General features: G+C 37.6%; 1 protein-coding gene across 1 annotated transcript; it reads right to left on the bottom strand.

The window, feature by feature from the left end:
- Nucleotides 1-36,444: 36,444 nt before the first annotated feature.
- Nucleotides 36,445-44,697, bottom strand: LOC103106361 (bone morphogenetic protein 2-A-like). Its single transcript, XM_056800905.1, has 5 exons — nucleotides 44,353-44,697; nucleotides 41,812-41,954; nucleotides 40,637-40,753; nucleotides 39,962-40,166; nucleotides 36,445-38,299 (listed from the first exon to the last, which is right to left on the bottom strand). The coding sequence occupies exons 1-5, from the start codon at nucleotides 44,621-44,623 to the stop codon at nucleotides 37,851-37,853; spliced, it is 1,185 nt and encodes a 394-aa protein (XP_056656883.1). The 5' UTR covers nucleotides 44,624-44,697; the 3' UTR covers nucleotides 36,445-37,850.
- Between the last annotated feature and the right edge of the window lie 27,392 nt (nucleotides 44,698-72,089).

Raw genomic sequence — 72,089 nt, forward strand, 5'->3', positions numbered from 1 at the left:
AGTGATCAAAGGATCAAAGGAGATATTCACCAGGTTCTCTAAAAGTATGTTTGACAAGCAATTTGAGGGCATAGAAGAAGTGAATGATTTTATTCTTCTAACACTGTGGCCAAAGTAAATATAATATACAATTGGTCATTGAAATTTAGAGGGGGAAATCACTACTGAATTCCCAATAAAGTATTCTAGGACTCAGATAATTTATCATTATATACTATAGTATTAATAATTTAATGACAATGCCTTATATTTGAATGAGGCTTTATAGTTTATAAATCACTATCACATACATTATCTCTTGATCTCTAGGACAACCCTATGAAGGAGAAAGATCATGCATCATTATCCCCATTTTATAGACCAGGGAACTGAGAGTCAAAGGTGGCATATCTTATAAGTGGGAGATACAGTTTAAGAACATAAGTTTCTTAGATTCTTTGTTTTTGTGTAGCATTTGAAAAAAAAAAAGTCACCTGTTGTTCCCTCCAAGATGTAGAACATATGCATATATTGGATATATAGAGAGAAATATGTGTGTGTATATATATATATATATATATGCCACTGTTTTATAGTTTGGGAAATTTCTAATTACAGCTTTGGTTAGTTAGCCAAATAGTATAAATGGTTAACTGAAATTCCAGATAAGCAAGGGACTTCTAAATGGAAATGTGTATTTGTGTTTGTGTGTGTGTGAGTCTATGTGTGTGTATGTAGGTAAGTAGATAGGTAGATGGACAGATAAATACACAGAGATATGCATCTATAGATATCAGAAGGTGAATATACATTTTATTACAGGGAAATTCCATATATTTCATTATTTTTACTGTGTCAACTCAATGGTGGCTTATTAAATGCTGGCCAGCTATAAATGATTTTATTTGCTGCTTCCTAACTAGTGCAAATTTGAATATACATCTAAAGGATAAACATAAGTTGTTTCCAACAGGCCATATGAATGTTCCTTAATGAACTAAGAAGTCCATTATGTAGAAATCTACATAATTCCATATGAAACATGTAACTATAATAGCACCTTACAATAAACAATACTGCCTGCTGGCTTCTTGCTAAAGGACCTTGATATAACTAGCAGAGTGTTGTGACAAATGCCTTCCAGTAATAACACCACTGCTATCACCACTGTCACCATGACTCCCTACCAAATGGGTTCCAAAGACATGTGTCTAGAGCTGGAAGGGATCTTAAAGATTATTCAATTCAACTCCCTCATTTTTCAGATGAGGAAATGGGCTCATATTTATATGACTTGCCCGAAGTGACAGAGGTATCAAAGCTTGGATTCAAACTCAAGTTCTCTGAGCCCAAGTCAAGATCTCTTTCCTATATATGTATTGCCACCTTTTACTACATCCCATAAGATTAATGTTTTTTCTACTAAGTTCTATTTCATAACCAATGATGTTATAGAGTGGTTTTTCAAGATACTCCTTCCTCATCTTCCAGATAACAATGATGCTAACAATTATTAAGGAATAATAATTATTGGTTTAAATTTTATCACCATTCATACCAAATTGCCTGAACGTGAGAGCTTTCCCCAACAGATATGTACCAAAACCAGTACAGTAATAATATAGATGTTATATTCATCATGGTATAGTAGGAAGAAAGCTTTATATGATTCCAGACACCCTGACACTAGCTATGTGAACCTAAGAAAGTCATTCCTCCACCACTCTGGTCCTTCATTTCCCCATAGATAAAATAATAATAACAATTACTCATACTTCATATTTCAAGGAATTCTTATAAGAAAAGCACTTTGTAAATTTCAAAGTACTTCATGAGTGTAAATTATTATTTACTTGCAGGAAGCCTAGACTAAATTAATTGGACTTAGGCTAATATCTTTACTAGATATTTTCTCTTTAATTAGAAAAATATCAAGGCTCATTTCATCTGCCATTTCCTGGAAGAGGTCTTTCCTGATTCCTCTCACAATTGTTAATGCCCCCCTCCAAAACAATTGCTTTATATTTGTCATTATTTGCCTGTCTATCTACATGTTGTCTCCTGCCCTTTTCTCTTCAGTAGAATGTAAGCTCCATGAGGGGTCAGAGATAGACTCATTTTTGTGTCCCCAGTGCCCAGAACAGTTCTGGGCATATGATAAGATTATTTAAATGAATATTAAATAATCTCAGACTTCTGGTGTTGGTTTTCAAATGAAACAGAAATAATTGTTCTAAGAAGTCTTGAATGTGATGAAACAACAAGGGCCACAAGACAAATTTTCTCTGCACACTAAAAATCTAAATTAATTCACTAACTAGCCTCTGGAAAGTATCATGAAGTGCTTTAAAGGTTGGATCCTTTAAAAGGTGCTTAGTCCACCACTGGTGCTCGATAAATATTAAATAATAAAACAAGTGTTCCTTCTGAAATGAATATTGGAGGAGTGATATTAGCTTGCTACATGAATTATTAGTTGGCAATACTAAAGCTATTCACTTACTAACAGGCCCAGATTGTGTACTAGGCAAGATTGCCCTTGCCACCTCTGGGAACATCCCTGCTGCTCCCTCTACCTGGAACACCTTCCTCCCTCTTCTCCAACCATTCCAGTTCTGCATGTCCTTTCAAGGCCCAGCCCAAGGCACATGTCCTCCCTAAACCATGCTAAGCCACAGTGATTTCTCCCTCTTCTGAATCTCCAGAGCACTTACTGGTTTTAAACACTCATTAGGCACTCAGCTTAGACAGCCTGATATTATTATTTAACTATCTCATGCACATATGGATTGTTGTCCAAGGTAGTCAGAGTACTAAAATTAAGGCTGGGACTTGTGTCTTATACTTCAGTAAGCATAAAACTGGGCAAATGGCAGGAATTTGACAGTCTCTCCCCCTAGAATATGTGCAAAATGGTAATTAAATAAAGTAGATCAACAAGCATTTATTAAATACCTGCCATGTACTAAGCACTGTGCAAAGCCCTGGAGATGCAAAAACAAAAGCAAAACAGTTCCTGCTCTCGAGGAACTTATTTTCTAGTGAGAAGTTGCTTTCTAATGGAAACATATAATTATGTACAAAGCATAAAAAGTGGATTAAAAACATTGTAAGACAAGGCACCACAAGCTCTAAGGACCAGTGATGGCCTTGAAGAGAAGGCAGCATTTGAGCTGAGTCATGAAGAAGACCAATATCTGCAAGAAACAGATGAGGATGAAAAGTGCTTCAGGCATGGAGACAAACTGCAGATTCACAGAGAGAAGATAGAGTTTCTTACACAAGGAATAGCAAGAAAGCAAGTAAGCAAGTATAATGGTACTGTAGAGTTTGTGATGGGGGAAATAAATATTAAAGGGGGAAAGAGAGAGTGGGAACTGGTTGGAATGCCAAACAGGGGAGCTTCTACTTTCTCCTAGCATTAGTGGGAAATGTATTGATTAAGAAGTAGTGGGGAGATGTGACATGGTCAGATTTGAGCATTTGGTAAACCATTTTGGATCCATAAAAGACTGAATGACCCTATCCCAAACTGATTCATGATTAATGAATCAACAATATTCATCAAAAAGGAAGTTAGTAGAGAGTTTCCCTAGGCTTTGTCTTGGGTTCTTGTTCTGTTCAAAATGTTTATCACTTAGTCAAGTAAAAGAGTATGTTTGTTAAATTTATAAATGGCATGAAGCTGGAAGGGACAGGTAATGCATGAGATTATAGACTTGGAATTCAAGATATCTGGACAAGTCAGACCTAATAAGATAAAGATTAATAAGCATAAATGACAAACCCTACCTTGGAGTCCAAAGAATTAACTGCACAAGTCCAGGATAAGTGAGGCATGCTGAAATGGTTTGTGTGGAAAACAACAAAACTTGGAGGCTTTAATGTACTGCCAGTTTACCATGAGTAAACAATGCAATGTGGCAGTCAAAAAAAGCCAATTTGTTCTTAGGTTATAGTAATATAAATAGTCAGAGAAACAAATTTAACAGAACAAGGAAGAATGCCATTCTACAGTATTGCATTTGCTCTGGGCACCTCATTTGAGGAAGCGCACAGTCATCCAGTGCACACTTCTAAGAGAACCAGCCAGCTAGGAAGACTCCAAATTATGTCACTTTAAGGGATAGTTGAAGAAACTGGATGTTATGCTGGGGTCAGGGAGGGAATCCATAACAACCAGTTAATCTATGTAAGATTCTGGAGGTAGTGAGTTTTCTGTCACTAGATGTCTTTAAGAGAAAGATAGACAGAAACTGCTCAAAGATATCATAAAACTCCTGATTAAGCTGATTAGGTGGCCTCTAAGATCCCTTCAACTCTGCAATTCTCTAATTCCGTGATTACTTCTTTAGAGAAATCCACAACTATCTTCTAGAATTGAGCCTGCAAAAATGGTGAATGCACAATACCAGGACCTACTAGCATGAAAGTCATGTGAAAGGTTTTCCAGATGTTACAGTTGGGAGGGTCAAGAAGTGATCCTCAAGCTTAGTGTGAGTGAACATGGCTAATAATAATAATAATAATGTTAACATGGTTTAGGGCTACATTAATAGGAGCAGAATGCTAAAAATAAAGAAATTCGTTGTCTTGTGTTGTCCATTATATTCTGCCCTAGTCAGACAAGTATCATATTAAACTTTGGAATCCACATTTTTGGAAGGATGTATCGCCCTGTCACCAAACATCTCCCAGACATTCTGATTTCATTTTGATGACCTTTTGTGCTATGAAACTTTGCCCCCAAGAAAACTGTTAAAATTCAAATATGTTTTTATCCACTACAATTCTACTCTAATACTTCATCACAGTGTGGAGATTTCCTGGAAATCCCCAAGGCTTTGGAAGCAAAGACTAAGCTTTGGTAGTTCAACTAAACAAGAAAGACTTCAAGTATGAGGGAGGAAATAAGTGTTTAAGCCCCTACTATCTGTCAGCACTGTGCTAAGTTTTTTACAAATATTATCTCACTAGATCCTCACAACAACCAACTATGTTATTATTATCTCCTCTTAGAGTTAAAAAAAAAAAAAACTAAGGCAGACAGGGGCTAAGTGATTACCTAGGGTCACACAGCTAGTAATCATCTGAGGCCAGATTTGAACTTGGGTCTTCCTGACTCCAATCCCTATCTACTGAACCATCTAGCTGTCTCATGTAAAAACATTTTTCTTGTCCGTGGATCAGTCTAGCTAAGTTTAAAAAGAATGTAAGTTCCCTGAAGGCAGGGACTCCTTCATTTTTGGCTTTGTGTCCCCATTTCCCAGCAAAGTGCCATGTAAATCATTAATAATGATTTATTGAATTGAATTGGGTTAAACTAAGTTGAAGTGAGTTAGGGAATCTTAACATCAAGTTAACTAAATGTTTTGGCCACAATAACTCTTGTGTGTAAGTATGTGGTGTTGGTGTGTATGTGTGTGTGTGTGTGTGTGAGTGTGTGTGTGAATTGAATAAACACATACTTTGTGGTGGCTAGGTGGATTAATGGATAAAGAACCAGATCTAGAGATGGGAGGTCCTGGGTTCAAATCAGACCTCAGGTACTTCCTGACTTCATGACTCTGGACAAGTCACTTGACCCTAATTTCCTAGCCCTTATGATACTTCTGCTTCAGAAATGATCCTTAGTATTGCTTCTAAGACAGAAGGTAAGGGTTTTAAAAAACATACATTTCCATGTAAAAATAAGAAAGAAGGTTATATTCTTACATGATGTATGTATATATACATATGTAACTATATATACATAATATCTGGACCTTTACATATAGTTTGGTTTTTCAAAGATACATATATGCACATATATATATATATAAATTAACAAGCAATAACAATAAGTTTTCTATTTGTGACCCCTTCTGCACTTCTTTTGATTTTCCTCCATGTATTCTTAAAAATGTTTTGTTGATGCTTTGTTTCTTATTAAAATCATTTGTTTGTTACATTAAAATATCCAGGTGATTCTCTCCCTCCTTCCCGTCCCCCATTAGAGAAAGCATCATTTGACAAATATATATATATATATGTAAAATTGTGTCTCACTTATTTCTATTCATCAGTTCTTTCTCTGGAGATGGACATGCACAAGACATTCTTTGAACAATATTTCTGTTGCTGTATATGTTTTCTTGATTCTGCTTGTTTCACTCTTCATTATTTTATATAAATATTTTCATGTTTTTCCCAAATTGACCTGTTCATCATTTCTTACAGTGTGGTAGTATTCCATCACAATCATATGCCACAACTTGTTTCAAGTAACTCTTGGAAATCATTTACTAAGTTATGGAGGGATTTTAATCTGTTTATCAGTGAAGTAATCAGTGAAGAAATCACTCACCCCAAGGAATTCACAGATCCTTGATATATTGAATTATACATACTGGGATGTGGGCTGGGGTGTCATATTAATACATTACCACCAGGATTATAAAATGTTAGAGCTAAAAAGAGCATCTAGTCAACCTTGTTGCTTTACAGAAGATGACACCAAAGTCCACAGAGGGAAAGTGATGTGGTCATGGGTAAGTAGATAATCAGCAGCTGAGCCTGAATTTAGAACCCAGAGGTTCTGAATCAGAGACCTTCTCTCTCTCTCTCTCTCTCTCTCTCTCTCTCTCTCTCTCTCTCTCTCTCTCTCTCTCTCTCTCTCTCTCTCTCTCTCTTTATATATATATATATATATAAATATATATATATATATATACCTAGCCTTCAATTCACTGAGCTACCTAGCTGCCTCCCTCATTTCTCTCTCTCCTACCACTCTCATAGTACCACTTAAATATGTTCCATGTATCAGATTATTGAGCTGTTATGTAGGCAATATGAGGGAAACAGGGGAAGGAAATAAGCATTTATATAATGCCTACCATATGCAAAGCATTGTGCTAAGCACTGCAAATAATCTCATTTAAATCTCACATAAACCCTTCAGGATAAATGTGGTTATTATCCAAATTTTATTTTTCTAACTCTTACCTTCCATCTTAGAATTAATACTGTGTGTTGGTTCCAAGGCATAAGAATGGTGAGGGCTGGGCAATGGGGTGAAGTGACTTGACCAGGGTCATACAGCTAGGAATTATCTGAGGCCAGATGTGAACCCAGGACCTCCTGTCTCTAGGTTTGTCTCTCAGTCCACTGAACCACTTATATGCCTCTATTATCCCCATTTTATAATTGATTTTCTCAGAGTCATACAGTTCCTAAGAGTCTGAAGTCAAATTGAACTCAGATCTAACAGATTCTATCCATTGAGCAATCTAGATTTCATGGTAAGAGAAGATCTGTAATGATCTAGAACCTGTATTACTTTGAGAAATGAAAGTAAAATATAGGTGGAAGTCCATAATGAAGGAAAAACAAGAAAGGCAGAGAGAAGCATGATAGATAGTGCACAAAATTCAGATCAATTCAATAAACATTTATTAAACACCTTCTACATATGGATACTGGAAACACAAAGGCAAAAATGCCCTCAGAGTTTACACCCATTTTTGGGAAAACAATATCTACCCAGAGAAGTAATTTTTTATTTTAACATTCACATGGGTCTGTGTTCATCAACTCAGAAGTTCCCTACAATAATGAAGACCACCATCTTCATTGTGCCAGCCATCGATTCCAGATGGCTCTTAATTATGTCCTCATTCATTTCTCCTAATATTTTGAGGATGCCAGTAGAGCACTCTGGCTGTCCACTTGTCATCCTTATTTCTTGTCATGTAATCAGCTCCTCTTCTCCTCCTAACTACAAATCCTTGATGACATCTTTTTCTCCTGTTCCTCTTTAGAGTCCTTCATATGTTGTATCCTGCTCACATCTACTTTGTATCTCTCTACTTCCCTCTTTGTGATAGTCAATTTTAATTCTTTGGAAGAAGTTTTATTTCATGTCACAATGCCTTTATAGCAATACTGATAGAATGGAAATATTGAAAAGGTGGGCCTTTGCTTTTATGAGAAACTTTGGATCAATAAAGAAGGTTTGCCATTTCCTGAAGACAATAGGACCTAATCTCCTCCTCCACCTCTTGTTCAACCCTATCCTTAACTGTCTTCCCACATATACATTTATGGACCAGTTCTATGAGGTGTTCATCCAAAGGTATGTCAAAATCTCAACAAAGACATTATTCATTTACCTTGTGTTTCTTATATGAATGGACCAACCAAATCCCCTTGAATTAAAAATCTTTTCCTAGGAGTTTCTGCAATGTTCTCATGCTTGAAGAAATCAGCACATCCTACAAAAACAGGAGCATCTGAAGGGCTTTAACATCCATCTTGAATCCTTCAAACACAACTCTTAGTTAGATCTCTTCTACCAGTGACAGATTCCTTTGGCAAACAGGCATCTCAACCCCTTTTATGGGTCTCCTAATGCTTATTATCAGAGAATCATTGAACAGGCTTATTTCTATTGTTATGTGTTCCAGGGAATGTTGAATCATTTTGATGTACAAACAGAATACACCTTGGAAAAGAACTTGTACTGCAATGCTTGAATCAAAAGAGGTGTGGGTTTTTTTTTTTACTTTGTTTGGTAAACAACAAACAATAAGTACAATGGCATCTTATCTTCTCTACATATTTCAGTCAATTACACAAAAATAAAGATGCAGTCCATCTTTGAATAGTTTGTTGAATATTGCTTGAGAAATCCTGCTTGATCCTTATGACTATACTCCTTAAGGAATCTCTCAATTCATGCAGAGATAACTTTCATAAAGATTTTGTCTAGATGGAAGAGCAATTATATAGGTAGGTGCTTATCAATGTTTTCTCAATCACTTTTTATTTATTTAATTAGATGATTTAGAATATTTTTCCATGGTTACAGGACTCAGGTTCCTTCCCTCCCCTGCCCCCATATCTGATGCACAATTCCACTGGGTTTAACATGCTCAATCACCCTTTTTAATTATCTTTAAGATCTGAGTTATTTTTTTCCAACTTTGGTATTTTCTCCTCTTTCAGGTATCTTGTGTAGGAATTCCTTAATACTTTCAAGATCTTCATAGTCCCTTGTTCACAACCTGCTATTTTTCCTGTCTTTGTCCTCTTCTATGCCAAATCTGCCCTTTCTATAAGCACATCCAGATTCCAATGTTAGGGTCTGACTATGGTGGTCCAGAGAGAAAAGTGTTTGTCATAATAATTTTTGCAAATATTTTTTCTTCTGCTTATCTTTCTTCTTATTATGCTTGAATGTTCCTGGATGACTTTGTTGGCTATCTTGCCAAGTTTTCTTAACATTGGTTTTACCCTCCACTCTTTCTGCTTTATGAAATGATATTGCTCATAATCATCCATTATCCTTAATATTTTACAAACACATTTATATTCTAAATCTTCATTGCCTTTGCCAACTATCTCTCGCTGTTTGGCAAATAAATCAGATATTTGCTGACTAAGACACTGGGCTCTTTTGGTCTCCAATTAATTTCCATTGGTTAAACTCCAAAATAAAATTATTATGGTTGGTGTTGATTTCTGCTATATATTTGCTATTTTTTTTTATTTTCAAAGACTCATTTAGGAAAGTTAAGTTGTTTGACTTGCATACTATAACTTTCTTCATTATTATTCTTCTCTTGTTTTTTACTAATTCTGAATTTAGTTCTGATAAGTTAAAATATTGTCCATTTTGTATTTCAAGATTTTATTTAGTGTCTTCCAGGTTCTGGGCAGTTCCTTTTTTTTTTAACAGTGTTACACAACTATTAAGTATCTCAGACAGGATTTGAACTCAGGATTTCCTAACTCCAAGTTCATTGCTCAAACTATGGTACCACCTAGCTGCCCCACCAATTCTTTTTCATGAAAAAAGTATTCATAAAAAAACACGAGGCTTCTGCCCAAGTCTGTCCTCTTCTATTCCCTCTTCCTGAATCAGACTTTCCCATTTTTCCCACCTTCTGTACCATTTACTAGCTTTCCCTTAAAGTTACCAAGCATCAGAGTGCCTGCTGACTTAATATGGAGAGTCTTATCAAGTCCTTCAGAGATTTTCTCACCACTTCATGCCCAGCAAACATGTTGGTACAAAAGTTGTAAATATAAACACTGCAATTATTTTCATACTGATCTTTTTGCAAATAACTGTCATTAGTCCTGTAATATATATGGCCAGATATCCCATGAAATAACTTTTCTTACTAATTTTAGAGTTATGGTTAAAAAAATAGGAGTGTGCTGACAAATGTTTAACAAATAGGCTCTCCTGAGGGAGGGAAAGAAGTATACACACCCTTTTAAGTTTAATCTGAATTATTAACACTTTTTTAAGTCTAGACAATAAATCCATAAAATAATAAATCAAGCCCTAATTTGTAGCAATTACTTGTTTCTCAGGTGTAAATGATCATACTGAAAATTTAACAATCATGTAACAGTCTAGTTAGAACTAGCTCAAGCACACACCTGAATAAAAGCCACTGTACCAACTCCTTTCTTCTTCCCTCTGAGGAGTACCTGGGAGTCTTTCTTCCATTTAGCTGCAACTTCATTTTTTCTTTAGGTTTTATTTATAGCAAGAGAATGTCAAGATCAGTATGGCTTGGCTCTTCCAACAGTATGCCCTAGCAGTGGTCATGGATCAATGATCTTATATTCGGAATACCAACAGACAAATTAACATTTAGTGATGGTCTAAAAACAATGTGGTTCTTGATATTCGATTCATCCTTTCCCATCACTCAGCCACCATCAATGAAGGAGTAGAATAGGCTATAAAGGAGTAGCAGATTTTTTTAATTTTAATTTGTCCTATGATAGCCATTCATCCCCCAAAAGATCATCTACCTACCAATGATACCGTCATATAGTTACCTATATTGACCCTCAAACAACAGACTCTATGCCCACCCTAAACCATATGAAAAGCTTTTGGTTCTTGGTAGAACTTGCCAGATTTTACTATCCCCTGTCATGACCTTCAAGAAGCCAGGCTCCTGAATTGGTGCCCCAACTTCAGTAAAAGAGGCAACTCCCTCACTCCCTCTTGCTGGCTTGTTTTCATTTCTTGAACCATGGTATTTGAAGTGTCTGTCTCAGATGGGGAGTTTGAAGTGTTCAACAACATGGAAGTGAACAAATCTTCATAGCAAAAGGAAGTGAAGAAGTACAAGGAGACCATGTTGTTCTGCCTGAGTGAAGACAAGAAGATAGTGCAAATTGTGGATAGACCCATAGGCCACCTTTGTCAAGATGCTGCCAGAAAAGGACTGCCATTATTCCCTCTACATAGCCACATAGGAGACTAAAGATAGCAAGATACATTGGTATTCATCTCCTGGGTCCCCCAGTGTGGACCCCATGAGGAAGAAACTGACCAGGATGGAGCCCAGATAATGGGCAAATTGCTACAAAGATGTATGTTGTGATCTCTCTCTGGAGAAGTTCTTGTGAGCATCCCACCCTCAACCTTCCTGCCTAGAGCTGCTGTGATCTCTGACCTACCCAAGTCCCAAGATGAGATGGGGAAGGCAGATTGCCTCCTTCCTGCCAGACCAAGGGGGTTAGAGGGATACTAGCAGGAGGATGACTATCCCTTCACCCCATTTGCCAAACCATCCCCTAATGCTTAACCTCCTCCAACCTTGTCCCAAGTGTGTTGGTTTTTCCAAAGCACTTGGGGTGGGGGGCAGAGCCAAAATGGCAGCTTAGTAGCAGCAAAAGCTGAAACTGTTTTGAGAATCTTTTCAGTCCAAACCACTTCCTATTCTACTTAAGGTAAAACAGCCTTTAAGTCCCTCAAGGACTCCCAACTAGGGGAAGGTTCTATACTTTTTTTAACATTGTTCCCCTTTCTCCGTAGCACCTCCATTTCTCCCAGTGTTAACAAACTTATAAACTCAATAGTGGTTTTGCTTTTACCTATTTAGTTTTGTGTATAAATATGATGATGACCCTCCCCAACACAGGCCCTTTCCCCTCTCCAGACCCTCCCTATTTATATGTAAGCAGAGCCAGCAAAAGGAAAGTGCAGGGTTTTTTTTAGGGATGGAAGAAAGAACCGAGGCTCACCTCCACATCTCAATAAGGCATTAGATTAAAATTTGGGAAGTCAGAATAATACTTCATGGAGGAATTACAAAATATATACAAAGTCATTTTGAGGTATAGGGAAAGCAATGACAATTTGAGATGAAGGAGAATCAAGAATAGCCTCATTATACTAGTGTCACAAACAGGGAACAGAAAGTAGATCAATTTAGCTGGAACATACAATGTGTTTTGTGGAATAATGGGGAAACAATCAGAAAAGACAGATTGGAGCTAGCTTTGGGAGAGGCAAGAAAGAGGAATTTATCCTAAAGGCAGTAGGGAGATATTGAAGGCACTCAAAGTCAACATAGGGGCTGCCAGAGACGAACTTCATTTACTTCCCCATTTGACTACCAAAGGGGGCTCGGCCCTGTCTCCTATCATGGATAGAAGCCACTGAGGAATAAAATCCTCTCACTATGACCCTTACTTAACCTCACAGACAGGCTAGGTCTTTCCTTGATGGTTCCTTCCAGGAATGCTCAGCAGACTCAGATCATGTAAAGAACTCAATAAAATCAATCAGAACCATGAAGTCAGCACCATAGCAAAGCAAGAGCAAAAATAAAAACAATCAACCTATGTCAATATACACTCTTAAATGAGCACCTATCTGTTAAGGGTATTTACAGATTGAATTTTATGTAAGGAAACTGGTCTTTTATGAATATTATTCTGCAGATGATTATTCCTTGAGAATGGAAAAAGGAGGCGGGGAGGGAAAGGGAAATATCCTCTTTACAGCAAAAGTTAATTAAATAAAGTTATTGGGGGTTTATTTTTAAACATATTTATTTCTTTGTCTATTACATTAAAATTCCTAGGTATCTTCTCTCTCTACCCCCTCCCCATACTAGAGGAGCAACATTTGACCAAAAAAAAACAAACTATAGTTATATAAAACTATGTCTTGCTTATTTGTGTTCATCAATTCTTTCTCTGGAAATGGACATACACAAATTACTCTTCAAATGACATTTCTGTTGCTGAATATAATTCTCTCTTGGCTCTGCTCATTTCACTCTTCATAATTTCATGTTTTTCCATGGTTTTTCAAATTGATCAGATTATCATTTCTTACAGGCCAGTAGTATTCGATCGCAATCATATGTCACAACATATTTAGCCATTTCCCAAATGATGGGCATTCCCTCAATTCATTGTAATGATGATAATCATTATGATTAATAATATCTTAAATTTATATCCATCTTTCCTCTGAAAATCTCATTAGGGTTAGAGAGATAACCCTGGATATGAAGGCTATGTAGCAGGACGTTCCATAAAACTAGAAAGGTTTCAAGGATGAACGGAACAGACTCTATCTGCTCTCTGAAAACCAGCCTAAGTCCACAGAAGCTTGACCTCAAGTTAATCATCTTTGGTTATTGGTAGTTCTTAAAAATTATCTGAGAAATAATTGGAAGATGTATCAAACACAGAGGGTCAAGAATAGAATGAGATTTAAATGTAATTGGCATACATCAAAATAAATAAAATACCACAGAATATAGATGTTAATAAGTCCTTATAAATAGTTTATTGGCCCCCATTTCTATTCAAGCTTGATACCACTGACTGAAAGGCTATGATGTGGGCCAGTTGAGGAAGTATCCACCCTGACAAAGTTCCATAGTACTGGTCAGTGTATAACCCACTGAAGTGTTCAAAGGGCTTTCAGTGATATTATCACATTTAAATCTAGGTCAATAGAATAGGCAACCACCTACAAGGCCTAATTATAGAAGCATCATTACAGACTCCCTTATCCCACAAAATGCCTCAACATCGGCTTCTGGCTTCCTGAAATTCCCTTAACAAAATAAAGTGAAGTGTTGAGTGCAGAGCCTAGCATATAGCAAATTCTTAATAAATGCCTGTTTGGTTCATTTTTCTTTCATTTAAAAAAAAGAGTCAAGCCACTATAAGACACAGAATCTAAGCCTGGAAGATACCTTAGAGATCATCTTAAACAACTTTTCATTTTACTGATGAAGAAACTTTTTTAAGGGACTGTTTTTGCTTATCTTTGCTCTCCAGTGATTAGCACAGTGGCTGGCACACAGTAAGTGCTTAATAAAGGCACATTGACTAAGTGACTGTCTGAGAAAGCTAAGATGGAGAGAAATAAAATATGTTGCCCAAAGTTACAAAAAGTAATCAGTAACAGAGCTGGGATTTAAACCCTTGTCTTCTGATTCCATATCCATTGTTTTTTCCATTACTTGATGTACTAAAAGCAAGTTGATTATTCTAGGAGTTGGGAAACTGAGGGCACCAAGAGCCTAAAGAGGGGGAGATACAAGAAGATATCAACAAAGGAAGCTCACAGTACAAAAGACAGATTTTATCTAGTTCATTATTTTGCTGAGATCTGGACTTGATTGGAAGTACACATAAAACCAATTTGTTAAACCAACTGAAATCTGAGATCATGTTTTGTGAATACTAAAATTGAGACGATTAAGTCCATTTCTCCTATTATCCTTTCTTCTGTTGGTCTTCTCAGCCTTTCTCACTTCATCTGTTTCCCTCTTGGAAAGAAATTTCCAAAGGGGAAGAGAATGGGGAGTAAATGGGGAATGTTTCCCCACTATACTGGATCACTCCATTAGTCATACAGCCCTGAAAGGAGATGTAAGAGTTGACCAGAAGAGAAGTATAAAACTTTGTTATCTTCCATCCCTTCTCAATGTGAATAATTCTAATTCTGATTATGTCCTTGCTTTTACTGGCTGGCATTGACAATCACTTTTTATATACTAACTGGGCTAGGTAAAATCCTAGAAGAGAGGATAGTAGGATATTGTCTTATGTGGAGTGTGCTGGCATGATGGCATGATGCCAGCATAAAAAAAGGAGAATCAAGATGATCATTCCAAATGCTTTTAGGGTATTTGGAGTATGGGTTGGGGGGGGGGGGAGTCATCTTAAATATTTGATCATCTACACAATACTAGGCACAAGGGATAGGTTTCAAAAGGAGTTTATGATCCTTATGGAGCTTACAACCTCATGGAAGGGATAATTATTGAATAATGGAAAAAGTCATATATAACAAAGAATAAAAGTAATAATAGCTATATGATGAATGATATATAACATTTAACATAATATGGGATTAAGAAATTAGTATCAAAATGTCTTATGTAGTCTATGACTATGACAGAAGGAGATGAAAAAAGTCAAGAAAGCATTCAGGTTAGAAATGACACATCTTGGGCTTTGAATAATATGTAGAATGTGGAAGAGTAGAACAGAAAGGCAAAGAAGAAAGACACAATTTTTCCTAAACTAACCTCCATTTTTTCCCTCTGGTATTTTTTTGTCATCAACATATGTCCTGGTTGATTTAAATATAAATATCCTAAAAACCCTAGTGATAGAAAAAGATTGCCATCACATTCATCCCTAAAATACCCAGAAAGAATGTTCATTCAATTGATTCCCCACCCCTACCTCCAATTTCAGGTTAATGGCTTGAGTTTCCAGCACTTTCCTTAGGAAAATATGCCACAACTTCCTATTTTTGTGGTCAAGAATGTTCATTCTTGCTCAGTCTCACAGTTATCCTTGTCATTATTTACTTTAGTTCTCATTCATGGCTTAGTATTTCTATAATGCAAAAAAAAAATGTCCTTCCTAAGCACAAAAAAAAATTGCACCAAAAAATGCCACACTGATTTGGCAATGGCAGCTGTAGCTTATTGAAGCAATTACTACCCCCAAAAATGGCTTAAAGGGTCTAAATCAGAAGTTGATATAAACTTGATTTATTTATAGCAGCAGAATTTTTAGTTAAATAAGAACTATATATTTTTCCATATATACTGCTAGGATCCTAGAATCACCAACATGAATTTTATGATTCATAAATCCTATTGTTTAATCACAGAGTTGGATAGAACCTTAAGAAAATAGCATCTAGTCCATTCACTTTCTGAAAGAATTCCATTCCAATATTTCTGCCAGATTGTTATCTAACTTGTTTGTTTGAATAACTCCACTGGCATCTAACTCACCAGATCTATTTGCTCTACAAAGTCTGTCAAAAGTTATTTTCTCACATGGAATCAAAATCTGTATCCTCATAACCTACTCATTAGTCCTACTCCATCTCTTTTCAAAAAATCAGAATACATATGATCTCTTATCCATACAACAACCCTTCAAATACTTGAAGACAGTAATCATTTTCTCCTCTCCCTGAAACTTCCATCTTCTCATCTTCAGGCTAAACAACTTCAGATCCTTCAATTATTTTTCATTTCCTTGATTATATAAATTGAATATTTAATAATCATAATGACAATCATATTTATAGATCTAGTATGTACTATAGACTGTATTAAATGTTTTACAAATATGCATTTGAAATTCATCTTGAATTTTATCATCTATATTAGAAAGTCATAACAGAAAACTTCTGGAATTAGGACAGTCAAAGAACTTCTTGCTGATCCCTCTTCTAGGATCCTCATCTAGTCAATGTCTAAAAATGAAGGATGAGTGTGTCTACCAATATTCCTTGTTTTTTGTACTCCCACCATGGCTAAAGTCATCTAAAAAAAGATGAGCTGTTTTTAGCATTTTTGCAAGCTTTGGTTCATTCAAAGTTTTGGTGTTCCTGTCAAGTTTTTTAAAGGTTCATGACAGTTTTTTGAATTTTTCCTTGATTATGTAAACTTTCCAATTTTCATACATGCATTTTTAATCTGAGCTTATCAAAGGTTTCCTTCAAATTGATGTTGTTTTTAAGAGATTATCTCACTTTGTTCTATGCTGGTATTATTCATCATTATGCCTCTCATCCTTATTGTGTTAATATGTTCTCCTTTAGTGTCTTCATACAGCAAAATATACCTAGCTTTTCTCCAGCTTTTTTTTAAATTTGCTTTCCTAAAGTCCATAACATTCTGACAAAGTGACATATTCCCTTTCTTTTGTATTTCAAATACCAAGTTAACACATTCACTTTTCCTGAGGTTTCCATCAATTCTTCATCACCAAACAACATTTTCTTCTGGATCAGAATTATGTACTGAGTAGAAGTTCCATTTGTTCCTTCCTTTACATTTTGAGAGATGAAATTAGCAGCAAGGAAATGATTTATCAGATGCTTTGCTTTCAGCAGAATGTTATTTCCAATATATCCATTATGATTAAAATCCTTCATCAGTCCTATGTCTTTTCTTTGCCAGATTTGTCATCTAATCAGAAAACCAACCACCAGATCCTCCCTCTGACTGATCAGTCTGAAGGATATGACAATGATTATATTACTTTCCCTTTGCCATAATCCATGTGTTCTATGCCATATTCTAAATCCAGATTAAGAAGTGCCCATATAGGTATATGCCTTCTTGGCCTGCCATGCTGTTCCTCTGATCTTTCCATTAGATTCATTATTTTGGCCATTTATATATTCTATTTATGAATTTTATTCCACTAAGTTTTAGTGACATCTATGTCTCAATACTGAGGTTATTTTGTTTGTAATTCATACAAATATCTGAACATTTTCATATAGTTATCTAATGTTACTCAGAAATAAGTTGCAGAGCTGGATGCAGAGATGGGAGATCCTGGGTTCAAATTTGACCTCAGAAACTTCCTAGCTGTGTGACCCTGAGCAAATCAGTTAATCCCCATTTCCTAGCCCTTACCACTCTTCTTTATGCCTTGGAGCCAATACACAGTATTGATTCCAAAATAGAAGGTAAGAGTTTAAAAAAAAAAAGAAATAGCAGAGAGAAGGTTCAAACTCAGGTCTATTGATACCAAAACCAATACTCCTTTCCCCTATTCCTATTCCATCTACCACCTAAAGACACAAAAATTACTCTAAATCATTTCCCTATTATTTTTGCCTAAGTTCATGGATATTATTCTTTCATATTGTACCTTGTTGTGGACATGTGTGCCAAATGGAAGCTTTCACAGATTCCCCCAGCTTGCAGGTAACATTTTAACATAGGAACATGCCTGGAACTTGAACCATATATGATAAAACATTCACCATCTGAACCAAATTGATTGATTTTGATCCAATCCCCTTTATCCATGATTTTTCTTCTGTGGTCTCCTTTAAGCACATTCCTGAGGTGGCAAGTTTTTTAGCTCTATTAGTCATCTCTACCTGCTTGGACCAAATTACCAACATAAACCAGAACATTCTCTTCTGGGGTAGCTGTGACTACTTAGAACCATCTTAAGACAGAATAGCTACAATCCCCAACATTTACATAATACTTTGAGGTTTGCAAAAGTTTTACATAGATTTTTTTATTTGATATCCAAAATATCCCTACAAGGCAGATGCAATTATTATCACCATTTTACAGGTGAGAAGACTGAGGCTAAGGAAGATAAATTGACTTTCTCAGAGTCACACAGCAGCCAGTAATGGTTTGAGTCAGCTAACTTGTACTTAAATTCCCCTTCCTCCTCATCATTATCCACTGGTTTCTATTAATTCAAATGTCACTTCTTCATGAATACTCCTATAGCAATGAACTTCCCTCTTGTATTTCACAAGACACTTAAAAAAATATCCAGTGTACTTACCCACATTTATATGTGTGTTTGTATATGCTTACATTGTTATATTGTTATATTTCATTTCCTGTTTGGGTGCCTACTAAACTGTTATATCTTGCATGAGTGGCAATAACTCTAAGTACCAAGGAATTTCTCAAGCTGTAGTGTGAAAAGAAAATAGATTATAGTACTTCCTAGAAATGCTGTAGTATCCTTTCTAAAAAGGTCAAAAACTTCCAGCAAAATCTATTGAGAATTGTTCTTTTCAGAAACCATCAATACAAGAAATCTCTTTAACCAACTTGGAATCTTAGAGGTTGAAGGAATTATAGCAGCTATTTAGTCCATCTTGTACCTGAGAAGAATACATTTTAGAGTATACCCAATGGCTTCATTTTACTTTGCTTCCTTAAATGGATTTTAGTGTATTTAATATACCCCGTTATCCAGACTTTCCTAAATCCTCTCTAGCACTGACTATGTCCTGATCCAAGGGACTAACATAGAAGAATACTTCTATTTCCATTTGCTGCCTGCCCCAACATGAAATTACTCCAGCAAAATCTTCAAATCAAAATTTAGTTATCATTTGTGTCCAGGTATCCCCTGGATAAGTTCCTCAGTTCCCACTCAAATACTCAAGGGAGAATTGAGTAGGAAAGAGACAGGCAGACAGAGATAGACAGAGACAGAGAGGAGGTGGAGGAAAGATGAAGAAAGAAAAAGAAGAGGAGGAAGAAGGAGAAGAAGGAGGAGGAGGAGAAGAAAGAAAAAGAAGAGAAGGAAGAAGGAGAAGAAGGAGGAGGAGGAGGAGAAAGAAGAAGAAGAAGAAGAAGAAGAAGAAGAAGAAGAAGAAGAAGAAGAAGAAGAAGAAGAAGAAGAAGAAGAAGAAGAAGAAGAAGAAGAAGAAGAAGAAGAAGAAGAAGAAGAAGAAGAAGAAGAAGAAGAAGAAGAAGAAGAAGAAGAAGAAGAAGAAGAAGAAGAAGAAGAAGAAGAAGAAGAAGAAGAAGAAGAAGAAGAAGAAGAAGAAGAAGAAGAAGAAGAAGAAGAAGAAGAAGAAGAAGAAGAAGAAGAAGAAGAAGAAGAAGAAGAAGAAGAAGAAGAAGAAGCAATGAGGAGGATGAGGATAAGGGGGAAGGGAGAGTGGGAGGAGGTAAGGAATCGGGGGAGGGGGAAGAGGAGAGGAGAGGGGAAAGAAGGAGAAAGGGAAGGGCAGGGGAGGGGGGAAATAGAAAGAAGAAAAGAATGTGATGGGTCTACATGGTTTCTGCCAAGCAAATTGACTTGGGACAGTTTTTCTTAGGATAGCAGGCTACTTCTGATTCATCCAAAATGTCCTTCTTTGCTATACTTATTTTTAAGGTACCAAAAGAGTAGACTATCTTATAGCTTACTAAGCAAAAGCCAATGGTTTTATGTGTGCTGACAAGTATTACAGCACTGTGATACTCTATCTACTCAGACATAGGGTAGTATCTCTATAGATTATGCCTTGAATTGACTGAGCTCAAGGGTCTGTATTGGTCAGATCAAACTGAGAGTATGAGTTGTGTATGGTTGATACAATTCTTTTAGTTCACTTCTTTGTAGGTGCAGCAATGGGTGGGCTATCCAAGCTCACTCTTCCATCTGGCTCATCTGTCCTTTCCCAATCCTTTCCCACTCACCTCTGTCTTCTCCAAAACCACGAAAGTTGGACATATCTTATTTTTAAAGTCATTAGTTCATAAGGCAAATTAATAAACTACAAAAGTATACCTTCCCACCAAAAAAAGGACTTCTACTTAATTATCATTCCAATTGCAAGTCCTCATCTTTTCTCCTACATTATTATGAAACTCATTTCCTTACAAAGTCCAGGATAAACAATTCCAATATATTTTGTTTTAATTATCCTTGTTTAATGGACCATAATGAAACTATGTTGAGCAGCACAGAAAAGAAAATAATTTAAAGTGTGCAGAGGGCTCAAGTGCTGGCTAGTGTTAACTTCTCTATTCATATTTCACTGACTGGAATCCCAAGTGCAGATTTCTAATGCTCAGAAATGCCATCACTTATTCATCTACTTTTCCGGCTCCTCTTTAATAAAGATCTTTCCTTTGGCTCAGTCACTTGCTACCACAGCAGGCATCCACCATTTTGAAGAAACTTGAGCAATCAGAGGCCCTCAAAAGAGGGAAGTGCCCACAATATATATGTCTTCTAGACTCCAGTTGTCATTCTTTGGGGAATGCCTCATTGGCCAACATGACATTAATAAGAATTTCCTCTTTAGCTTAAGTGTTTCTCCTCCCTCTTCTCTGCCCACCCACCCCCCTCACTCAAGTATTTCATTAGACTCATTTATTTCTAGACACACTTTTGTTAGAGATTCTCACTTCCACAAAAGCTTCTCATTAGGAAAAAAAAACTTCATTATTGTCTTATTTCAAGAAATTGCCATAGCCACCACAACCTGATCAACCTTAAATCAGTCATCAACAATGAGGCAAGACCCTTCACCAACTAAAAGACTACAACTCAGTAAAGGCTCAGATGATGGTTAATATTTTTTAGCAATAAAGTACTTTTAAATTAAGGAATTTATGTTTTTAATATAATACTATTTTATATTTAATAGACTAGAATATAACATAAACATAACTTTTATATGCCCTGGGAAACCAAAATTTCATGTGACTTGCCATTAAGGTATTCACTTTATTATAGTGGTCTGGAACTGAACCCACATTATCTCCAAGATATGCCTGTATAGCTCAGAAATAGCCAGTTTGATGACCTTGGTAGTTGTCTGGCATAAAGAAAATTTCTGTTTATATTGAGACCTAACACTTTCTAAACATCCTTTAAAAGGTGACGGTTAATTAAAAGAGCTTATAAAAGCTGTGTTTGAATAGTGAAGCAGATTTTCCACACTGGAGTGGCAAGGATTAGCAGTCAACCAGTGAGCAGAGAAGCAGCAGTCCTATGAAGCATAGATACCCCTAAGTAGGGGAAAGGGAAGGGAATAAGCATTTGTTAAGTACCTGCTATGTGCCAAGCACTGTGCTAAACTGTTTATAGATATTATCTCATTTGATTCTCACAACCACCCTTCAAGTGAGGTGCTAATTATTCCCATTTTGCAGTTGAGGAAACTGAGGCAAACAGAGATTAAATGACTTGCCCAGGGTCACACAGCTAGTTAAGTGTCTGAGACATTCCTGTCAAACCTACTAATGTCCATAAGATCTAAGATCATAATTGTTATAACTTTGTGGAATTAACTAACGCCGCTTTTGAATGGAGGCAAGGAGCTAGTTGAGACAGATAGATGTGATGAATCTAACACTTTAGAAAACTACTCCATCCAACAGGTGGAGACTACTTTAGATCAGATAGTAAAAAGAGGACTATTGAGACCAAGGTCTGTGTTTGCTACCCAATTGGACCAATCCAACCATCTCTAAAGGAATATATGTTAGGCTGATCCTCTTCACCCAATCCTATGCCATCTACTGTAAGGAATATAATAAAAGCATGCCATGAAAGTTTTTGTCCTCAAAGAACTTCTCCTCTTAACCAAGTAAACCCTATCTGCATGAGCTAATTAGAGGACAATTGAGTGGGAGGTTGATTCTAAGTGCAATAGTGGTGAGAAAGAAAATATCTATAATGAGAGTCGATAAGAAAAAGTTTCACAAAAATGTTAAGAGTTTATTTGCATGGACATGGAAAGAGGGCATTCTGAATGAGCAGAATAGCATTAGTGAAGACAAAGAGAGGAAGGAATGAACCTGGCATAAGTAGGGGTGGGCCAGAGGAAATTAGTACTATTGGAGGGAAAGTTAGTTTTGAGGAAAATTGAGTAATGAAGTAAAGAAGTAATGTCAGTCACAAATCAAGGAGGAACTTTAAAGCCAAACAAAATAATATGAAACTGATATAGTAGGCAGTAAAAAGCAGGTTCTTAAGCAAGGAACTGCTTCTTATACAAAATAAGGAAGGAAGAGCCCATTCCTCGTGTGAGGAAGATTTGCTTGGCAGCAATACATGGAATGGATTGGAGAAGTGAAAAAATGAAGATGGGAAAACCATGGAGGTTCCGGTGGTGAGGTAATGAGGGACTCACCTTGTATGGACATAGAAAGAAGGGGTTGGATACAAGAGACATTTTGACTGGGGAGAGATTCAGAAATGTAATGCCATGTAAAATGTCATTTTTAAGGACTTTCCAGGTGAGGTAATTCCCTGTATCAATGCAGATTGGCAACTGATCTCCAATATACAATCTTAAAGTGATTTGTCTGGGAGATTGGGACATTAAATGACTTGCCAAGTCATTTACATAGCCAGTATATATACAAGTTTGGACTTGAACCCAACTCATCCTGGCTTAGGCTGACTGTCCAATCACTACCCTATGCAACCAAGAGATATTAAAAAGGAAAAATTGATGATATTTAATGACCAAATAGAAGGGTAAGGAAGTTGCCATACAAATGGGAGAGTCAAAAAGGATTGCCAGGTTTGGAGCCTGAACAACTAAGAAAATGAAATATTGATATCCAATTTCAGAGAGTTGGTTTAAGGAAAATGAGGATAAATTAATTTTAGAGGAATTGAGTTTGTTCTGAAATTTATATGAAAATTTTCAGCTCAAATTGGGGCTCCAGCCAAGAGATGTGAATTTTGGGGTCAACAGCATCAAAATGATAGCCAAAGTTTTGAAAGCAAAAGAGATCACGTGAATGGCAAAGTTCCACAGGTTGTGCATGTATGACTATCATAGTCTATATAAAAGTCATTCTTCATCTACTTGCTTTTTCCATCCTGAATAGTTAGGTCAGACTCTTTTGAGTGATTATGAATCTCATTAGGAAGCTTTACAATGTTCCAGAGCTGGAAGCAATCATCCAGTATCGTCTGAAAATAAGGAAACTTCTAAAGGTCCTTACTAACCAGAGAGTATGACTCTTAGACTTGATCTCTCTGCTGAATCTCTTCCACTAGGGGTTCCGGTGTGTTCTAATGTGTCTTCCTCACCTTGGTCAACACCTCATGACTTTGAAAGAGGCATTGTACTCTCTTCACATCTCTTTTCAGACTCCACCTTCCTCTAAAGCAGCAAACCTGGGTGGTTCAAAGTATACCAGGGCTGCTTCAAAAAAATCACCAACAGGAAAGGGAAAGGCTAGAGCCAACTTCTCTTACTTGCACTGAGAAGAAGGAGTCTTGGGAGAGAAGAGAGATGTTTTGTGTCGCTTACTACTAGAAGCCGAGAATTGTGTATAACTGGGACTATATTTAGATTTTGGTCTAAAGCATCTGATAAATCATTTACTTGCTGCTAATTTCATCTCTCAAAATGTAAAGGAAGTAACAAATGGAACTTCTACTCAGTACACAATTCTGATCCAGAAGAAAATGTTGTTTGTACAAATGAGAAAGCTTTAACTTGTGTGTGTCAGAGCATATATCCATGCCTTAATTGTACCTTCTCTGAAGTAGAAGGTCAGAGCCATTCTTGTCCTCAGAGTCATTCTAAAGCTGAATTTGGGAAAAGACAAGGCAGTTTGAGTGTTTTAAGGGAGAGGGCAGTTTTGGAGGGATAGCAAAATTGAGAGAAACAAAGAGAAAGAGAGACAGACAAGCAAACAGACAGAGGAACAGAGACAGAGAGAGAGACAGACAGACTGGAATTTTTGTAAATGTACAAGAAAACCAAGAAACTGCAGACATGCAGGACAGTTTTGAAAGTAATTTGTGGTATAATTAAAAAGTTTCTGCACAAAATTAATACAACTAGAATAAGAATGGGAGCAATTAAGTGAGGGAAAAAATCTTTGCATCAAACAAATAATTGATATATATACATATATATGTAGGCATATATATAATCAAAAGTCAGTTCCTAATAGATAAGTGATCAAAAGAAAACAAAAGTTCTTATAAGAATTACAGACTGCTAACAGTCATACAAAATACTGTTCTGAATCATTAGTGATAAGAGAAATGCAAAAACAACCTGAGATTTTACTTCATGCCCTGCAAATTAACAAAGATGACAAAAGTTGGGAATAATCAATTTTGGAGGACTTGGGAGAAGAAAGTCACACTTGTGCCTTATTGGTAGGGCTGTGATCAGTACAAACATTTTGAAAAGCAAGTTGGAATAACACAGATAAAGTAACTAAAATATCCATAATCTTTGCCACATGTAAAACCCAGTGGAATTGTGCATTGGACATGGGAGGGGTTTGGGGGAAGGGGAGGGAAAGAACATGATTTTTGTAATCCTGGAAAAATGCTATAAATTAATCAATTAAATAAAAATTTAAAAAATTAAAATAGAATAAAATAAAATATCCATAATCTTTGACACAGAGATTCCTCTCTTAGGCTTATTCTCCAAGAAGGTCATCGATAAAAAGAAAATCCCTATATAAAAAGATTAATATAGCAGCCTTTTTTTTTGTTAGAGCAAAATATTAGAAATAAAGTAGGTGCCCATCGACTGGAGCACTAAAATAAATTGTGATATGTAAATGTAATGGAATATTACTGTGCTGTAAGAAATAATGAATATGATCAATTCAGATAAGAATAAAAAGACCTGTATGAACTGGTGCAGAGTGAAATAAGTAGAACCAAGCAAACAATATACACAATGATTACAATACTAGAGAGAATGGAAATGAAGAGAACCACCACATTCACAAAAAATCAAAAATGAAAGTTGTAATATTTGTAAAGGATACAGTTGTCTCCAAAGAAGAGATATGAAAAGATACCGTACCTTTATCCTTCTGAGGAGGAGGGAAGTTCTTGAATGTGGTACATGGCACATTTTTCAGACTTTTTTGATGCATCAATCAATTATGTTTATTTTTTCCTCTTTGTTTCCTTTTCTTTTTTGTCTTCTAAAAATACTATTGGGGGGGGGGGCAGCTAGGTGGATCAGTAGATCGAGAGCCAGGCCTGGAAAGAGGAGGTCCTGGGTTTCAATCTGGCCTTAGACCCTTCCTAGCTGGGTGACCCTGGGCAAATCCCCTAATCCCATTGCCTAGCCCTTACCACTCTTCTGCCTTGGAACTAATACATAATATTGATTCTAAGACGAAAGGTAAGGATGTTTTAACATTTGTTATATGGGATTGTTCTCTAGGAGGAATAGAGGGAGGGATGCTGAGGGAAATTATGGTGATGTCAAAAACAAAAGACATCAATAAAAGTGTATTTTTAGAAAAAAAACAATATGTGAAGTGTATTGTATAAAGTGGCATGAACTGGAAATTACTGGTTTACATACAACTCTCATTTTTGTGGTCTGCTTATGTATATGACAATGGTTTTTTGGTGGTTAAATGGGGGGGAGTAAATCTAAAGGAATAAGAGAGTATCTTTTAGGTAAGCAATAGACTAGGTGACCTCTGAGGTATCTTATAATTCTCAAATTCTGTAATTCTGTATGAAGAATTTAATCAAGAGAATAGAAAGGAGCTTTTATGATAATTAAATCAAAGGGAAGCTCAGTAGTTCACACAAAGACAAGAGTAGCAAAAAAAAAGTCTTGTACCAAGAGAATAACTTATACTATGATCACATTGTAAACTTTCTGAAAGACTTAAAAACTCTATTAACAAAATAACCAGCCAGGATTTCAGAGGACTGAAAATGAAACATGCTATTTATTCATCTCCTAATAGCGAGGTAGTGACACAGTGGATAGAGCCCTAAACCCAGAGGCAGGAAGATCTGAGTTCAAATCCAGCCTTAGGCATCTCTCAGCTGTGTGTCCTTGGGCAAATCACTAACTAAGCCCTGTTGCTTTAGTTTCCTCCTATATAAAATGGGGTAATATTACCACCTATCTCACAGTATTGTTAAGGATAAAATAAGATGTTTATAAAGCACCTTACAAAATCTCAACATGCTGGGGAAATTCTAGTTGTTATTCTTTTAGGCAAAATGAGACATTTTGGACAATGCAAATGTAGGAATTTGTTTTGATTGTACACAACTGTTATAAGGAGTTTCTTTTGCTTTTTTTCTTCATTAGAGGTGGGGATATGGGAGAAAATAAAATTAATGTTTTTAAAGATGTCATTATATATTCAATAAAAATGTAATTATAAAAACCACAAATTTTGTTCTTGGGAATATTAAAAAAACTGCACAAGATGCTGGGATAGGACCACTAGGATAGGGTCTCTAGGATAGGGTCACTGGGAAAGGGCTTCTTGAAGATCATTCACTGGGAAAGGGTAAAAACTAAGGCGATTCATATCTGGAAAAGCTCCTTCTCAGCCCCACTTCCCCACTGATATCCACTGGTCCTAGTGAGCATCAGACCCTTTGGAGACAACAGCATTATACATCTATAGAAAGACCATAGTAGCCACTAACACAAATAGATACAGATAACCTAAGAAATAAGAGATGTCAGAGAAAATATGGCTTCAGAGAAACCACCTTACAACTAGAGTTTATTAAATCTTCCATCTTTCCTTCGTTCCATTAGGAACCAAAGCAAGTATAAGGGAATAATTGTGTATTGGAGGTAAAAGAGTCGAAAAGTGATCTCTTAGCTCCCCAAGTTTTAAAGATGTGATATCAATAGTCTCAGTGTCCGGGGGGTAACTTCTATGGCAAAATTGTTCTCGTAGAATGAAAACCATATAAATGTCGGCATGCAGCAAAGGCTTAAGCAGAATGTACAGGAATTGTGTTCTTATTAGGATTTTCTAGGCAACTGATATCAATATGGAAATATGTTTTGCATGATAATACATGCATAACCCAGATCAAATTGCTTATCATCTCTGGGAAGGGGAAGTAAAAAATGGGAGAGAGATAATTTGGATCCTATAATTTCAGAAAAATTGTGTGGAAAAATGTTATTACATGTAATTTGCAAAATAACTTTATAAAAAAATCTTTGCCAAGCAAATCCCAAATGGGGTGACAAAGCTGAACACAAATGAACAACAATTTTTCTGTGCATACTCCTTAAATAAAAAAAAATCTAAAGAATTTTGACTCCTCTAAGCCCTAGTAGACCCCCTTCCTGAATTACTTGAATAGAAAAATCATAGGATTTAGAGCAGCAATGGACATTAGAAGCCACCTACTTCAACCTCCTCATTTTTCAGGACCAGAAAAGTGTTGATTTTCCCAAGATCACATAGGGAGTACATAGTGGTGGCGGGATTTGAACATAGGTCCTCTGGTTTCAAATCTAATGTCTTTCTCCACTGGGTCATTCAGCTTTTTATTACTTTCTTGTACATTTTAAAATTAATTTGTTCTATTTACTATGGCAGAACAGAAATAGCACCTAGAAGACCTGAGCTTTTCTTGTCTCTGACACACTGGCTGGATAACTCTGGGCAAGTTATTTCACCTCTCTCTACTCTAGGCAAATTTCTAAGACTCTAAGTTTTGAAAAAAAGGTGTTGTCCTACATTGTTTGAAGAGTTTCCTAATTGGGCATTATTTCTACCAATATCACCGGTCTAATTCATTTTTGCCGTAACCATTTTTCACGGCTTGCAATTTTTCCCTTTGTCTTAACTATATAGATTCTTGTTGTACATAAATGTTTGTTTTATGAAACCAACATCAGCCTTGTTGCCAATAACTTTTCTACCAAGGATAAAAATCCTTCTTGTCTCTACAATTAAATTGCTGCAACTAAGATGGATACATATTATTATGCGTTCTTCTCTCTTGTTCGTTATGCTTTGGTAGGGTTGTTTTTTACATTTAAATATAATCCAGTTGAGATTCAACATGTTATATAATGAAAGGCGTGGATCTAAATATATTTTTGCCTGATGGCTAACAAATTTTTGTAACTATATTTATTAAATAATGACTCCTTTCCCAATCCAAGTCACTCTTTTACAATGAAAACTACACCACTATCACCACTCCAGCATAGCATCTGTTTTCACACCTTAATGTGAATGATCTTAGTTAAATAAATAGGAGCTTTTCTCCACAAAGAATGGGATTTTTGAAAAAGGGGTAGGAAGGAGAGCAAAATCATGTTAGAGTATGAGGATACTTGGAAGAGGGCAGGCCTGCCTAGGAACATTGTACTGGGTGGCATTAGGCAAATCAGACTCCAAATTCCCTCTGAAGGACTTGTGTGTGACATACAAAATGAGTCTAATATAATTTGCCTTGTCAGGGGGTCAGGGGAGAGAATTTAGAGCTGACAACTTAAAAATGAATGTTTAAAAAATAAATAGAATTGGGTGAGCTCCCTGAGCAAAGGAGCTATTTTTTGCCTCTCTTTGTATCTCCACATTGTTTGTCCTCCACTTTCAAAGAGGAACAATGACTTCATGGGGTGATGTCTTGACTTGTGCATAAATTGGATTTAAGTAAGGTAGGTTGTACAAAGTCATCAGCCTCACTCTCTCTTCCAGAGCCATCCAAGTCCAATGGCAAGACAGAAGTCAGTACAACTGGTGATGACCTGGGATGCAGTGGATGACCTTGGTGTCGTTGATGTGTAACCAACCTCTAAGCACTCCACAATGCCAGCTTCAGCTCTCTTTATGACCAGAGGAACAAATTGTTCTCATTTGCCCATTCTACTGGGGGAAGTTAGGGAGATGTCTACCCCAAGTGTGTGAGGTCTCCAATGCTTATTGATGGACTTGGGAGATAAAAGTGGAGAGGGAATATGATGAAAAACACACACAGAAAAGCCCAAGGGGAGCCCAGAACAAACATGAAAAGTTCTGACACTGAAGATAAGCTTCCTGCTGCCCCTGGGTTTCTACCAAAGTCTTCTCTAAATTATTCTCTTCTGTCCAGATAGCTTCTCATACCAAGCCCCAAGGGATCTTATACCTACTCTTCTTTCATGTCTGTGTACCACCTTTGACATCTATTGTTTTGGAGTCTTAAGGTTCATTTCTCATTTGACATGGGGTTCCAGGGCAAGCAAAACAACCACAACTGGTATTGTTTAGAGATTAGAACCAACCAGAGACAGAGTCTCTCCACCACTACCCACAGGGAGCTGGTTTTTGCCTTTCCTTGTATCTCCATGTTCTTTGGCTTTCATTTTCAAAGCAGATCAATGACTCCATGGGGTGATGTCCTGTCTTGTGCATGAATTAAATTTAAGTAAGGTAGAGTTGCATGAAGTTCTCTACATACCTCGTAAAAAGATGTTATTCAGTCCGATCCCCTCATTTCATATTTGAGAGGTCACACAGGGAGTAAATTGTACTCTTTCTCCTATGATAGCATGGGATAATGGAGAAAAGGTCAGCCTTGGAGTTAAGAAAAATGGAGTTCAACTCGCATCTCTGAACAGGTGGCCTAGGACTTATCAGTCTACAGTTTAGTGTCCCAGGTAACTTTAAATTTTAAATTAGAACTTTATTTGCACTAGAGAATCCCCCAACAAGGAAGAAATCCCAGATGTCAATCAAATACAAAACTAAGAGTCATTTACTCTTAAAGAGGTTCCATTCTTCTCTGATCAAGGTTTATTAAACCAACAATAAGAAACCAAATAAACAGTTTCACTTCCTTTCTTCTTTATTTCCAATGAAAAAGTTGGGGCAATGAAACTGAACCATCACCTCTTTCCCTCAAGATGCCATCTGGGGGCAGCTAAGTGGCTCAGTGCATAGAGAGCCAGACCTGGAGGCAAGATGACTTGGATTTAAATCTGGCCTCAGACACTTCCTAGCTATGTGACCCTGGACATGTCACTTAACCACATTTGCCTGGACCTTCCTCTTCTGTCAGAGTTGTTACTAAGACAAAAAATAAGTGTCTAAAAACAAAAATGATGCTATTCAGTTCAATCCCCTCATTTCATACTTAAGGGGTCTCAAAGGGAGTAAGTTGTATTCTTTCTCCTATGCCATTCTATATTCTTTAACTATATTCCCAAATGGGGGAAAGGGGGAAACTGAGAAATAAGTGTTGAACTTCTGGTTTATCCCTTTTATCTCTAGTTTCTCTTAAATTCAAACCCATGGTCTATATATGGAAGTGGTTTATGTCTACCTTCAGTTATCTATAAAGTCCTAGATCAAAAATAACAAGAAACTTTATCAGTTATCATTGGCATTCATCTCCTTGCCACTGGAAGATGTTTGTTTTCATGGCACCTATTTTCATCTTCCAAGGAAGGATCGATCTGTATATTTCATTATGTCAATTGCTTTCCCAGAAGTTCCACTTTGGTAGCCATTTTATCTATTCTATTTATTGGATTTGCCCATCACTTCTCAACATCCATGGCATTTGTAACTATAACAGAAAAATTTTGCCCCCTTATGACCCACAGTATATCAAAAAGGATATAAAAACAAAACCCAGTCATCCACACACATCCCATTCTTCTAGTTCTCTCCCTATAAGCCAATAATAAATGCTAACAGTTTGCAAATGTGAGTTCTATCTTTGGAGCTACATCAGAGGACTTTGTGAAGTTTTGAAAGCAAGAAAACATCTTTCCCCTCTTGGCAATTTGTACAATTGTATTAATCCTCCTATGCAGGGCAAAGATTAAACTAGAGTAGTTGATTGTCCCTGAAGGGATGGAATATCAATTTCACCAATCTGGTTGAGTACATAGATATTTCTTCCTGCTTTTTCTGATAAAGGAGTTTAGGTTATACCCTGAGGCAATAAGAGTTTCTCCAAGGACCCTACCCCTCCCCCAAAAAAAGCAATACAATTCTTATCAAAAGTGTTATCTGTATAGTAACCAATCAATTCCAGAAAAGAGATAATGGAACATCCTCCTCTGGGGAGAAAGGTGGTAGCCTGCAGGTAGGGAATGAGATTTACTTTGTCAAACATAGATGAACTGTACAAAATAAAAATTAAAAAGTGAGAATCATAATACTTGCCTTCCCAGTTACCTACTAAAGTTTGTATTTTATCATATGTACAAAAACATTATTCTGATAAGGGGTCCATAGCCTACCAAAGGGTTGAAAATTTAGGCTTCATATCAGCTTTTTTCCTTTTAAAATTTTATCTTATTTTCACAAAACAAGTTAACAATTCCTGAACTAGTTGGTCACCAAAAGCACATGATATCCTATTTCCTCAGTCTCTTATCAAATTTCCCCTCCAGAGAACAGAAGATCACTTTACTATTCATCATTGCCTGGCAGGTTCACTCAATCTGCTACTTACCATGTTGATGAAACCAAGACTAGCCATTCATTCCCCAAGTCAAAATAATAAACTGACATTTCTATGACTCTTCTCAAAGGGTTTTCCTTATAACTACGTTGAGACATAGGCAGGCCAACCATTACAAACAACTCCATTGTATAGACTCGGAAACAGCCTAAAAGAGGTGAAAGGACTTATTCACAGTCACTCAACTGGAAGGTGTCTTCTGATGTCATACCCAGTATTCGTTCCACTCAACTGCAATGCCACTCTGCTGTGTATGAGGTGTTCAGGGAGGACTAGTACCTCTGGTGTGAGAATTTGCCAAGTCCCTTTCAGGATTGCTCATCCACCTTTCACCCAACTCTCATGTGTGACTCCAAGAAGCTGTAACATGTGCAGCAGTCACAGGCTAGTAGAACTATCTCTGCAGACAAGCTAAACCAGGTTGAGGGTAATTGATGGATCACAAACCCATTGGAGAGTTGTGGGGGGAGGTATCTATCCCAGGCACATGAAGACTTTTCCCAGCAGTAGGGGTAGATAAGTAAAATGTGTTCCAAATACAGCTGAAGTAGGCAGCATGGTCAAACATGGAAGATACCAAACCAAGGTCACCCACTACATGGGGTCACTATCATCCTAATTTTTATCTTGCCACTAGACTTCGTAGACTCTCAAAGAGAAAGTGATGCTGAAGACTTTGTGCAATGCTGCTTCACTTAGATCTAATTTATGCACAAGTCAAAAAACATCATCATTTTGATCATCTTTGAGTATAAAAGATGGACAACCAACCACAACCAATACCTCTCTGATATGGTCTAACTGGATTTACCCAAAGACATGGTAAAGTGAAAAATGTGATCAGAGGACCTGGGTTCAGATACTACTGACTCTGCTACTTACTACCTGTATGATCCTGGACAGGTACTTAATCCTTCTGGTTCTGTTTCCTCATGTATAAAATGAAAAATTCGAACTAGATGTCCTCTAGTCTTATCCAGCCCTAAATGTATGATTCTTTTAAAAAACAAAACTCCTTTTAGTGCCACAAAGTATACTGTTAAAATTGTCCTTATAGTTCACTTATGTTAGTGATCACAAGATCGTGGACTACATGGTTCAACATAACACATAACCACTCCTAGAAAAACAATGTTTCCATCCCATGGGTGGGAAGTACAGCATCTTCAGCATCTGCCAAAAGTGATTATTACTAGAGAGAGCCAAGTATTGTTCCATTCCAGCCCACAAGCATAATTTATTAATAGTAGCATTTATGTAGTACTTTTAAGGTTTTTAAAGCACTTCACAAATATTACTTCATTTTATTCTCACATCAACACTGAATGGTAAATGCAATTATTCTCATTTTACCAATGAGGAAACTGAGGCAGACAGAACTTAAGTGATTGTCCATAGCCATATTAAGTGGCTGAGTCTGAATCTGAACTGATATCTTCTTAATTACAGGTCAAGCACTCTATTCACTGAGCCTCCAGGACTAAATTAGTACTAACTTATTAAATACTTATTATGTACAAAGTACTGGAGAAATAAAGATGAACAAGACATACTTCATACCATCAAAGAATTAGTGGGGAGATAAAACACAAAATCACCAGAATTTTAAACTTGGGGAAAAACCTCAGGGGTCATTTAGTCCAATCCCAATTCTAAAGGTATTCAGACTAGAACATATGGGGCAAATGAGCATCCAGCCCTCTAGGAAGAAGAAGCAAATCCATCAATGCCTAAAGCAGTCCATTCAACTTTGAGACAGCTCTTATTTTTTAGGAAGTAATTCCTGTAATGGTAAAGGGGATGGTTTTAGAAAAATCTGGGAAGACTTTTATGAACTGATGCAAAGTGAAGTGAACAGTCAGAAATAACAAATTATACAATAATCATAACATGGTAAAGATAAATTTGAGAGACTAATGACCAAACTTAGTTCACGATGACCAACGGTCAAGCGTACTAGTCAGCTTTTTCTGACAGAGGAGATGGACACAAGATGCTGAACAAAACTTACAGTGATTTGTTTCACTTAACTGAATATTTGTCACAGATGCTTTGTTTTTCCTTCTTTCTTTTTCCAGTGGAGGTGTTTCATAGAAGGAGCAGAAAACAAAAGCTTGTTAATTGAGAAAAAAATAAGATAAAGTTTTGAAAAGGGAAAAAAGGGAATGTGTCCTGTCATCAAGCTTAAATTTTCTTTTATTTTACATTACTATCAGTTTTTTTTCAGTTACTCTTTTTTCAGTTACTCTTCTTAGCTCCCAATAAAAATCTCCTTTCTAACAATAAAGTCCTTCCAACAAATCTATGTAACTAGTATTACTTTCTTCACTTTACAGAGCAGAAAATTGAGGCTGGCATAACAAAGAAGGTCCCTTTCAGCTGTAAATTAATGGGCATATGCTGCTGTCTTTCTGGGGCTTTCTTGGTGCCTCTCAAGCCATTTCTACAGTCCCAGGAGGAAGAGAGATACTGGAGGGGGGTGGAGTGAGAAACGAAAAGGTTGGAGAGATCCTTCCAGGATATGAATAGCCCTTCATCCTGGTGATACAGTTCTATATACCTTGATTATGAGGCAACTGGGTATGGCAGAAATGAAAAGTAGAGTTTCCATTCTAGCAAAGGTCTTCCAATTATTCCTACTTACATACTTTTTAATGCTTTTATTTGGGATTTATGTTCTGGAGAAGGCAATATGACAAGAGATGGGACGCAGGGTAGGGGAAGAAGAGAAAAGAAAAAGGTTTCTGCTTCCCTCTTCCTCCCTTTCCAACTCTCTCTGCCTGGAATATGCCCCTGGCCATGCTCTTCCAATACATGGGGAAAAGAGCAAAGGCAATCAAATCTTTAAGATGAGAGGAACCTTAGACAATTATAGACCAGTTCTCTCATTTTACAGGTGAAGGCACTAAGGTCCAGTAACTTCTTCAGTATCATAGCACCAGTAAGTGGTAGAACCAGAATTAGTACTACTGGGACTGAGATCTCCTTTATTCCAGTAAAACTGATGGCACTGGGAGGATAGAGCACTAGTCCTAGAGTCAGGTAGATGAGCTTAAATCTGGCTTTAGATACTTACTAGCTGTGTGATCTTGGACAAGTCACTTAACCTGTGTTTGCCTCAGTTTCCTCAGATATAAAATGGGGAAAATAATAGTGCCTACCTCCCAGGGCTGTTATAAGTAGCAAATGAGATACTATTTGAAATGTACAGTGCTAGTTAATATTTGAAGCCAAATTTGAACTCAGGTCTTTTTAATGCAGGTCCAGCATTCTATCCCTTGTGCCACCTCCCTCTATAGAAGACACATATGTTTGGGAACACATTTATATATTTGTATTCATAAACATATCCACAAACATAGATATGTATATATACTCATGCATATATAATTATATTGTATAACCATAAGTTTATAGTGTGTTTCTAGTGTATAAATTTAAATATTTATAATTATAGAAATATATATTTATATTTACATACATGTATAGAGAGAATATAGAATATAGAAAATATAAATTTAGAAATATATATTTATGTTTATATACAAACAAATATGCTTATATGTTTGAATAAATACATAAAAACATATTTTTAATTTATGCAGATAGAGCATTTATTAAGTGATTACTTTAAGTGATCTATTAAGTGATTAGTACCAAGCACCATATTAAATGCTAGGAATACAAATACATGTAAAGGAGTGAGCCCCCTTACAAACAGCTAAGTTCCTCAAGGATCCTATAGCAGCTGGCACCTGGGATGGGATGGGAAGGGGCGCCCTTTTGTCCTCACTTGTCTTAGCCATCAGGGGAGAAAGCAATGGACACAGAGGCAAAGTGTCTTGAAGACAAGGACCAGATTTCATCCATATTTTGTATACTACCCCTGGCCGAGCCCAGCAAAATCATCCATCTCTTCCCAAGGATGTGCAGTCCCCTTATTCCTTCTGGCAAACTCAGGTCTCAGGAAAGTTAGCTCAGGATCTGTTTTTCAGGCAGTTAAAATAAAGGGAGCTCACTCATAATGAAACATCAAAACACTGGCGAGTTTTAAAAGTCCATGAAAAGATAACATTTCCCTCATGTCTCCTCTCCTCTGCTCATTCCTTCTCTTTCCCTTTCTAAAAATCCCTGTAGGATTATAAAATGGGGCTTTAAGACAAGGACAACTTTTCATCAAATATAAAATCCTCTGGTTGGTTTTTAAAGCCCTTTAGGACTTTTATGCCTTTCCAGTCTTCTTATACTTTTATGCTCCTCCAGAGCCTCTGCAGTCCAGCTCACTGACCTTCCCTCTCTGGAACATTTCCCTGGCTGAATCCCAAGCCTGGAATGCTCTGCCTCCTCACCTCCACTTGCTGCTTATTCTGGCTTCCTTTCCCTAAGATGCAACTCAAATTCCACCTTTTACAAGAAGTCTTTCTCAGTTCTCCCCACCACCACCACCACCATCACACTGCATTCCCTCTGAGATTTACTCCATTTGCACAGCATAGATCTGTATGTATATAGTTTAGTTGAATATTTTCTCCCCAATTAAATTGTCATTTAATTGTAAATTCCCTTCGAAGCCAAGGGGCCATGTTTTTTTGTTTTTGTTTTGGAAATTTTTATTTAATTTAGAATATTTTCCATAGTTACATGATTCATATTCTTTCCCTCCCCTCGAGCCCCCCCCCCCCCCTCCCGTAGCTGCCACACAATTCCACTGGGTTTTATATGTGTCATTGATCAAGACCTATTTCCATATTACTGATATTTGCACTAGGGGATCTTTTAGGGTTGACATCCCCAATCATATCCCCATCGACTCATGTGATCAAGCAGTTGTTTTTCTTCTGTATTTCTGCTCCCACAGTTCTTTTTCTGGATGTGGATAGCATCTTTCTCATAAGTCCCTCCAAATTGTCCTGGATCATTGCATTACCATTGTGCCACAGTGTATCAGTCTCTGTGTACAATGTTCTCCTGGTTCTGCTCCTTTAGCTCTGCATCACTTCCTGGAGGTTGTTCCAGTCTCCATGGAATTCCTCCACTTTATTATTCCTTTTAGCACAATAGTATTCCATCACCAACATATACCACAATTTGTTCAGCCATTCCCCAATTGAAGGGCATCCCCCCATTTTCCAATTTTTTGCCACCACAAAGAGCACAGCTATGAATATTCTTGTACAAGTCTTTTTACTTATTGTCTCTTTGGGGTACAAACCCAGCAGTGCTTTGGCTGGATCAAAGGACAGACAGTCTTTTATCGCCCTTTGGGCATAGTTCCAAATTGCCCTCCAGAATGGTTGGATCATTCACAACTCCACCAGCAATGCATTAATGTCCTGACTTTGCCACATCCCCTCCAGCATTCATTACTTTCCATAGCTGTCAGGGATTTTTATTTATTTATTTTTTTGCCTTTCTTTGCCTAGTACTTAGCATATAGTAATCATTTAATAAGGGCACCTAGGTGGCTAGAGTGTTGGACCTGGAGTCAAGAAGGCTCATGTTCCTGAGTTTAAATCTGGCCTCAGACACTTCTAAATGTGTGATCTTGGGTAAGTCACTAAACCCTGTTTGCCTCAGTTTCCTCATTTATAAAATCAGCTGGAAGAAAAGAAATGGTCAATCCTTCTGATATCATTGCCAAGAAAATCTCGAATGAGTTCATAAAAGTGAGACACTACTGGAAATGCCTAAATGATAACAAAAGCAAAAATAATACAATAGCAGGGCCTCTGTGCAAACCCCAGAAAGATATAATAATGATACTTTACATGTGAAACCCCCTTTACAATTTCCAAAGTACTTTCATTTGCATTTTGTAGGTTCCTTCCCACAACTTTGGGATGCAGAGAATCAAAACATTCATTTAACAGAGGAGAAAAATGAGATTCAGAAGGTAAGCAGCTTGCTGAAATGTCATGCAGAGAGAAAAACATAGACTTTGGACCCACAGGGCCATGCTATTTTTCTCTCTACCACTGCCTCCTGGCAAAGAAGGACCAGTAGCACTGCCATCATCCGTGGTGTCATTCACTCATCTTCCTATCAGTCCCCTCCCCAGTCACATCTGGAATGGCCCAACAGGTAGACTTTGCTTATTGACAGCTGCAACTATCAGCCACCATATCTTTATACTGCTTGAGCACTACATTGTTTAAATCATCATAGTACAAGAGGTTGATGGAATTCAGTTTTCTAGGGACGCAAGAGGGCCTCGACACATTTGGGTCGAGCTTGAAGCGAACAACAAAGGACAAGAAGCAGGCGTGATTAGAGGCTTCTGCCCCATGGCCCAGGGGAAATAAACATTTCCCCCTGCAGTAGTTGGCTTGGTATCCTTTGGGGGAAATAACCCATTTTGACCACCCTATTTTCTCAAAATCCACATAAAGGGGGGCCTTCTGGCAGCCCTTGGGAATAAATTCGATCTTAGCAATGCTTCTGGATTTCCGAACGCCGTGGCTAACGCTGACGTTGGGAGGTGACTCAACAAGTCGAAGGAAATCCAAAAAGCTAGAATTCATCTGTCCATCCGGCTGAAACACTGCCAAAAAGATCACAAGGATTGACTTAGTCTCTTGAAACTGAAGAATCAACAGGGAATGTGAACCTTTAAATGATACCAGGGTCTTTCGCACATGGACTTTCTAAGCTCCCCATTTTCCTGGACTCTGCTTTAGACATTACATCTCCATCCTAAAACTCCTAATCCATCCCACACACACACACACTCATTGCATCCTACTTTCTGTCTCTCCGAAGATCCCCTGGAAAACAGGATTCATTCTGGAAGCCACCAATGAAAAAATGTTAGAAAAAGAAGAAATTGGTTTGTAACTCTGTATGCTCTAGTCATTGTGTGGACCATTTCTTTAGAAGGTTTGGCTAGAGGACAAGAGAACAAAATCTGCTAGAGCAAGGGTGGTTCTTTACCTGGGGTCCATGCACCTGTTCTATTAATTATTTTGATCTGTTATTTTGTAGACTATAATTCAATTTCCTTTATAATACTATGTATTTTATTTTGTTCATTTTAAAACATTGTTCTGAAAAGGGGCTTCATCAGAATTACAAAAGGGTCCATGACACAAAAATTGATTAAAAACTCTCGATATTAGAAAAATCCTCTCTTTCTCACTAGTCTTTCTCCATCTCAAGACATGACCCAGGGTGCCTTGCCCAAACAAGACATATTTCCATTTGAGACAAAGTGTTCTCAAGAGAATTAAAACATTTGTTTTTCTACTAAGGTTTGTGTCAGTGTAATTCAGGGAAGAATTCTGGATCAAGCATAACTTATTATTTAGATACACTAATCAATCAGAATTTTTAAGTGCCTACTGTGTATCAAGTCCCTGCTAGGGACTGGAGATGTGAATATAAACAATGTAACAATATTCACTCTTAAGGAGTTTATGTATAATTTTTTTAAACCTTTACCTTCCATCTTAGAATCAATACTACATATTGGTTCTAAGGCAGAAAACAGTAAATAATTTTTAAAAATAATTTTAAAATAATTTTTAAAAAAACAGTTAAAAAATAGGCACTAGACTTGACCAGGGCCACACAGCTAGGAAGTGTCTGAGACCAGATTTGAACTTAAGACCTCCCACCTCTAGGCCTGGCTCTCAATTCATTGAGCCAATCAGCTGACCCCTAGTTTATGTACTTTGAACTTTAATTTTTGTTCTCTAAGATGCTGCTATTAAACCGATATCAAGAAAGAACTTTTGGGTTATTTTCCCACAAGTATGGATGGATTTGTGCTCTTCCGTCCCTTGCACAGATTTATTTGTGATCAATGACCTATATTTTTGAAATGGCTTAAAAAGGGTTAACTGGCCCATTTATAAATCTAGTCATCCAATAGGAAGGAATCCTAGCTAACTTGGCTAACCCACTCCAAGATGCTCTTGGCATGTTTCTCAACTCTTTCCCCAAATCTGGCTTCCTCAGCTTCCCTAACTTAAGCTTCTCTAATATCTATATTCAAGGTGGGTAAAGAGAGCTATTGCTTTTCTATCTCCAGAAAATTTTAGACTTAACTTGTTAAGAAAATATGTTTGGCACTCGGGTGGTCTAGGAACTAGTGTTGCTGACTGACATGGACTCCATGAGTGTTTGGTGAGGTTAACTGGAAAATGACAAGAATATTTACTACCAAGTGAGCCAATGAAAAAGCCCTCCTCAAAGTAATTCTTACACATTGGTGGTGCCAGGTATCCACTTCTAAGAGGCTCATTGTCTTCTTTTTCAGTGAAGAGAACAAGTAAGGAATTCCTGTTCTCCTTATTCTTCCACTTTCGGTCAGTTCTGTGATAGATATAATTCAAAGGGGGGCCAACATTCTTCGTCGTGAGTACCAAAAAGCTCCGGTCAGAGAAGTTTCCATGGACCCAGTCATTTACCTAATGACATTAGAGAGTCATGGTGGTGAGGCAGACAAAATTAGCAAAAGCTGAGTTCAAATCTTGCTTCTGATCTAGTCTAGCTATGTAAACATGGGCAACTTGCTGAGCCTCTCCCATTGGACACTAAGCAACTCTCCAAGATTATAAGTGGTGAGTAAGTTGTCTTTCTACATCAGTGGAAGGAGACTGTATATCAGCACTTCTATCACACTGATGAAATCACAATCTGGAGCCCTACCACCATCACTACCACCACCACCACCACCACCACCACCAAAAAATCAAATCAAATCCACAATGCTCTTTGGAACACATGCAGTATTTCTCTATTATTCAACAACCCATCACTGGCTTAAACAGAGACAACATTCTGTTTTAACCTTGACTCTGGGAATCCCAGACATTCCTACTCCATCCTTATTCCTGAGCTCCTTGCCATAATTTAAGAGTTCGTTTTTTCCACTTACCGTCTGAGTGACATCAAATACCAACCAGCCTTCTGACTTCAGAGGAAGATTCCTGGATATAAGGAGACTACCACGTTCAGCCTCCGGTGTAGGACCTAAAAGTTCATGGACTTCCACCTGGGAACAAAAAGCAAAACAATAACCCTATGAAAATTATTACAGACTTGTAAATAAGTTACCAGATAAGCTCAGAGATTCTCTTTAGAACTGAGTTAAACCAGTCTTATCATTCTGGGACTTTATCCTGTTAGGGCCCCAAGCCACCAAGAACTATTCGAATTGGTTTGCAGGACAAGGTCCTCTTTCTTCTTCGAAATATAAAATTGCCTCCCCCTTAGGAAGCTACAGCTTCTCTCTCTCCTTTGTCCCTGTTCCCACATCTTCTACAGTTAGTAACCTAAATCCTGACTGACTCCACTCTAATACTTGTCTTCCAGCTGCAGGGTCTCTTTAGATACCACTTATCACTCTGAAAACCTTAGAAACAATGCTGAACCGGTCAGAAGAGGAATGTCCTCTGGAGTGCCATATATCCCTTTTCCTTAAATTTCTTCCTCTTATCAAGTTCTCTTCCATACTGGCTTTGTAACCCCAGATAAGTCATTTGATCTGAGTTCTGCAGGCAATTCATTAAGTCTATGAGTCACAGATGAATTATTGTTCTGTACCAATGGAAGAGTTTGTGTCCTAATGAAATCCAACCACCTTTCCCCAACCCTGAGAGAATCCTTTCTCTATTACGTTCAGTATAGTTGTGACCAGAATATACCATATAGACAGACTGTATGGATACATTTAGGTGCATTTGACATATTGCATTTTTATCAGATCAAAAAAATGAGTTTTATCTCTATGATTTGGGGGTTGTTGATTATGTTTTCGGATAGGTGAGGATGACACTAATTTAATTTCAAATTTTTATGACCATCAATCATCATTTCACACATCTGGTAGCAAGCTATAATGGGGAAAAATGGGGTTTGGATACTGAGAACCTGGTTTGGAATCCTGTTTGTCCTATTTACTACTCACATGTATTTGAACAAGTGGCTTGACACCCCTGGCCTTGGTTTCTTCATCTTTAAAATGATTTTGTGTTGTCTAGGTGACCTCTAAAGATTTTTTCCACTCTAGAGATAACCTTATGATTCCACGACAAAGATGCTCTTACTTACTCTACTGTAATGAACGATCTTGTCTTCACTCAAGAATTCTTGTGATTGTCTGAGTTTAAATACATGGAGTTCAGCTCGTAATATCTTCTCATGTTGGCCAACAGAAGAGAGGTTGAAGAAAAAATGAGACTGGTTGATGTGTACTGTAAAAGATCAGTGAAGGAAAGCTATATTAACAAGTGACCTCATGAATAGCAATCAACGTGATTATGGAACTCCTAACAGGCTTTGGTGGGCTGAGGGTCATCTTGCCAGTTAATGTCAAGAATTAAACATAGGAAGGAGGTTCAAAGAACAGGCCTGGGTGAAACAATAGTAGACTGTCAACAGAAGCCAAATGACACTGTTAAATGGAAGAATGGAAAAAAAGGAAGGAGACTAATTTTGAGTTCCCTGGAAATCCTGAGATTTTACTTGTTATTTACTCACCACATACTCAAAACCTCTCCTTATCTCAAGCCTTTCCCTTCCTCCTCAGCTCTGAACCTCTAATCTTATTAAGAAAATGGCCACTAGTTGTGATGTCCCTATTCTCTCTTTTTCTTCATCTCAAAGCCCCTTTACATCCTCAATTCTAAGTTTCTGATAGTGTGGCTGTACTTCTTGAAAAACCAATCCCCTCTACATGTGCTCTTAAATCCTTCCCCTCTCACATACTCCAGAAAATTGGCACCTCAGTTAGTCCTAGTCTCTAAAACATTCAACCTCTCCATATCTATTGATTTCTTTCCAACTGTCATCAAACATGCTCATGTCTACCTCATCCTTTAAAAAAAAATTCACTCAATCCTAACATTATCTAAAGCTAATGTCCTACATCTCTCCTCCCTTTCCCTCCTTAAAAAATAAAACATTAAATTAAATTAAATTTTCAAAAACTATCTATACTCATTGCCTCTACTTCCTATCCAGTCACTCCTTAACTCTTTGCAACCTGGCTTCCAGTCTAATCATTCTGCTAAAACTATTCTCAATTTATCAGTGTTCTCAATGACTAAATTTAATAATCTTTTCTTAGTTTTTAATCTACCTTGACTTCTGAAGCATTTGGCACTGTTGACCATCCCTCTTTCTCCTTCTTCAATTCCCCTTTCCAAACATCCCTATTTCTTCCAAAGGCACCATTATTCTTCCATTCAACATGGTTTATAAACTCAGTGTTATCCCTGACTCCCCAATCTTCCTCACCCTTTATATCCAATCAATTGGCAAATTGTGTCATTTCTGCCTCCACATTATCTCTCACATCTAGCCCTTTCTCTCTACTCATATAGTAAGCACTTTAGTTCAGGCCTTCCTAACCTGTCACCTAGATTATTTCAATAGATTCCTAATTAGTCTCCCTGACCCAAATCTCTTCCTCCCATTCTAATCCACCCATCACCCAGGTGTCAAATGATTTCCCTTAAAGTTAATATTTGGCCATGTAACTCTCCCTGCTCATGTCAATAAACTAGTAGTTCCCTATTGCCTTTAGTATAAAATTTTAAATCCATTGTTTAACTTTTAAAACCCCTCACAATCCAGCCTCAGCCTGTGCATCCAACTTCATCATATAATAAACCCATTTCCTAACACTATGATCAAGGCAAACTGGCCTTCTCTCTCCTCCTTCCACATAGCATTTCATTTCCCATCTCTCCTTTTGCACTGGCTGTGTACCATACCTGGAATACACTTCCTCCTCACTTCCACTCCATAGAATCCACACCTTAGAAGCCAGAGATCAGAAACAACCCTCTATCCAAAGCTTTCCTTGTTCTGCCAATTACTAATCACCTCCTTGTCCTCCACCCTAACCTTCACCTTTATGTGGTAGTTTTCTCTTTATACTTATTCTTCATATACTAATATGTGCCCTTTGTTTCCACTGATAGAATGTAAATGCCTTGAGAGCAGGGGATGGATTTTTGTGACAACATGTAGTTTAGGGAGACAGGGTTGGGCAGAGGGTGGGGGGGGGGGGAGACATAAAGAGGCAGAGACACGGAAAGAAAACAGATACTAAGTTAAAATTCTATTTCTTTCAAGTCCTAGTCCTGATTCTTTGCCAGAAATTGATAGATTTTCCCCCTCTCTCAGGCAAAAAAAAAAAAATCAGATCCCTTAATATCATTTCCCCAGTTCTTTCTGACTTGTCCATCTGTAAAGATCTGAAGCCAAGGTAAAGTTGAAAATATAACTCACAGAATTCTATGATTATATGATCTAACAACAAATGATAATAATAGCCAGAATTTATATAGCACATTAAGGTTTATAAAGTGCTTTATAAATATTATCGTATTTTATTCTCACAACAATTCTGGGAATGTGCTATCATTACCCCCATTTTACAGAAAAGAAAACTGATTCTGAGAGTGATTTGTCCAAAGCCATATAGCTAGTAGGTGTCTGGGACTGGATAGTGAACTGAGATCTTCCTGCCTCCATGTCCAGAGCTCTGTCCTAATAAACCATTTAGTTTGCCTAACAAGATCATAGATCCTTTTAAATAAGCAGAGGCAAAAGGGCGAGGAAAATCAGAATCTGCACACTTACCTTTCTCCTCAAAACTTCTCACCATATTTCCTATCAAGGCACCTTCAGTCTTGCTGATGCCATTGGGGTGGGCCACTCGATGGAACAAGTTAGTCATGAATGTGGGTGGCCTCCGAGGACCCCCAGATTTGTGGTCTAATTCCTCCATCGTAAAGAGGTGCTCCATCTCACCAATTAACATTTCCAACTTCCAGTTCCTCTGGAGTGCTGAGTGGGTCCCTGAGAAACAAAATAGAAGCATCAGGCTCTTCCAAAGAAAAATGATCGCCATTGTACCTGGGGAGCATAGCCCACTTGGGCAGGTCAGAGCAGAAGAACTATTAACAGCAGAGCCTCAGAGGTCTTGATGCTTCACTACCTAATCAGGTATCTGAGATGTCAAGGGTTTTATTAAGCCAGAAGCAACCCCAGGGCAAGGAATGGATGGTCCATGCCTCATTTCCCATTAAGATTTAGACCAAGATCAGATTAGATTACCACCAGACAAGGCATCTGAACAAACTCATAATCATAGGGTCCTGCGGAGGAATGCATAGTTGTATGACAAAAGGCCAAAAGGAAAGAATTCCTGTATCCAGGCAAGGAAAGGTAGAGCAGATCGGTAACTTTCATTTCCTAAATCAAGATGCTCTAGGTAAAGTTGGTGCGCTGCCGTGTGAGAGCCCGAATTCCATGGATCCTCAGGGGAAATGGAAAAAGGGGAGATCCAGACACTAGAAGTGGCTATGGTCACCGTAAGTGGCAAAGGTCACTTGTGGCAATATCCAGTCCATTGTTTTAGCCAGAAAAGCCAGCAAAAAAGTACCTGCAAGCTGATAGACCTGTGGAAAGGACTGGATTTGGAGTCCAAGAGCTCCTATTTAAACTCCACTCCAGTACTTGTTATTTGTGTGACTTTGGCCAAGTCCTCTCACATCTCTAGGATTGTTTCTTCTACAAAAATGAGAGACTTGGACTCAATGACCTTTAAGGTCCTTTCCAGCTCTATATCAATGATGCTACATGATCCCATGATACCCAGCTTGATAAGCTTTCCATTTACTGAGATCATTCAGATATTGAGCCAGGTCCAGATACTTCCACATTGGGGATTGTTAGCACCAGGAGCAAGACACTGAATCTGCTTTCTGCCTTATGAAAATGTGCTGTCATACCCTCAACCCAGAGTTTCTACTCCTGGGATCACATGCCTAAAAACATCCACCATTAGCTCAGATATACAAATATCTTAGTAGCAGCATTATTCTGATAACAAAGAAAAAAATAGAAGAGAAATGCCCAAACAGTGGGGAATAGATGGACAAATTATGATATATGAATACGCTGGAAAATCACCACACTAGATACTATGCTATAAGAAAGAAAAATGGAGGACCTAGTATAAAGTGGTAAAGAAGGAAGAAAACATAAGCAAAAAGGACAAAATACAGTACTACAACCATGCAAATAAAGCCAACTTTAGGAGACATCAAAACTTTAGCCAAATATTCCTTGGCATGTAGTTTGTTGATGCAGATAGATGCTATTACCTGGGAAATTTTTTTGGTCTAAAGTGAGAAGTGAGATTGAATCGAAACAAAAAAGTATAAATCAATGAAAAAGAAAAATACATCATTTCTTTAGAAGAGAGGTTCCTAACCTTTTGTATAGCTTTCTTGGCAGTTTGGTAAGCCTATGGGCCCCTATGCAGAATAATATTTTAAGTGTATAAAAAAGTGTATACGTGTATAAAAATAAGTATGTATAAATCCTATAAAATAGGATTACTAGACAAACCAATTAAATTGAAATATATCTTTTAATTTAACCAAATTTCTAGACCTCGAGTTGAGAGACCTTGCTTAGAATTTAGAAAACAGGGAGAAAGAGAAAGGAACATTCTCACTTAGTTCCAACTACATACCAGGCACTGTGCTGAGCTCTACAAATATGATCTCATTTGATCGTTACAATAATCCTTTAAAGTAGCTATTGTTATTCTCATTTTGCAGTTAAGGAAACTGAGGCAAAAATGTTGTTCAGGGTCATAGAGCTGAGGTCTGAAGGTGGATCTGAACTCAAGCCTTCCTGACTCCAAGCCCAGGACCACTGTATGTTATATCCACACCACCCTCCACTGCCTTAAGCTACCATATAATTAAAGCACCCTCCAAGGGCTTGTCTTTCCAGCTACTGTGCAAAGCTCATCTGAATGGCTGCAATGTTCTCTGCCTGTTCCCTTGAGAAATTATTGACCACTTTTTCAGACCCAATTCCAACACATCCCCCCAGACTCTTCCCTGGTCCCCATCAGTAATGAGCTCTTGTCTCTCAGACCCAGCAATCTGCACACATCTCTCTCTGATGCACTTATTTTGTAATAACAGGAAATTAGCAAACCTTGAAAGTGTCGTACAGACTGATAAATCCAAAGGAAATCTTCAGTCCAATGAAAACACTGAAAACAGGGACAGATTTGATGACCAGGGTCTAATGGATACAAACAAAGAGGAACAGGGAGAGACTAAGAGGGCTATCCTCGAGGCCCCAAGGAATTACCGGCTCAGATGCAGATGGAGCTCCCAGCATTTCTGGTGTGCTGTCCAGATTCATGGGGTTTAGTGAGGTCTGCGTGGATGAAGGGTGGCGAGATCAAATGAGTCACAGATGGCTAAGGACCGAGGCAGTTAAGGTGTGCCTGGCCTTAGGAGGGACAGAATAAATTGCTGTTGCTTTGAGGAGTAAAACTAGCTGAAGAAGGGTGAGATTGGGAAAGAACTGATGGAATCGTGTTTTTTCTATAGCTTCTGGTAATTGGAGTTGAAAGGGACTTTCGAAATTATCTGGCCTGACAGCCTTATTTTTTGAGTCCAGCCATCTCATATTTATTATCTCATCCAACCAATGACGGAAAGAAGCCCAGAGAACTTCAGTGACTTTCTGAAGTTTATAAAGGTAATAAATTATCTATCTAGAATTCAAACTCAACTTTTCTGACCTAGTGTTCTTACCATCACACTATTTTCAGACTTATTCTCTCTCTCTCTCTCTCTCTCTCTCTCTCTCTCTTTCTCTCTCTCTCTCTCTCTCTCTCTCTCTCTCTCTCTCCCTCTCTCTCTCTCCCCCTCTCTCTCCTTCCCTTCTTCTCCTTTTCTCTCTCTCTCTCCCTCTCTCCTTTCTTCTCCATTTATCTCTTTCTTTATTTGGGGAGAGGGGTACAACATAGAGTGGATAAAAATGATAAAAATGAAAGAAACTGATACCTGAGGGAAATCTGTTGTTATTTTTTCCCTCTCAAACTAGAAAGCCCAAAGGAAGAGTAACATCTGATAAGAATTCAGGGTCCTTGGGTGAGGTCTAGAAGCAGATTTTAGGATAAGATGATTGTCCTATTTTGCTCCCTAGGGCTGGATTGTGGACTGAGATCTCCCTGACTGAGTCAAAGGACACTTAAGCAGCTGTGAGGTTGGGAAGCGAGGCAGTTCCTGAGAGTCCTGACAAAGGCCTGACTTTGAATTCTAGGTCTGATAATAATTGCTTTCCTAACCTTGGACATACATAATAATTACGTGTGTGGTAGGATTTTTAAATTTGAGAGAGTTTTATAAACATTATCTCCTTTGATCTTCAAAACAATCCTGTGAAGCAAGTAGCATACTCTTTTACTCATTTAATCCATGGGGAAATTGAGGTATAGAACAGTTGTGACTTTGCCCATCATTTTACAAAACTAGTAAGTATTGAAGTCAGAATTTGAACCCAGGTCTCTCCAGGTTTCGAGTCCAACATCCTTTAGAGGGCACCACCATGCCTCTCATATTATTTCATCTCTTTGGGTCTTAGTTTTCTCTTACTTAAATGGAGGTAATTAAACTAAATGATCTCTAAGTCTCTTCTAAAACTAATTCCTGTGATCTAATGATCTTTTGACTTCTCAAATATAGCCAATGATTTGCAAATGGTTCAGACTTAGTGAGCATTAAAAAAATGGATGGCTATTTTAGAGTTATCCTAAGAAACCTGGGACAGCTAGGTGGCACACCGGGCTTTGAGTCAGGAAGACCTGAGTTCAAATCCAGCCTCAGACACTTACCAGCAGGGAGACCCTAGGCAAGTCCCTTAACCCAGTTGGCCTCAGTTTCCTAATCTGCAAAATGAGCCAGAGAAGGAAATGGCAAAGACAAAGTCTTTGCCAGGAAATCCACAAATGAAACCACAAAAGTCACAAAAAGACAATCTTTGAAAGAGGAGACATGGGTCAGTTTATGAAGCACTGACTCTTCACTACTGGTGACAACAGCTTTCCTGATGCCCCAATGTCTTTTCAAAGGTTTTTCTGTTAGAAAGTGTACACCATCTTTCTCTCAAGGTGGGTACTATGGGAGAAGTTCTATTTCCTCTCCACAGGAGACCTTTGGGAAGGGCTTTTCCAACCTAAAGTGGAGGAGACGGATCCAAGGCCAGGTGTGCCCCAGCCTCTCTGGAATCATCTCAAGTTTAGAGAGAGACTGTTGCCACCATCACAAAATCTCAGAGTCAGAAGGAATCTGGAAGGCCACTAAGGCTTAACCCTTGCCTAAACACTAAGCCCATCTACATCACGCCTGACAATTACTTTTGTAAAGTTCTTCAATGAGGAAGAACCCACAATCAACCGAGATAGCACATTCCACTTGGAAATATTTAGAATTACTAGAAAAGGCCTCTTTGGCAACTTACACCCATTTCTTCTGGTGGGGCCCTCTTGCAATTTTTCTTCCTTATTGCAGCCCTTCATGTGCTTAATGGCAGCTCTCAATTTCCTCCCAAGTCTTGTTTTGTTCATTCAATCATCAATTAATAAAGCACTTAAGTGATTACTACAAGCTAGGCATTGCCTTGAGTACTGAGACTACAAAGAAAGACAAAAATGGGTCCCTGTTCTTAAGGAGCTCATGTCCTAATAAAGGAAGCAACATGCAAAAAAATTATTTATGTACTCAATAGTTTCATATTTATAAACGAAAGTGATCTTAGAGGGACGACAGGAAGCAGAGCGAGAGGGTGCAGAGAACTGGAAAGGCCATTGCAAAAATTGGGATTGGACCTGAGTCTTGAAGGAAATCAGGAAAGTCTAGAAGCAGAGATAAGGACAGTGAGAATGGCAGGGAGAGGGGTCTTAGCCAGGATAAATGCGAGGAGTTAGGAAATGGAGTCTCATCTTCCAGGAAGAGAAAATAAAACAAACCACTAAGACAAGATCACAGGTTTTGGTGGGTCCTTAGAAGACATCCATGATTAATAGAGGAAGATCCAGAAGAGGCGATGGAGAAAGGCAGAGGAGAAGAATAGTCAGGAGAGATCAGGCTCACAAAAACCTAGAGAGGAGAGAGAATCCAGGAGAGGGTCAGCACAAGCCCCCAAAAGTCAAAGAAGGAGAAGGATTGAGAAAAGATCACACTGATGACTTTGGAGAGAGCAGTTGTAATTGAATGATGAAGTCAAAAGTCAGAGGGCATAGGATTTAGAAGCAAGGGAGAAGAAATGAAAGTGCCAAGTACACATGACCTTCTTCAAGGGGTTTAATCAAAAAAGGGAGGGGAAATTAATTTGATGGGGGGGATAGTTGGACTGTTTTTTTAAGGATGAGGCAGACCCAGTTCTTTTAACTAATCTTCATATGGTGCATTCTTTTTTATTTTATTGTATTGTATTTTTAAACCCTTACCTTTCGTCTTGGAGTCAATACTGTGTATTGGCTCCAAGGTAGAAGAGTGGTAAGGGCTAGTCAATGGGGGTGAAGTGACTTGCCCAGGGTCACACAGCTGGGAAGTGTCTGAATCCAGATTTGAACCCAGGACCTCCTGTCTCTAGGCCTGGCTCTCCGTCCACTGAGCTACCCAGCTGCCCCCATATGGTGCATTCTTGAGACCCTTCTCTATCTCAGTTTCCCTTCTGTGAATGTTCTCTAGCTTAATAATGCTTAAAAATTTTTCAGATCTGCCATCTTATTGATGTGGTTAGTCCATCCACAAATGTAGCCAATCCATGGCTTTTCATCCTATGCATCCATCCTCTTGTCTATGCCCTCCAGTAAAGCATTCACAAGGGGTCCAGCCAACATTGCGGGAGCCTTCCCTTTGAAATTTCATGAATACTAATGGAACAAATGGGCTGTTTGCCAGTTATTCTTCATTCTTTCCATTCAGCCAGCCACTTCCTTTTCAATCATCCATTCCTCCGATAACACCTTGGTGTATTTCCTCCTGCAAAGTTCTTCACCAAGAATCCACCACCATCTGCTCATCCCCACCACATCCCTCACCTTTGTGCTTTGGCTGGCCAAACTTTAATTTGTGAGAGACTATAGTATTCCATGACTCAAGGCCACGTGGCATGACCAGAAGAATATTAGTGTTAATAGATGGGGCTTCGTTTTAGAGAGAAGCCTGGGTCACTAAAAGTCCTACACAACTCCCCAAAGACAACTGAGCCCATTCTCCTTGTTTTGTCCCACTCTTGAGCAAGCTCATTTTCCATAGGGAGCATATGTCTGCAGTCTCTTTAGATGGACAACCCCATGTAAAATGTGCTGGCTCACATTTGTCTGTACACATATAAGTACATATACACTCACATACTGATTGACCAACTTTGTTGGCTGCTCATCCAATTGCATTTTAATATTTCTATATTTTATATTTTACATTTATTTTAAATTTTAAATTTAATTTAAAAATAAATTGCATTTATATATATACACACACATATAATGCAGATATTTCTCATCTACTTTAGCCAGAAGAGAAGGGAGTTGGGTGTGATAGCACACGAAGGTCGTTTGAAGGAATTAGGGATGCATTGTCCTAGAAAATATGTTGGGGTGGGGCATGGTTGAATTCTCCAGTTATATGTCATGTGAGAGAGGAATTGGACTTATCCTGTTTAGTCCAAAAGGGAAAAAAATAGGAGCATTGAGAGGAAGTTGCCAAGAGGCAGGAATCTCAACATGAGGAAAACACCATGGTGCTTTAGAAAGAGCATTGCATTGAAAGCCCAAAGACCCCAGCTAGAACCCCAGCTCTACTACTTACTGTCAGTGTGATCTTGGTCTTAGATGATCCCTTCCAGCTCTAGATTTTGTGATCCTAGCTAGAGCTGCCCAAAAGTGGACCAGTCTGCCTTTAGAGGGAATGTGTCCTCTGTCACTGGAGGTATTTAAGAGGGGGCTACATGGCCACCTTTCAGGTATGCTGTGGGGAGAGGGGGCTCTCCTGTTCAGATATAGATGGCACTGGATGGCTTCTGTCTTTCTTCCAACTCTAGGATTTTCTTTAAGATCATCATAGAAATATGAAAAACCACCGTGCAAGTTAGAAGGAAGACAGAAAGTCTGCTCCATTGGATTGCTATGACTTGCTTAATGCCATAAAGAAGTAACCTTTGGGAAATGATCATTATCATGGACATCTTCCTGATTCCTAGTTTACTGCTGGGTTACCATGTTAGGGGTTGGGAAGATAGGGAAAATAAAGATAGATGAAATTCATTCTCCATTTGACTACTCTGTCTTTCTAACAATAGCCTTGAGGACCAACCAAGATGATAGAATCATAAATTTAGGATGGAAAGTAATCTGAAAGGTCATCTAGTAAGTCATAGGACCACAGACATAGAAAAGACTTTGGACATCTCTACTCCTCCAAGGAGATAAGAGATCCACAGGTATAAGGTTCTTGCATACTTTTTCAATCTACTGATCAGATTTGCTGATTTTTTATCTTCTTTTCATTTTTATCTTTAAAAATATTATTTGTCATATAGGATGATTCTCTGGTAGGGAAAGGGGAAAATTTTGATGACACAAAAAGCAAGAGATTGACCAAAAAAATTCTATTTTAAAAAGACGAGACATCAGTAACCATCTTAAACAAACCCTTGTTTTACAGATAAGGTAACTCAGGCTCCAGGAGGGTAAAAGAGGTCACCTAATGATGAAGTGGTAGAGTGGCAATTGTTTTTTTTTTTTAAACTCTTTGCACATAATTCCAAATTACCCTCCAAAATGATTGGATTAATTCACATCTCCACAAACAGTGTATTAGTGTCCCAATTCTGCCACATACTGGCCAATCTTCTAGGTGTACAGTGATACCTCAGAGTTGTTTTTATTTGCATTTCTCTAATCAAGAGGGATTTAGAACAGTTTTTCTTGTGCTTATAGATAGTTTTGATTTCTTCATGTAAAAACTGCCTATTTATGTTCCTTGACCATTTGTCAATTGGGGAATGGCTTGATTTTTTTGTTGATTTGACTTAGTTCCTTATATATCTGGGAAATTAAACCTTGGTCAGAGAGTTTTGTTATAAAAATGTTTTCCCAGTTTGTTGCTTTCCTTCTAATTATTGTTACATTGGTTTTGTTCATGTAAAACCTTTTTTAATTTGATATAATCAAAATCATTCATTTTACATTTTGTAATGTTCTCTGTCTCTTGCTTAGTCTTAATTCCTTCCTTTCCCATGGATCTGACAGGTATACTAATCTATGTTCACCTAATTTATTTTTTATTTCACTCTTTATATTTAAGTGCGTGTAAGATGTTGATCTAAGCCTATTTTTTTTAAAACCCTTACCTTTCGTCTTGGAGTCAATACTGTGTATTGGCTCCAAGGCAGAAGAGTGATAAAGGCTAGGCAATGGGGGTTAAGTGACTTGCCCAAGATCACACAGCTGGGAAGTGTCTAAGGCCAGATTTGAACATAGGAACTCTCATCTCAAGGCCTGGCTCTCAATCCACTGAACTACCCAGCTGCCCCCTAAACTTAACTTTTCCCATACTGTTTTTCTGATTTTCCCAGAAGTTTTTATCAAATAGTGAGTCCTCATTCCAAAAGCTGGGATCTTTGGGTTTATTGAACACTAGTCTTCTGAGCTCATTTATCCCTACTCTACTCCACTGATCTACCCTTCTGTCTCTTAACCAGTACCATATTTTTTTTTTGTATTATAGTATTGTTATAGTAGTGTTTAAGATCTGGTACTGCTACACCACTATCCTTCACATTTTTTTTTCATTATTCCCCTTGATATTCCTGATATTTTGTTCTTCCAGATGAACTTTGTTATAATTTTTTTCTAATTCTATAAAAAAAGGTTTTTGGTAGTTTGATAGGTAGGGAACTGAATAAATAGATTAATTTGGGTAGGATTGTCATTTTTATTATGTTAGTTTGTTCTACCCATGAGCAATTAATGTTTTTCCAATTATTTAGATTTAGTTTTAATTACGTAAAAAGTATTTTGTAGTTGTGTTCTTCCTATGTTCATCTTGGTAGATAGATTCCTAAACATTTATATTGTCTAGAATGATTTTAAATGGAGTTTCTCTTTCTAACTCCTGCTGCTGAAATTTATTGGAAATATACAGAAATGCTGATGCTTTATATGGGTTTATCTTGTACCCTGAAATTTTGTTAAATCTGTTAATTATTTCCACTAGTCTTTTAGTTGATTTTCTAGGATTCTTTAAGTAGACCGTCATCTGCAACGAGTGATAGTTTAGTCTCCTCATTGCCTACTTTAATCCTTTCAATTTCTTTTTCTTCTCTAATTGTTACTGCTACCATTTCTAGTACAATGTTAAATAGTAGAGGTGATAATAGGCATCCTTGCTTCACTCCTGATCTTATTGGGAATGCATCTAGCTTATCCCCATTGCAGATGATACTTGCTGATGGTTTTAAATATATACTCCTTATTATTTTGAGGAAAGGCCCTTTTATTCCTATGTTTTCTAGTGTTTTCAATAGGAATGAGTGTTGTATCTTGTCAAAGGCTTTTTCTCCATCTATTGAGATAATCATGTGATTTCTGTTGATTTGATTATTGATATGGTAAATTATGTGGATGGTTTTCCTAATATTAAACCATCTTTGCATTGCTGATATAAATCCCACCTGGTCATAGCGGATAATCCTTGGGATAACTTGCTTTAGTCTTTTTGATAGCATGTTATTTAAGATTTTTGTGTCTAAAGGAAAGTAATGAATGCTGGAGGGGATGTGGCAAAGTCAGGACATTAATGCATTGCTGGTGGAGTTGTGAATTGATCCAACCATTCTGGAGGGCAATTTGGAACTATGCCCAAAGGGCAATAAAAGACTGTCTGCCCTTTGATCCAGCCATAGCACTGCTGCTGGGTTTATACTCCAAAGAGATAATAAGGAAAAAGACATGTACAAGAATATTCATAGCTGCACTCTTTGTGGTGGCAAAAAATTGGAAAATGAGGAGATGCCCTTCAATTGGGGAATGGCTGAACAAATTGTGGTATATGTGGGTGATGGAATACTATTGTGCTCAAAGGAATAATAAAGTGGAGGAATTCCATGTGAACTGGAATGACCTCCAGGAATTGATGCAGAGCAAAAGGAGCAGAACCAGGAGAACCGATACACTGTAGTACAATGGAATGTAATGGACTTCTCCATTAGTGGCAATGAAGTGATCCTGAACAACTCAGAGGGATATAGGAGAAAGAACACTATCCACATCCAGAGGAAAAACTGTGGGAGTAGAAACACTGAAGAAAAACAACTGCTTAAATACATGGGTGGATGGGAATATGATTGGGGATGTAGACTCTAAATGATCATCCTACTGCAAACATCAACAACATGGAAACATGATTCTGATTAAGGACATATATAATACCCAATGGAATTGTGCATCGACTATGGGAAGGAATAGGAAGGGGAGGGAGTGAAAGAATATGATTCTTGTAACCAAGGAATAATGTTCTAAATTGACTAAATAAATTTTTCAAAAAAAAAAAGATTTTGGCATCTATATTCATTAAGGAGATTGGTCTATAGTTTTCTTTCTCCATTTTTGGTCTGCCTGGCTTTGGAATCAATACCATATTTGTGTCATAAAAAGAATATGGTAAGACTCCTTTGCTTATTTTGTCAAATAATTTATATAGTATTGGAATTAGTTGTTCTTTAAATGTCTGATAGAATTCACTTGTGAATCCATCTGGCCCTGGATATTTTTTCTTAGGAAGTTCCTTGATGACTTGTTCAATTTTGTTTTCTGGTGGGATTATTTAAGTATTCTACTACCTCTTTTGTTAATCTAGGCAATTTATATTTTTGTAAATATTGACCCATTTCACCTAGATTATCACACTTATTGCCTTATAATTGGGCAAAATAGTTCTTAATAATTACCTCCTTATTAGAGGTGAGATCACCCTTTTCATCTTTTAGCAGCTTCAATTGAATGGTGATATAGGAAGACAGTGCTTAGAAGAAAGTGTGAAAAGAGAAGGTGCTGGCATCTAGTATCAATATATGTCTAACTGTTTATAAGTTGTAGCCACAAATAGAAAATAAACTCCTTGAGGGCTGGAACTATTTTTGCTTTGTCTTCATATTGATAAATTAATAATTTGATCACCTAACATTTCTTTTAAATACGTTTTATTAATGTTTTTGTTGGGCTTTTTTATCACAAGTTTGCTCTAGTGTCCCTCCCCCTTCCCTTCCTAGAGTCCTCATATAACATATGGTATTTTTTTAAAGCAAGAAAGAAGGGGATAGGGAAGCATAAGTAAATAATTTATTTATTGGTCAGCTAGGTGGTATAGTGGACAGAATTTTAGATTTAGAGACAGGAAGATTCATTCTCCTGAATTCAAATCCAGCTTCAAACAGTAGTTGTATGACCTTGGGCAAGTCACTTAACCCTATTTGATTCAATTTCCTCAACTGTAAAATGAGCTGAAGAAAGAAATTGGAAACCCACAAAGAGACAAATACAATCAAAACATGGAAAAAGTCTTACAATACAATACTTGAAGACCATTCACCTCTACAAAGGGATGGGTGGAGAGTGTCTTCTCAATCTTTTCTTTCAAGACATGCTTTCAGCTGGCATATATAAAAAGTGAGATTATAACTTAGACTTGATATTCTTCAAACAGGACCCTCAATTGCTAACTGCAGGCATTTTTACTATCTGTCCTGTATGCCCAAAATGCTCTTCTTCCTCAACTCTGTCTCTTGATTTCCTTGGTTTCCTTTGGTTTCCAGATAATGCCACACCCTTAGTAAAGATGGAACATAATGTGATGAGATTGGGTGCTACCTCATTACGTTTTTTTAGAAGACTTGGCTAATGGAAATGAATCCACACCAGTATGGAATAGTGGTAGAGGGTGCTGGGTTTAAAAAAAAACTCTGCCTGGGGTGCAGAGTCAAGATGGCAACTTAGAAGCAGCAGAAGTTCAGACCTCTGAAAACCTTTCCTTATCGATATCAAACTGACTGCTCCTAGGAGGCTGAAAATCAAACCTAACAACAAGACAGAGCAAAGGAACCCTCCTGCTAGACTCAATCCAAAAGATAAACCCCCCAAAAGCTGGAATCCAAGAACACTCAGGTTTAAGGGGAAGGCAGAAGGAAGGTCCCAGAACCCTTCCCCCCACCACCTAGAGCGCTAAGTCTCCAGTGGCAGCGGGAACCTCTGGGCAGGCAAATGCACTGGTCTGGAGGGTGTACCTTGAGGAAAGGGCTGTGCCAGGCTCAGAGCATCAAACACAGGTGGTGGGGAAGCAGCTGGAAAGGGAGCACAGAGCTGGCAGCCTGGACAGAGCTATGAAGACCCTCCATATTGCTCTAGCCTTCCAGTAGGTTTTGGCCTCAGGGTACATCCAGCCCAACCCAGATGAACTTAATCCCATCAAAAGTCTTCAGAGGTCAGGAAAGCCCAAACTCCAACAACCCTTTCTCACAGACTTATGGACTTTAATTTAATCCAATCAAAAGCCTCCAGAGGATAGGGAAGCTCAAACTACAACACTCCTCCCCCACAGACTGCAGGGAGAGACCTTCTGTCAAAGCTCCAAGAGAGAAGACTGACAGAAACCCCCAGAATAAAAAAAAAATGAGAGGAGCAAGAGCACAGACAAATACGGGGAGCAAAGAAGGGGTAAATATGAGCAAACAACAGGAAAAGAAGAAAGAAATTAAAATAGACAGCTTCTGTATAGGTAAAGAGCAAAGAGTGAACAATACAGAGGGAGAGGGATCAACAGAGGAAAAATCAGAAATCCCAGCGAATTGGATACAGGCTTTGAAAGAACTAAAAATGAAATTCAAAACACAATTAAGAGAGACTGAAGACAACTTGGAAAAGCACTTAAAAACTAAAATAAGTCATCTGGAAACAGAAAATAATGTCTTAAAAGCCAAAATCAACCAGCTTGAAAATGAGGCAAAGGAGATGAAAGATGAGGCAAAGAGGATGAAAGATGACCTCAAAGATGATATGACCAAAAAGCCAGGGATGAAATCCAGTCTTTAAGAACCAGAATACAACAACTAGAATTAAGTGACCTCACAAGGCAGCAGGATGCTATAAAACAAAACCAAAAGAATGAAAAAAAAATGAGGAAAATATGAAACATCTCATTCACAAAAAAAAGATTTAGAAAATCATTCAAGGAGAGACAATTTAAGAATCATTGGTCTACCAGAAGACCATGACAAAATAAAAAACCTGGACATAACAGGAAATTATTCAAGAAAACTGCCCCAATATTCTAGAACAAGAGGGAAAAGTGGAGATTGAAAGAATCCACAGATCACCTCCTGTACTTAATCCCCAATTGACAACACCCAGGAATGTTATAGCCAAATTCAAGAACTATCAGACCAAAGAAAAAATATTACAAGCTGCCAAGAAAAAGTCATTCAGATACCATGAAACCATAGTGAGGATAACACAGGATCTGACTGCATCTACACTGAAGGACCAAAAGGCAGGGAATATGATATTACAGAAAGCAAGGGAACTAGGTCTACAACCAAGAAACTACCCAGCAAAATTGACTATATTCTTACAGGGGAAAGTATGGTCATTCAACAAAATAGAAAAATTCCAAGAATTTGTAAAGAAAAGACCAGACCTGAACAGAAAATTTGATGTCCAAGCACAGAACTCAAGAGAACAATCAAAAGGTAATTAAAAAAGAAGGAAAAAAGAAAAACAAAACAAAATGAAGCAAAAAAAACTTTTTTTAAAGAGACTCAATAAGTTAAAATGATGTGTATCCCTGTAAGAAAAGAGGTCATTGGTAACTCTTAAAAACTGCTGTTATCACCTGGGAAGCTAGAAGATTTGCACTTAGAGGGAACAGTGACATACTGTATAGGATGAAATAACAAGACATAAATAGGTATATAGATATATGTATGCATAAATACATATACAAGTGTGTATATATATATATATACACACACAACTAGAGCTTTAAAAAGAGGTTAATACTAAAAGAAATGGGAAAAGAAACAAAAGGGGGTAAATTTATATGTCACAAAGAAGCTTATGGTGGGAGCAGGGAGAACATCAATACAAATTAGGGAGGGCAGAGGTCAATGAATTGGGCATGCAAAATAAAAAACTAGAAAGTGAACAAATTAAAAATCCTCAGATGAAGACTAAATTAGAGATCCTAAAAATCAAAGGAGAAATTAATAAAATTGAAAGTCAAAGAACTATTGATTTAATAAATAAGACTAGAGGCTGGTACTTTGAAAAAAACAAATAAAATAGACAAAGTACTGGTCAGTCTAATTTTAAAAAAGAAAGAAGAAAACCAAATTGACAGTATCCAAGATGAAAAGGGAAACCTTATCTCTAATGAAGAGGAAATTAAGGCAATCATTAAAAACTATTATGCCCAATTATATGGCAACAAATATGGCAATCTAGGTGATATGGATGATTTCTTACAAAAATATAAATTGCCTAGACTAACAGAGGAAGAAATAGATTATCTAAACAACCCCATATCAGAAAAAGAAATTGAACAAGCCATCAAGAACTTCCTAGGAAAAAATCCCCAGGTCCAGATGGGTTCACAAATGAATTCTATCAAACATTCAAAGAACAACTAACCCCAGTATTATACAAACTATTTGACAGAATAAGCAAAGAAGGAGTTCTACCAAATTCATTTTATGATACAAATATGGTACTGACCCCAAAACCAGGCAGGTCAAAAACAGAGAAAGAAAACTATAAGCCAATCTCCCTAATGAATATAGATGTAAAGATCTTAAATAGGATACTAGCAAAAAGACTCCAGCAAGTCATCACAAGGGTTATTCACAATGACCAGGTGGGATTCATACCAGGAATGCAAGGATGGTTCAATATTAGGAATACCATCTATATAATTGACCATATAAACAAGCAAACTGGCAAAAATCACATCATAATCTAAATAGATGCAGAAAAAGCCTTTGATAAAATACAACACCCATTCCTATTGAAAACACTAGAAAGCATAGGAATAGAAGGGCCTTTCCTAAAAATAATAAACAGTATGTATCTAAAACCATCAGCAAACATCATCTGCAATGGGGATAAACTAGAAGCCTTCCCAATAAGATTAGGAGTGAAACAAGGATGCCCATTATCACCTCTACTTTTTGACATTGTACTAGAAACACTAGCAGTAGCAATTAGAGAAGATAAAGGAATTGAAGGTATTAAAATTGACAATGAGGAGACCAAGTTATCACTCTTTGTGGATGATATGATGGTCTACTTAAAGAATCCTGGAGAATCAACCAAAAAGCTAGTTGAAATAATCAACAACTTTAGCAAAGTTGAAGGATACAAAGTAAATCCGCATAAGTCATCAGCATTTCTATATATCTCCAACCCATTTCAGCAGCAAGAATTACAAAGAGAAATTCCATTTAAAATCACCCTAGACAATATAAAATACTTGGGAATCTGTCTGCTGAGACAAACACAGGAACTATATGAACACAACTACAAAACACTCTCCACACAATTAAAACTAGATTTAAACAATTGGAGAAACATTGATTGCTCATGGGTAGGATGAGCTAACATAATAAAAATTACAATCCTACCCAAATTAACTTACTTATTTAGTGTGTCAACATGGAAATCTAGAGATCCCCAGTTTATTTAGTTTGAGTGTAGAAACCCCAGGTTTTGACCTTATCACAGGAGAGGTTTCCCCCTGAAGGAAGGTCCCACTTCACCAGACAAATAGACATCCACTTCAGCTTTGACGCAGTAGGTAGTGCGTCAGTCTCGCAAGCTGAAGGTCCTGAATTCGATCCTCGGTAAGGAGGGTGTGATATACTGGGAGAGCCTTCTGGAGACAAAAGAGCTACTTGTCTTCAGATGGGATCTGCCTCCCACCTGAAGTGGATATCTATTGTCTGGTGAAGTGGGGGGGGGGGGGGGTTGCAAAAAGTCAGACACAATTAAATGACTGAATGAAAACAATAGTTATCAGCACCACCATCATCATTGCCATTATCATCATCATCAATGCCATCACCATCATCATCACTACCACCATCATCACCATCATCATCATCATCACTACTGTTACTATCACCAATACCACCAGTATCATCACGGTTCTCATTACCTTAAGATCACATAGTCGCTTAGTTACAGTCTGTAGTCTAGGAATCAGTTCTTCAAATAGCGCTAAACTATTAGTATGATGAGTTCAGGTCTGAGAACTTCTATCCTCCACCTCCTAAAGCTTGTTCAGGATCATGTTCATTGCTTCCATGGCACTATTTATCCATCTCATCCTCTATAGTCCCCCTAATCCTTTTGCCTTCAGCCTTTTCCAATATCAAGATCTTTTCCAGTGAGTCCTGCCTTCTCATTATGTAGCCAAAGTATTTAAGCTTCAACTTTAGTACCTGACCTGCCTGTGAACAGTCTTAATTTCTTTAAGTATTGACTGAATTGATCTCCTTGCTGTCCAAGAGACTCTCAAAAGGCTTCCCAACACCATAATTCAAAATCGTTGATTCTATAGCATTCAGCTTTCCTTACACTCCAACTCTCACAGCCATGCATAGCCACTGGAAAAAACCATAGCTTTGACTCTATGGATCTTTATCAACAAGATGACATCTATGCCTTTTAGTGTGCTGTCCAGATTTGCCATAACTTTTCACCCAGGAAGCAAGACTCTCCATTGTCTTCCAAATAAAATAGAAATGCATTATGCTGGCCAAAAAAATTCTCTAAAATCTGGTACTACCCTACCTTTCCAGTCTTACCTAATTCTACTCTTTTTTCACCTACTCTATTCCAATCAAATTTTAGTATCTCCCAGACCCCACTCTCACACAACCCTCTTTTTTTTAATTCCTCTTCTTCAGCAACCCTCTCAAATATTACCTTCCACTAAGCTTTACCCCCCACCCCAGCCCAAGTGAAAATGGTCTCATCTTCAAATTTCAGGTTACTTTGGGGCATTTTGGCTGCACTTTCTTATGAGTTTCTTACTTTCCCCCCTGAATCATAGTTATATATGAATGTGCTTTACCACCCCCCAAGCCATACCCCTCTCTCCCATAGACTATAAACTCCTTGAAATCAAGATTTATGTCTTAACCGTCTCTGGGTCTCCAGAAATGATCACATTGCTCTCCACATGGGCTACTGACAGATGTTGCTAATTGGGGCTAATTCTATCATTTCTAATTCATTAGTATCAGCTCTGATTGGGGGGGGGGGTGTTGGGAAATCACAAGAGCTGATGTACAAGTTCTGTCTCTGACTTTTATGTGGGTGAATTATCCAACTTACCTCCCTGAACCTTAGTTTCCTCATCTATAAAATGGAAGTATATCCTTCTTAGGGACATAATATCTACTTTCTTAGGGAGAGCAAACCATAAAATGCGATTTAAATGCAAGCTATTACTATCACAGTGCTACTAGACCCAAATTGCTGGGAAATAACACTTTGATTTTCTTTCTTTTCCATTAGTAGAGGTGGGTTGTGGGCAGTCATCTGCATTCACTTACCCAGTTCCCTTTGTGGTCAGTGAGGCTCAGAGTATGAGTAAGTTTGACCAGAGAACACAGCAGATCTAATTGTTCTACATATACCTCAAGCCCATGGCCTTTTTAAAACAAAAAAGTCCTTATCTTCTGTCTCATAATTGATACTAAGTATGGATTACAAGGCAGAAGAGGGGTAAGGGCTAGGTGATTAGGGTTAAGTGACTTGCCCAGAGTCACCCAGCTAGGAAGTGCCTGAGACAAGATATAGAACCCAGATCCTACTGACTCTAAGCCTGGCTCTCTTATCTACTGTGCTACCCAGATGTCCCTCCATGGACTTTTAATAATAATTAATAATTGCATAATACTTCAAGGCTTGCAAAGTACTTTCCTCACAGAAATCCTGAGTTAATATAATAATTATAGTAATAATCAACATTTACATAGTGCTTTATTTTGAAAATCCCTTTACATACTCATTTCTCATTTGATTCCCACAAAAACCCCATGAGATAAGTGTTATTACTATCCCCATTTCACAAAAGAGGAAACTGAGCCTCAGAGATGCTAAGTCATTTGGCCAGGGCAATGCAGATAGGTGTTATTATTATCTCCATTTTACAGTTGATGGAATTGGGGCAAACAGAGGTTAAGTGACTTTCCCAGGGTATCTAAGGCCAGATTTACTCAGGTCCTCCTGACTCCAGGCTCAGGAATTTACCCACTGTATAACCTAATATGTTGAAATAGATGAATTTATAAGATCATAGACTGAGAAGTAGAAAGGATCTTAGAGGTCACTAAGCCTAAACTCTTCATTTTACAGATGAGGAAACTGAGGACCAGAGAGGATTGAATTATTTGCATAGGGTCCTATGGCTAGTAAATAGCTGAGGGAGGATTCAAACTCAGATCTTCCTAACTCTAGGTCTGCAATTCTATCCTTTTTGACACTCCAAATTCTAAAATCATATGATCCAATTAATCTTAATCTTAATCTAAAGCTGTCTCACAAAGAAACTGTTGGAAAATGGAGATCCATTTTGGTATTTACAATGACTTACACTGCTCAGAGGCATCCCTTTGCTCTTGAATCTATGAGGAGGGTGATTCTAGCACTGATTTCTTTTCAAATCTACTGTAGGATGTTATTCCTCTGGGCTTTGGGGGTAACAGAAATTCTTTGTCAAAATTCAAATGTTTTAAGAGGTTTTGCATAGATACATTTACTAGGTCTGTATTCCAAAGAGATCAAAGAAAAAGGAAAAGGGATTATATGTATAATATATATATATTACAAATATATATAGATATATGTAAGCTTTTGGGAGGATGGCAAAAAAATAGGAAATTGAGGAGATGCCCATCAATTGGGTAATGATAAACTGTGGATGTAATTGTAATATCATTGTAATTGTATTGTGCTATAAGAAATAACAAGCAGGATGGTTTCAGAAAAACCTGGGAAGACTTACATGAACTGATACAAAGTAAAGTGAGCAGAACCAGGAGAACATTGTACACAGTAACAGCAATATTGTAAGGGTAATCAACTGTGAAAGACTTGGCTACTCTGATCAAGACAATGACCCAAGACAATTTGAAAAGACCCCTGATGGAAAATGCCATCTACCTCCAGAGAGAGAGAGAGAGAGAGAACTGTGCAGACTGAAGTATATTTTTTACTACTTTATTATTCACTTACTTTTAATTGTTAGATTAATTGTTTATTAATTATTAATTGTTAATTGTTTGTTTTTTCAACATAGAAATCTGTTTTTTTTTCATGATTCCACATGCATAATTGACATATTGCTTTCTTTCTCAGTAGGTGGTAGGGTGACCTACCAGGCCACCCTTAAATCTCTCAGTAGTGGAATAGAAACTAGGATATTGCCTTTTGTAGAAGGTCCAATGTTCATAAAAGAAGACTACAGAGTGTTTCTGCAAAGGGAAAAAAAGCAAGACATTTTCTGAATCTTTGACTTAAAAAAAAACTTGCTTTACCTCCCTAGCTTCAAAACTTACAGACTGACCTATCCACTCCCAGGAATAATGTAGAACTACTTATGTATTCACCTTAATGAACCTAATGAAGTGATTTCCCCTACTACCTTTCTCCTATACCTCTAAGCTATTTTGAAAGAACCATGACTCTTAAATGACTACACTAGCAGCCCCAATTTGTGTTAGATAAGATAGATGCATACTTAAATGGGTAATAAATAGAAAAGTAAAGCAAGGAGGAAGAAAACAATTCTTTTCTTCCTTTTTAGAACTGTTAAGTTACTGAATAACTAAAATGGGAGAGAACAATCATTTATTAAGTGTCTACTATGTGCCAGGCATTGTATTAAGCACTTTCCATATAATAACTCATTTAATCCTCACAACAGCTTGTGAAGTAAGTGCTATTACCATCCCCATTTTATAAATGCGGAAGATTTGGAAACTGAGTCTAACTTCTTCAAACAGAAGTTAAGTGACTTGCCCAGGATTACACAGCTAGAAAGTGTCAGGTGCTGGATTTAACTTGAGTCTATCATGACTTCAGTCTCCAGTGCTTTTGCCATTGTCCCAATGAAGTGGGGTGGGGGGATGAGTTAGTAGATTGGGGGGAAATGTTCCTCCTCACTGCTCCAAGCCCAGTACCAAGTCCCATCTTTCTGCAGGAATTATTTCTTGTCAGCCACTGGCTATCAACCATCGGCCACTTTGCTCCCTCTGTGGAATTCACAGAATATCTCAAGGCATTTATCAAAATTAGTCATTCTACTATTTCTTAAAAATTTCTATGGAGGGAAAGCTAGATACTTCAGGGGATAGAGAGCCAACTCTGGACAATAGACATTTCCTAGCTGTGTGATCCTGGACAAGTCACTTAACCCCTATTGCCTAGCCCTTGGATGGAAGATAAAGGGTTAAAAAAAAAAGATTTCCAATGAGAGACAAATGCACTGCCTACTAAGGCAGTGGACCCACTGTACCTACAGAGGCAGTATGATTAAAGTGCCAGGCCTGGAAATGGGAAGACCTAAATTCAGTTCCAGCCTCTGATACTTATTAGCTTATGTGACCCTGAGCAAATCATTTAACCTCTCACTCTTGCTCTCAGGCTCTCTCTCAGAGACGGATTCTCTCAGCAGAGTGGGGAACAGGGTGCAGCATTCTTGGCATCTTGGCAGTTTGGTGTTTGTGGATTGCCAGAGAGGTGACTGGGAGAAGCGTTGTAGCATGGGTTAGGTGAGGTGTCTTCCCTGAGTGAACTTGGTGAGGTGACTGATTCCTCCTTTCCTAGACCTCCAACTCCTATCTGGCTTGCCAGAACAGTCCAATTCCCTTTTCTCTCTCTCTTCTTAATTTCTTCCCTCTATTGTAATTAAGCCATCATAAAAATCCCAAACTAACTTGAGTATTTTATTGGGATTTAATTTTAATTCCTGGCGACCACTAGTATAATATATTCAGTCGACAACCCTAATTTTTACCATTACACTATCTATCTCTATTTCTTCAGCTGTAAAATGGGTATAATAATAGCACCTCTCTCCCAGTGTTGTTAGGAGGATCAAATGGATTAATATTTATCAAGGTGTCTAGCACATGGTAGGCTGTTCTATAGGATGGTGATTGTGATGATGATGATGATGATGATGATGATGATGATGATGATGATGATGGTGATGGTGATGATGTTGATGATGATGATGTTGTTGATGATGATGATATTGTTAATGTTATTGTTGGTTTTTATGATGATGTAGATGTTGATGCTGTTGATATTGTTGATGCTGTGATGTTGATGATGATGATGATGGCAGGCCATTTTACTTTTGAATGACACCAGTTATTAGAGTTTCCTTTTCATAGTATCAGACCTGTTTGACTTTCCTAAAAAATACTGTAATTCTAAAAACAGCACATCTTTGAGTGTTAAAGTGGGATGACATAATATCCATCTCCTTCCTGATTTCCCTACCACCTCTCAACACTATTTCTTCAAGCAAGTTCTTTGATACCTGAGGCAGCTGGAACAATAGAAAGAATATCAAATCTTGAGTCACACTCACTACCTCTTATCACATTTTCTATGGACCTCAGTCTCATCGCCTGTAAACAAAAGGGGAAGTTGAACTAGATAACCTATGAAATCCTGCCCTCTAATTCTATGATCCTAATTCAGTGTATTGATTTTCCTATGTTGTTCCAACTTCTGCTCTCTAGAGCCAAGCAGAAGTCTATTCCTTCTTCCATATGAGAGCCCTTCAGATATTTTAAGAAAGTTATCACCACCCCCACCCTAAGTTTTCTCTTCTAAAAATTAAACATCCTCTACATTTTTTCCTTTTTTTTAAACCCTTGCTTTTCATTTTAGAAAGCATTCAAGATTTTTTTGGCTCTTGACCCTGCCACCTAATGTGTTAAACTTCCCTCCCAGCTTTTCTGAAATTTGGAGCTTTGAAAAATATGGCATCTATGCATTTATCCACCTCAATGATAAAAATACTAAATAGCACAGAGCTAAGCCCAAATCATTGAGGCACACCACTGGAGATTTCCCTCTAAGTTGACATTAAACCATTAATGGCTTTTTAAGAGATTTGACCATTCAACAGTTCGGAATCAACTTCTAATGGTGCCCATTTCCCCCATTATTCACTGGGCTCTTGGCATATGCTATTTTATTATTTCTCTTTTTATGCATATCACAAATTCCCAATCCTATTAAAATTTCCTCAAGGTCAAGGATATATGTGAAGAGAGCCACACATGTAATTATATATACACTATGTATGTATATAAATTTATGCATATTTATACCCAGAACCAGGTCTAGAAGGAGAAAATATAAGCAATTGTCTACATAAGAAGAAATAGGGAATGAAATGATGAACACTCACTTTTTTAACTAACACCTTATATAAATGTCCAATGAGACAGCTAAATGCAATAGTGGATAGATCTCTGGACATAGCATCAAGAAGATGTGAGTTAGAGTCCTTCCTTAGATACTTACAGCTGTATGACTCGGATTAAATACTTAATCTCTCTGTTCAAATGGATAACATATACGTCTATTCAAATATATGGTGCTTTGCAAATCTTAAAGCACTATATAAGTATTACCTAATATTACTGTTATTTATCCCAGAAATTCTTCCATCCAAGTATTCATTTAGTGACATTAGCTTGTACATGGAAGTCTCAAAGCCTCCCCTAACCAGGCAGGAGGATATGAGGGGGTGCATTTCTACTCTTTCCTGGGATTTACAATTGTCTTTGTCCCAACTTCACAGACGGCTCTATCTATGGTGCCTGACACAGAGCAGATGCTAAATAAATATTTGTGATGATCATGTGCAAATAGGGGACTTGGGTATGATTTTTGTATGTTCACAGAAACCACTAGGAGAATTTCTATGAAGTTACAGAAAGAGCTTCTCTTGCCCCAAGAAAAGAAGGCATCCTTGATTTTTATCTGGGATAGGCTAAGGTTGCTTCTGACTGGCATCAGGATAGTATGGCTATGCCATTGTTTTTGAGCCATGTAGACAGCCTGCTGAATTAGCTTCCCCAGAATATGTGTAGCTGAGCACATTTCTCAATCGTATCTTCTCTCTCCAAAAACAAAGCAAAACTAGACAAAAACAAGTCTATCAGCCCTTCCAGTAAAGTTGGGCATGAACTCTGGCCCCTTGCACAGTGCATGCCCAACTTTACTGGAAGGGCCAAAGGAGAAGCAACTGAGTGGCTGTCTTCTTGTTTTGGTTGCCCATCATCTCTGTATCAACCCCCAAATCAATAGAAGCCAAGGGACCAACCAGGAGGTGATGGTCCTGTGTGCCCAGTTCTATGAGAAGTCCTCCAGTTCAACCTCTTTTATCCAGCGCTTGGTGCCTAGTAAGCACTTAATAATTGTCTACTGTGAGAAGCTAAGCAACACAATGGTTAGTGCCCAACCTGGAATCAAAAAGACTCATTTTCCTGGGTTCAAATCTGGTACCAGACACTTACTAACTATATGACTCTGGGTGAGTCATTTAATTCTGCTTGCCATCTTCCTCATCTGTAAAATGAGCTGAAGAAGGAAATCGCAAACTACCCCAATATTTTTGCCAAGAAAACTCCAAATGGGGTCACAAATAGTAGGATACAAGTGAAAAGAATGAACAAAAAAAATGTTTATTGACTGACACTAGTAGAACCATAGGATGTTAGAGCTAGAAGGCAGAAGGAACCTTATGGATCATCTAGTCCAATCTTTCTCATTTACACATCAGGAGGCTGAATCTCTGGGAGGTGAAAACACTTGACAGAAGTCACACAGAGCTGAGATTCAAACCCAAGACCTCTGACTCAACATCCAACATTCTTTCCATTAACCACCAATTCAAATGAATTGGAATAGAGGACACCATTGATGTTCTCCGCAAAACTAGAACATGGATTTCCAAGTCATTATTTCATGTGTTTTAAAGACAACAGAGAGCCCCAAAGTGACACCTGAATTTGCATTAGCAAAATTCCAATTAACTTACCATCTAATATTTGCTTGATTGCAGTGAGGTATCACTCCAGTTAAAAAGAACAGAATTATTTTCCTGGCTTGACTCAAGGCTGCTTAAGAGGGTAGGAAAACTGTCTTGCGTCTGGTAAAAACACTGTGACTTGGACAAGATTCTCATGCTCATTAAATAAGGAAGTGGGTAATGGAGTTCCACTTAAAATCAGCAGGAGACATTTATATCTTCAGTCTCTAGAGCTTTTGGTGGAAGTTTATCTTAACCACCGATTTAACACAAAATGAGAGTCAAGCCAAGACATTCAGTTTCACCAAGAATATTATTTCCCCAACTATATTTCATAGAACCTTGGTTTCCATAAGAAGAGGAGATCTATGGGGAAAATCCACCAATAATTGTTGATGCTAGTGATATTCAATGTGAAATTATGCAGACATCAAAGTTCTTATTAAATGCAAGCATTTTTTTTTTGTAGGAAAGCTTAATTGCCTTAATTTTGCTAGTTTGACTTGAGATAGTGACAAATTATCCTTGTGGTAAATAAGGGGAAACATAGTAAGAAAGGATTGGGAGGTGATGATTAATTCTATTACAAGAGGAGCTGGTGGTTGATTGCTGCTCAGGTCCTTTGAGGGAAATGATGGTGATCCTGGAGAAGAAAAGGCAGCGGGAAATTAAAGCTGGCTCTAAGGATAAAAGAGGTACTAGACTAGTTCTCTGCTACTTGGACCTAGAGGGAAGAACTATGTGAGAAGGGGAAGGAGAAAAGGGATTAGGAGAGAAGAGAAGGAAATAAGCATTTATAGAGTGTCTTCCAGGTGGCAGGCACTTTACAATATGATCTCATTTGATTCCCACAACCCTGTGAGGTAGGTGCTTTTATTCTCCCCCACTTTACAGTTGAGGGAACTGAAGCAAGCAAAGAGAGGTTAAATGACTTGCCCAGGGTCATCCAGCTAGCAAGTGCATGAAGCTGGACTAGAATTCGAATTTTCCTGACTCCACATCCAGCTGTCAAGGTGAAAAGAGGCACTTTTAGGTTTGATGTAGTAAGGGAAAATTTCCCAAACATTATAATTATGCCAGAGTAGAATGAATTCCTTCAGGTTATCCAAAGAACAGTGAGCATTCATATGTTGCTTTAAGGTTGCATGGTATTTTCCAGGTTATTTCATTTAATCCTTACATCAACCCTATGCTATTATCATTCCCATTTTACAGATGAGACAATTGAAGTTGAACAAAGCTCGTAAATTTCTGAGGCAGAATTAGAACTCAGGTCTCCAATTCCAAGCCTCACATTATCCACTATAATTGGAGGTGCCAAATGTTTTGCCAGCAGACTATTTCAAGTATTCTCAGAACTAGAATAACTTTAACTAGGAAATCATTAACAAAATAACGTTTCAATAGAACAGAAATGATGTTAATATGTGGGTTTCTAAGTCTTCTACCCCAGCAAGAATCTTAGGTATGGTTTTGAATTTCATACCACTATAGGACATGGCCTAAAAGTGGAAGGTTTTTATTGCCAAAGAAAGGCTTTTGAGTTCTAGTATTGTTTCTCTTGGCCGGCTAGATGGCACAGTGGGTAGAGTGCTGGGCTTGGAGTTAGCAAGACTCATTTTCCTGAGTTCAAATCTGATTTCGGACACTTACTAGCTGTGTGACCCGGGGCAAGTCATTTAACCTTGTTTGCCTTGATGTCTTCATCTGTAAATGAGCTGGAAAAGGAAATGGCCAACCACTCCAGTAACTTGGCCCCAAAATCCCAAATGGTTGCAAAGAGTCAGACACAACTGAACAACTTCTATGATACATCTTTCCTTAAAAATCCTTAAAAAATAATGTAAAAAAATCCTTAAAAAATAATGTAAAAAAAATATTGTGAATGCAGACAGCCCCCTTTCAAAGATGCTATAATAATATTCAGGGAGCAGTAATTAAATCAGGTCTACAGGAAAATTCCACCAATAGCAACTCTTCTGCCTGGCCACTTATCACACAAACTCTGAGATCTCATATTTCGATTTGTACAGATCAATCAAAATAGATGAGTGAGGACTTTGAAAACTTTGCTAAATTCTTTGACATCTAAGTATAAAAACTGTTACTGTAGTCATATTAACCAATCTTTAAAATTCTTTCCTCTAATGTATTTCATGAAAAAACAATAAAACATTTTTTTTCTGCTAAATTAACTTTTATTTGCATTAAAGCATGATCCTCTCTAAAAGTCACTGTCATACCTCAAAATAGAATGGAGATAATATTTTGACCTTAAATGCTTTTTATTCAAAAAAGGAAGTAATTCTTAATTTCCCTAGCTGTTCCCCTCAAGGGGAGGGGGGGGAGAAAGGAAGCTAATCCCCAAATTATAGTTGAGGTTGTGATAAATTAACCACCTATGGGTAATAGAAAGTCAAGTAGCCTTGACTTTCCTTTTAGGTCTGGTACCCCTTCTCTGGTTAGGATATCATCCAGTGGGGCTGGTGATTAAACACTTACCAACCCACCTCCGTTAGTATTCACAAAAATCCAAAATAACTCCCAATTTTTTACTTAATTTTTGAAAAATAGCTGAAGCCTTCACCTTGGAGTTTAAACGAATATATTCACTATTTACTGGTTGCTGGGTCTTTTTTTCTTGTGATGAAGAATTCACTTGATTAGATGTAGCAATTTTAAATCCTTTTTTTTTTTTTAGTCTAGAACACACCTGATATTGTTGCTGGGATTCACTAGCTATTTGTGGGTTCCAGATCCTCAAATATATATATTTCCACACATATTACCAAGATATCAGTTTCTCCTCATCATAATCCCACTAGTCCTTTTCTCATTCCCTACTGTCATGATGCACCTAAATTCCTCCATAATCTTTGGGAACTGCTATATTAAAGCCAGAGACCAAGGTCTGACATAACTTTGTAAAAACTGTGCTCTTGACACCAATCAACTAGTGTAATCAACATGTGCCAATGATCACAAGAGGGAAAGGAATGAATGGTTCAAAACAAATTATCAATGCTAGTGGGCTAGTGAAGAACTGAAAACCACTGATGGTTCCTAGCATCATCTTTGGATCAAGGAGATTCCCTCCCCATACACACACCAATTTGATGGTTGGAGAAAAAAATCCCCTGGGGCATGAGCCCAACAAGCTGGATCCTCTTGGATAACATAGTTGAAAAAAGTCAAGTTCTGCAACATTACCTGAAAATTCCTTAGCTGGTAGTCTGCAGAATTGTGACATGCCTAATTCTAGAGATGAGTTCCAAATATAGCTCTATACATTACAAAAATATTAGCAAGCACATATTGGTTTATCTTAATTACCGTAACAGTAGTGGGTTTACAAAGGGTCTGTTGAAATAAACT

The sequence above is a fragment of the Monodelphis domestica genome, chromosome 1 (genome assembly GCF_027887165.1).
Source record: "Monodelphis domestica isolate mMonDom1 chromosome 1, mMonDom1.pri, whole genome shotgun sequence".
In the NCBI taxonomy this organism is placed as follows: domain Eukaryota; kingdom Metazoa; phylum Chordata; class Mammalia; order Didelphimorphia; family Didelphidae; genus Monodelphis; species Monodelphis domestica.

Excerpts from the sequence above, each read along its gene's own strand:
- LOC103106361 (XM_056800905.1), bottom strand. The coding sequence starts at position 44,623 with ATGGCGATCATTTTTCTTTGGAAGAGCCTGATGCTTCTATTTTGTTTC. Across the intron at positions 40,754-41,811 it reads AGATCGTTCATTACAGTAGA|GTGGAAGTCCATGAACTTTT; the intron begins GTAAGTAAGAGC and ends TTTTGTTCCCAG. Across the intron at positions 38,300-39,961 it reads ATACCTGGCACCACCAATGT|TGTTTCAGCCGGATGGACAG; the intron begins GTAAGAATTACT and ends TCTTTTTGGCAG.